Below are 72,089 nucleotides of genomic sequence, written 5' to 3' on the forward strand. Positions count from 1 at the left end.
TTTTTTTTTCCAAAAAAGGGTTTTTTTAAAAAAAAATTTTTTAATAAAAAAAAAGGGTTTTTTTAAAAAAAAATTTTTTTTTTTTTCCAAAAAAATTTTAAAAAAATTTTAAAAAATTTTTAAATACCAAAAAAAAAAAAATTTTAAAAAATTTTTAAATACCAAAAAAAAAAAAATTTTAAAAAATTTTTAAATAAAAAAAGGGGAAAAAAAAAATTTTTTTTTTTTTTTTTAAAAAAGGGGAAAAAAAAAATTTTTTTTTTTTTTTTAAAAAAGGGGAAAAAAAAAATTTTTTTTTTTTTTTTAAAAAAGGGGAAAAAAAAAATTTTTTTTTTTTTTTTTAAAAAAGGGGAAAAAAAAAATTTTTTTTTTTTTTTTTAAAAAAGGGGAAAAAAAAAATTTTTTTTTTTTTTTTTAATAAGGGGAAAAAAAAAATTTTTTTTTTAAAAAAAAATTTTTAAATTTAAAGGTTTTATTTTTTAAAAATTTAAAAATTTTTAAATTTAAAGGTTTTATTTTTTAAAAATTTAAAAATTTTAAATTTAAAGGTTTTATTTTTTAAAAATTTAAAAATTTTTAAATTTAAAGGTTTTATTTTTTAAAAATTTAAAAATTTTTAAATTTAAAGGTTTTATTTTTTAAAAATTTAAAAATTTTTAAATTTAAAGGTTTTATTTTTTAAAAATTTAAAAATTTTTAAATTTAAAGGTTTTATTTTTTAAAAATTTAAAAATTTTTAAATTTAAAGGTTTTATTTTTTAAAAATTTAAAAATTTTTAAATTTAAAGGTTTTATTTTTTAAAAATTTAAAAATTTTTAAATTTAAAGGTTTTATTTTTTACACTACCAAGGTAGTGCATCCTTAAAGGTAATATGTTTTATAATATTTACACTACCAAGGTAGTGCATCCTTAAAGGTAATATGTTTTATAATATTTACACTCCCAAAGGGGTTTTTTTAAAAAAAAATTTTTTAATAAAAAAAAAGGGTTTAAATTTAAAGGTTTTATTTTTTAAAAATTTAAAAATTTTTAAATTTAAAGGTTTTATTTTTTAAAAAAAAAAATTTTAAAAAAGGTTTTTTTTTAAAAAAAAAAATTTTAAAAAAGGTTTTTTTTTAAAACCCAAAAAAATTTTAAAAAAGGTTTTTTTTTAAAAAAAAAAATTTTAAAAAAGGTTTTTTTTTAAAAAAAAAAATTTTAAAAAAGGTTTTTTTTAAAACCCAAAAAAATTTTAAAAAATTTTAAAAAATTTTTAAATACCAGAAAAAAAAAAATTTTAAAAAATTTTTAAATACCAAAAAAAAAAAAATTTTAAGAAATTTTTAAATAAAAAAAAAAAAAATTTTAAAAAATTTTTAAATACCAAAAAAAAAAAAATTTTAAAAAATTTTTAAATAAAAAAAAAAAAAATTTTAAAAAATTTTTAAATAAAAAAAAAAAAAATTTTAAAAAATTTTTAAATAAAAAAAAAAAAAATTTTAAAAAATTTTTAAATACCAAAAAAAAAAAAATTTTAAAAAATTTTAAAATAAAAAAAAAAAAAATTTTTTTTTTTTTTTTTAAAAAAAAAATTTTTTTTTAAAAAAATTTTTTTTTTTAAAAAAAAAATTTTTTTTTAAAAAAATTTTTTTTTTTAAAAAAAAAATTTTTTTTTAAAAAAATTTTTTTTTTTAAAAAAAAAATTTTTTTTTAAAAAAATTTTTTTTTTTAAAAAAAAAATTTTTTTTTAAAAAAATTTTTTTTTTTAAAAAAAAAATTTTTTTTTAAAAAAATTTTTTTTTTTAAAAAAAAAATTTTTTTTTAAAAAAATTTTTTTTTTTAAAAAAAAAATTTTTTTTTAAAAAAATTTTTTTTTTTAAAAAAAAAATTTTTTTTTAAAAAAATTTTTTTTTTTAAAAAAAAAATTTTTTTTTAAAAAAATTTTTTTTTTTTAAAAAAAAAATTTTTTTTTAAAAAAATTTTTTTTTTTAAAAAAAAAATTTTTTTTTAAAAAAATTTTTTTTTTTAAAAAAAAAATTTTTTTTTAAAAAAATTTTTTTTTTTTAAAAAAAAAATTTTTTTTTAAAAAAATTTTTTTTTAAAAAAAAAAAAAAAATTTTAAAAAATTTTTAAATACCAGAAAAAAAAAAATTTTAAAAAATTTTTAAATAAAAAAAAAAAAAATTTTAAAAAATTTTTAAATAAAAAATAAAAAAAAATTTTTTTATTTTTCCCCCAAAAGGAAAAAAATTTTTTTTATTTTTCCCCCAAAAGGAAAAAAATTTTTTTTATTTTTCCCCCAAAAGGAAAAAAATTTTTTTTATTTTTCCCCCAAAAGGAAAAAAATTTTTTTTTTTTCCCTCCCCCAAAAGGAAAAAAATTTTTTTTATTTTTAAAAAAATTTTAAAAAAGGTTTTTTTTAAAAAAAAAAATTTTAAAAAAGGTTTTTTTTAAAAAAAAAAAAAATTTTTTAATATTTTTAAAAAAAAATTTTTTTTTTAAAAATTTTTTAAAAAACCCCCAAAAAAGGTTTTTTTAAAAAATTTTTTAAAAAACCCCCAAAAAAGGTTTTTTTAAAAAATTTTTAAAAAACCCCCAAAAAAGGTTTTTTTAAAAAATTTTTAAAAAACCCCCAAAAAAGGTTTTTTTAAAAAATTTTTAAAAAACCCCCAAAAAAGGTTTTTTTAAAAAATTTTTAAAAAACCCCCAAAAAAGGTTTTTTTAAAAAATTTTTTAAAAAACCCCCTTTAAAAAAGGTTTTTTTTAAAACCCAAAAAAATTTTAAAAAAGGTTTTTTTTTAAAAATTTAAAAATTTTTAAATTTAAAGGTTTTATTTTTTAAAAAAAAGGGGGGTTTTTTTAAAAAATTTTTTTTTTAAAAAAAAGGGGGGTTTTTTTAAAAAATTTTTTTTTTAAAAAAAAGGGGGGTTTTTTTAAAAAATTTTTTTTTTTAAAAAAAAGGGGGGTTTTTTTAAAAAATTTTTTTTTTTAAAAAAAAGGGGGGTTTTTTTAAAAAATTTTTTTTTTAAAAAAAAGGGGGGTTTTTTTAAAAAATTTTTTTTTTAAAAAAAATTTTAAAAAAGGTTTTTTTTTAAAACCCAAAAAAATTTTAAAAAAGGTTTTTTTTAAAACCCAAAAAAATTTTAAAAAAGGTTTTTTTTAAAACCCAAAAAAATTTTAAAAAAGGTTTTTTTTTTAAAAATTTAAAAATTTTTAAATTTAAAGGTTTTATTTTTTAAAAATTTAAAAATTTTTAAATTTAAAGGTTTTATTTTTTAAAAATTTAAAAATTTTTAAATTTAAAGGTTTTATTTTTTAAAAATTTAAAAATTTTTAAATTTAAAGGTTTTATTTTTTAAAAATTTAAAAATTTTTAAATTTAAAGGTTTTATTTTTTAAAAATTTAAAAATTTTTAAATTTAAAGGTTTTATTTTTTAAAACCTCCCCCAAAAGGAAAAAAATTTTTTTTTTTTCCCAAAAAAAAAAAATTTTAAAAAATTTTTAAATAAACCCCCAAAAAAGGTTTTTTTAAAATATTTTTTAAAAAAAAAAAAAATTTTTTTTTTTTTTTTAAAAATTAAACCGGGGGAATTTTTTTTTTTTTTTTAAAAATTTTCCCCGGGTTTTTTAAAAATTTTTTAAAATTTTCCCCGGGTTTTTTAAAAATTTTTATCCCAAAACAAAAAAAAAAACCAAAAAAAAGGTAGTGCATCCTTAAAGGTAATATGTTTTATAATATTTACACTACCAAGGTAGTGCATCCTTAAAGGTAATATGTTTTATAATATCTACACTACCAAGGTAGTGCATCCTTAAAGGTAATATGTTTTATAATATCTACACTACCAAGGTAGTGCATCCTTAAAGGTAATATGTTTTATAATATCTACACTACCAAGGTAGTGCATCCTTAAAGGTAATATGTTTTATAATATCTACACTACCAAGGTAGTGCATCCTTAAAGGTAATATGTTTTATAATATTTACACTACCAAGGTAGTGCATCCTTAAAGGTAATATGTTTTATAATATCTACACTACCAAGGTAGTGCATCCTTAAAGGTAATATGTTTTATAATATCTACACTACCAAGGTAGTGCATCCTTAAAGGTAATATGTTTTATAATATCTACACTACCAAGGTAGTGCATCCTTAAAGGTAATATGTTTTATAATATTTACACTACCAAGGTAGTGCATCCTTAAAGGTAATATGTTTTATAATATTTACACTACCAAGGTAGTGCATCCTTAAAGGTAATATGTTTATAATATAATATTTACACTACCAAGGTAGTGCATCCTTAAAGGTAATATGTTTTATAATATCTACACTACCAAGGTAGTGCATCCTTAAAGGTAATATGTTTTATAATATCTACACTACCAAGGTAGTGCATCCTTAAAGGTAATATGTTTTATAATATTTACACTACCAAGGTAGTGCATCCTTAAAGGTAATATGTTTTATAATATTTACACTACCAAGGTAGTGCATCCTTAAAGGTAATATGTTTTATAATATCTACACTACCAAGGTAGTGCATCCTTAAAGGTAATATGTTTTATAATATCTACACTACCAAGGTAGTGCATCCTTAAAGGTAATATGTTTTATAATATTTACACTACCAAGGTAGTGCATCCTTAAAGGTAATATGTTTTATAATATTTACACTACCAAGGTAGTGCATCCTTAAAGGTAATATGTTTTATAATATTTACACTACCAAGGTAGTGCATCCTTAAAGGTAATATGTTTTATAATATCTACACTACCAAGGTAGTGCATCCTTAAAGGTAATATGTTTTATAATATCTACACTACCAAGGTAGTGCATCCTTAAAGGTAATATGTTTTATAATATCTACACTACCAAGGTAGTGCATCCTTAAAGGTAATATGTTTTATAATATTTACACTACCAAGGTAGTGCATCCTTAAAGGTAATATGTTTTATAATATCTACACTACCAAGGTAGTGCATCCTTAAAGGTAATATGTTTTATAATATCTACACTACCAAGGTAGTGCATCCTTAAAGGTAATATGTTTTATAATATCTACACTACCAAGGTAGTGCATCCTTAAAGGTAATATGTTTTATAATATCTACACTACCAAGGTAGTGCATCCTTAAAGGTAATATGTTTTATAATATCTACACTACCAAGGTAGTGCATCCTTAAAGGTAATATGTTTTATAATATCTACACTACCAAGGTAGTGCATCCTTAAAGGTAATATGTTTTATAATATCTACACTACCAAGGTAGTGCATCCTTAAAGGTAATATGTTTTATAATATCTACACTACCAAGGTAGTGCATCCTTAAAGGTAATATGTTTTATAATATCTACACTACCAAGGTAGTGCATCCTTAAAGGTAATATGTTTTATAATATCTACACTACCAAGGTAGTGCATCCTTAAAGGTAATATGTTTTATAATATCTACACTACCAAGGTAGTGCATCCTTAAAGGTAATATGTTTTATAATATCTACACTACCAAGGTAGTGCATCCTTAAAGGTAATATGTTTTATAATATCTACACTACCAAGGTAGTGCATCCTTAAAGGTAATATGTTTTATAATATCTACACTACCAAGGTAGTGCATCCTTAAAGGTAATATGTTTTATAATATCTACACTACCAAGGTAGTGCATCCTTAAAGGTAATATGTTTTATAATATCTACACTACCAAGGTAGTGCATCCTTAAAGGTAATATGTTTTATAATATCTACACTACCGAGGTAGTGCATCCTTAAAGGTAATATGTTTTATAATATCTACACTACCGAGGTAGTGCATCCTTAAAGGTAATATGTTTTATAATATCTACACTACCGAGGTAGTGCATCCTTAAAGGTAATATGTTTTATAATATCTACACTACCGAGGTAGTGCATCCTTAAAGGTAATATGTTTTATAATATCTACACTACCGAGGTAGTGCATCCTTAAAGGTAATATGTTTTATAATATCTACACTACCGAGGTAGTGCATCCTTAAAGGTAATATGTTTTATAATATTTACACTACCGAGGTAGTGCATCCTTAAAGGTAATATGTTTTATAATATTTACACTACCGAGGTAGTGCATCCTTAAAGGTAATATGTTTTATAATATTTACACTACCGAGGTAGTGCATCCTTAAAGGTAATATGTTTTATAATATTTACACTACCGAGGTAGTGCATCCTTAAAGGTAATATGTTTTATAATATTTACACTACCGAGGTAGTGCATCCTTAAAGGTAATATGTTTTATAATATTTACACTACCGAGGTAGTGCATCCTTAAAGGTAATATGTTTTATAATATTTACACTACCAAGGTAGTGCATCCTTAAAGGTAATATGTTTTATAATATCTACACTACCAAGGTAGTGCATCCTTAAAGGTAATATGTTTTATAATATCTACACTACCAAGGTAGTGCATCCTTAAAGGTAATATGTTTTATAATATTTACACTACCAAGGTAGTGCATCCTTAAAGGTAATATGTTTTATAATATCTACACTACCAAGGTAGTGCATCCTTAAAGGTAATATGTTTTATAATATTTACACTACCAAGGTAGAGCATCCTTAAAGGTAATATGTTTTATAATATTTACACTACCAAGGTAGTGCATCCTTAAAGGTAATATGTTTTATAATATCTACACTACCAAGGTAGTGCATCCTTAAAGGTAATATGTTTTATAATATTTACACTACCAAGGTAGTGCATCCTTAAAGGTAATATATTTAGAGACTAGAAGTCTGGGAGCAGGTCCCCATGATGAGTATACAGGGATGAGGTTTCCCAGTAAACATCTTGGCATCAAGGAATATGTAGATATCTTGTGATGGTAAAAGAGGTGTTGAAATACTGTGGGATTGGAACATGAGTATGGGATAGTCAATGTTGGAGTCTAGAAGTAGTAATGATATGAAAATAGGACCCACGTGCCAAAGAGTCAGCTGTCTGAGGCAGAAATGAGCAGTGGGCTACTGGTTTACCTTTTTAGGGGAGGTTTTGTTTTACCCTTTCTGCTGAGGTGACCATTCATGGAGGCTATGGGGATTCTGACAGGACCTACATGTGACAGGCTGAGGCAGATTTGTGATTTGTGATGACACATGCCATCTGAGCCTTTCTCAGGTTCTAGAGCACTTAAACTTGGGAAAATGGGACATGTGACTATTTAAAACAATGAAAAGTATGGACCCCCTATTTACCTCTCAGTTGTAGACAGAATGAATTAGAAGTTATTGAAAGGCAGTGAGCTCCAGGTGTACAAGGTGAGGATGAATGAGAGTGAAGTATAACTCTCACTTTTATTCTTATCCACCACTATTTTTTTTTTAAATCCTGCCTGTGCACATTGAAAATATTATAAAATTCCTGCCTTCTATCTCTTACTCTCCTCTTTTATAAGTATGATATAGATTCATTGTTATAATCGTTTATATAATATGCACACACACACACACACACACACACACACACACACACACACACACGCATGCACGCACACACGCACACACTCACACACACACACACACACACTCACGTGCACGCACACACGTATATACACACACACACACACACACACACACACACACACACACACACTTAAAATACTTGCTTACTTTACTGTTTTTTTTATGATGTGATTTTCTTCTTTTATGTTTGTTTTTGCTCTATGTCATGATTTCTGTTATTGTTTTATTGTTATATTTAGATATAACCATCAGTCAAGTCTGGAAATAGTCCATCTGAGCCAGCATACCGCCTGGAAATAGATCTACCTAAAGAAATGCATACATGCATACAAAAATACATACATACATACATACATACATACATAAAAAGAGCACATATAATTAACAGCTAAAAGAGGTATAAAATATTGTGTGACAATGCCAGAAACAATAGAATTTTTTGTTGCCGTTGATTACATTAACACACTGTGCACTAAATAAGATGATTGCAACTATCTTTTGAATGACTGTTGAAGCCAAGTAGTAATCTGTTCTTATCAGTCATCTAACTGTCAAGATACTTTCTTTGTGAAAATCCCTGCTACCATATCAAGCATGTCTCTCAACCGCTTAGCACAGTAATTCTGGACAAAGTGAAAAATAAGGGAGGGTCAAATGCCCAAAACCAGGAACAGATTTAAATATTGATTTTATACATTTAGAAAGTTATTAGAAAAATATGTTTTGCATTAACATGCATTTTCTGAAGGATGTGAAGTCTAAAGCTCTAATGTCTGTCATTGTTTACTGATTTGGGGTGTGCAAATGCTAAACTGCTATGGAAACCATTTGAAATGTCAGGACCTGCTCGAGCGAGTCCCAAAAACAGTGACTGAATGGCCAAAAGATCAGACTTGTACATATTAAGCCCGAGATGCCATTTCTCAGAATATTCCCTGTTCTTTGAGGTATGGTGATCTCAGAGTTGTTATATATAAGTTTGGGTGTTTGGGGGTGCAGGGGGGCTTGACCCCACAAAAAGAAGTTTTAAGGAAAAGAGTGATGTTCAAGATTCACTCTTCTCTTGCATTTTTGGTCTTTTGTTTGGCTTTTTACATTTCTCTAAGGAGCCAGAAGCTATGCTATATCGTAGTCAGAGCAAATATAAATTATATTGCTCCCTTCTGACTGCAGTTTAATTCTTTTATAAGTGCTATTAAACAGTTATAAAATTTGATAATTTATGTAGTAATTTTGGAAGCTTTAGCAGAATATTAGTGGAAGAGTTATCATTTGGCAAATGGTTACCCTCTGTAAAAATACACTTCTAAAATTTACCTGCAGATACAATGGGTGCACAATTGGCCTTTACTGGTGGGAAGCAGAATTTGTCTACTTTTATTGGACTCCATATACTTGTTAAATACACAATTGATAAGATACAAACAGGATTACATTTTATGTTCAAATATTACAAGCAAGATCTGATCACCTACTCTTATTATCTGTTTAACCAAGTGAGCTGCTAGTAAAGGAAATGAATGGTTTTCGCAACTGCATCATTTTTCTCAAATACTTTGACTTCACTTACTCAGAGCACTAGTTTTAACATTCTCCTACATGTGGCCAGTAGAATGGCTAAAATTAAAATGAGTGCATTACAATCGTTTTGTAGAAAGAAGTGAGTAAAGATGCTCCCAGTCATCTTTCGTGAATGTACAGATATCCAGTCTGAGTAGACTGCACTGTGTGTGTTAATGGTAAAGTAGGGCTGTGCATGGATTTCATTGCCTTATTCCACAAAGCATGACAGTTATTAAGATTTTAAAAATCTGGTAGTGAACATAAAAAGTTGTGCAGAAAGGCTAAGACAATTACAGGCTGGGAGGGAGCTGGGGTGACCACATGTCCCTCTTTGGGGGAAATAAAAACATGAAAAATAGCAAATGTCCAGAGATGTTAGGACAAAAAAATTAATGTGTTCCCCCTAATAGCTGCATAAAACTTATTTTGTGTCTGAAACACCCAAATATTATACAAAACAGCACAAATGTCTCAAATTTTACAAAAAAGCACTTTTATTTTGTCAACAAAGTGAAGTCTTGTTCTTTGAACTGGTTCTGGCTATAGGTTGTCACACATAATCTCATATTTGCATAAGAAAATCCAACTATGGACAAATTGTAAATAAACCAAGAATTTTATGGTCTAATTTGTTAACTTTGCTGCATGTAAAAAGATTTATGCATGTCTTAAACAAAAACAAGAAACTCCATAACATAACTATAGAGGGAAAGCAAAAGATAATAGTAATTTTGTAAAAAATAATTAAATAAATAACAAGAATATAAGCAAGAAAGTTGTAATTAAAAACATGAACCTTGAACTTTGAACTGGACACATCAAAACACCAAAATGGAGGTAGAGTCTTTGACATAGCTTGGACCATGTTATTTTTTCCTGTCAACAGACTTGCTGCAAACATTTGTAGCTTGCCAGCACTAAACATGTAACTTAAAAATGTGTCTGAAATATGCTTCAGAAGAATGAAAAATATCCTGATTTTTAATTCCACAAAAAGCTGTTTTTCTCTGTCTTCTATATTTTTTCACTTTGTATACTGATTACTGTCATCTTCTAAACATTGTCATTATTTTGTCAACTTTTCCAGTTTTGTAGGAAACTCCTCCTTATCTTTATGCCTTTATCCCCTTGTTGTTCCACGTAAGATTATTAGTGTTTAGTTCTTCATTTTCATGTTAGCATTTGTGCTGATTTGACTTCCAAAAATAGGCTCTTGTAATTGTGCCAAAAATGGGAAAACAAGCTGTATGAAATTCTTAGGGACATTTAGGTGGCCATGTTCCCTGAAGTGTGGACAAGTTGGATGATCACTAAGACTGTTCCTTCCTTGACTGCTCCTCCTACTCACTATGGCCTGTTCTTATTGAACACTGTTTCACTGTTTGTCCATTTGCTGTTTGCCAACATGGCAGCCTCAGAACTTTCTCCTTTGCAGCAGCAAGTGGAGCTCAGCTTTTCACCAGATCAGCCAGACGATGGCTGCTGAGACCTGATATTATCATGATGCCTCTCTAGGTCTTCTTCCCACTATCTGATAGGTGGCAACCATTAGCCACTGGTAACAACATGAGAATGGTCTACTTGCTAGGGATGAAGAGGCTGTGAAGGTTTCATTACAAAACTGGAAACACATACCACCTGCAGGTCTGACATGATGGAAGGATCAGCAGGTGGCACCTTAACATCAATAGGGCAGTAACATGACAGGCAGTATAATGAGTTTTTATTACCCTATCTTCCAGCTCTTCAGCTTTGCAGTAGCCTGGCATATAAAAAGAAAACTCAGTACTACTTAACTTAGCCATTGCCACATCGACCTTATTTATTTATTTATTGGCATTTTATTACTGGAAAAGTCTGACTGGTGAGCTCATTTCCGAGGAGGCCTGTGGAGAAAAGCTCCAAAGCATTACCCAAACATTATAAGAACAATAGTGTTGTAACATTCAAAAATAATACAAAAACGTCCACAGTTTATGTAATTATACCAAATTAGACACAATGTGAAAATATTGGTTAAGAACAGATGCAATTTATATGCAGACGATTTAATATTTAGAGAAATTTTAGCCAGTTTATAGAGAAATTAAACGTAAGTTAGTATAATACATACAGGAATTGCAATGAAGTGAGAAAAAAAGTATAATGTCATTACCTATTTTTATGCTGGATTGTATTTCTCAAAAAAAATGCATTTTGCTTTTTAACAGGTCTTTCATTGGTTATTTAATGCTAGAAAGCAGTCATTATTTGTCAATACACAGATATATCAGAATAAAATTAAATTTCAGTTTATTTCCTGTTTTTCTGCAATTCTCACTAAATATGTCACATTCTAGTTTTGTGACTCATTCCTAGCTGCAGAAAGGCTGCCTTTTTTACTGGGTGTGTATAGGCTGAAAGTCATTGCTATATTGCAGCTACCATATAGTATGTTCTAATCCCAATTTATAATTAGCAAACACCTTTAATATTTTGCTACACAAGCAATAATGCCCAACAGGGTGTATGTTACTGTGTAAATAACACCTGCCCAGGGGTGTTATGAGGCCTAATGCTGCAGGTGGAGAGCCTCAACTCCCATAGAAGAGCAATATTTACACAGTAGCACACACCCTGGATGGCATTATTGCACTTAGAGAATGGCTGTCTTTAAAATTGTTGTGTTTTACTTACTTTTTAAATTTTTTATTACTATATTTTTATATATTTTTGATAAAAAATTGTTCCTCCATATAATGTTTCAAAGTTGCTATAGTATATGTAAATGGTGTTAGAAAGCATTTTGCATCCAAAATACAACATTTTTTAAAAAAAAATATTGAGCTATTTATTTTTTGGTCCCTTACTCCTAAAATGTGTGGCTTGTTGCCAGTCATTGGGAACTGAAGTCCCTAAATAATGATGCACATTTAAGTTTCAGCCTTTATTTCCTTCAGAAAATTCATACTAACACAAATCATGTTATTCAAGCAACTTTGCAGTTTTATAAGAGCAATATCAGTTCCTATTTTTGAAACTTTGTTCCTCCTTTATTTTAGACTTTATCGAGATTTCTTGAGCTAAGAGACTGAGAGGTATGCAAATCTCTTAACTGCTGCTGTGGACACTGCTGGATGGGTTTATATTAAAAGCCCGAAAGCACAGAACATCAAGTGTATGTACATCGACACATAAAGGTCGAAGTACATACAAAGTGAAACACTAAAAGAGCGAAATCCGAAATACCAAAGAGTTCTATCATCAGAATGCACCACACAGGTAAGTAAAAAAATAATACTAAATAATTAATTTAACATGCTTTTGCAGGGGGGGGGGTTAAGCCCCCCTGCACCCCCCACACCCCCCTACCTAAAAATAGAAACTCTGAGACCGCAATACAGTGGGGAAAAGGATATATTTCTTTATCCCCACCATCGTGCTGCTGACCAGGAAACACATTCAGCGTTTCAGTTTTCGCTCTTTTAGTGTTTCGCTGTATATGTACTTCGACCTTTATGTGTCGATGTACATACACTTGATGTTCGGTGGTTTCAGGCTTTTAATATAGACCCCTGCTGGATCGATCTTATTCTTTACACACACACAAACACACACTTCCACTTTCATGCATGAATGCAAGCATGCATACATTCACACATGCAGACAGAACCATAAACACATACACATACACACACACACGTGCACACACACACACACACACACACACACACACACACACACACACACACACACACACACACACTCACACACCTTTCTTTTACACTCCCTAAACAGCAAAAATGCTGCTTAGCAAGTGTAAAATAACGGCTTGATCAATCTGTCACTTTCCCATGTGCATACACTCAGAAGCACAGACAAACACACACACACACACACACACACACACTTTTCCATATTTTTTTAATTTTCTTTTTGTTTTTATTTTACACTCGCTAAACAGCAAAAGCGCTGCTTAATGAACGTAAAATAATGGCGGCCATTAACTTTCTTTCAGTCTGAGCTCCATAGCAGCTTAATATGTTTTTTCAGTGGGCATTATCCGTAGATTAACACCCTGCTGGAGAATGTTTGTTCTTCAGTCAGGGTGCTGATGTACAGGTCTCCCATTCTCTAATACAATGTAAAATGTTCACATTTGCCTGAACTGTAAACAGTCTGCTGCTTTTTCTTATATATGCACACACACACACACACACACACACACACACACACACACACACACACACACACACACATATACACACACTATATGATTCTCAATTTAATTTTAAGTTGTATGTTTATTACAAGTGCAAATAAAGCCAACTGAAATAATAATATAATAACTTAATTGTAAAACATTATACTGAAATTATATAGGGAAGGATTCACGAAGCCTCCGTGTAAGAGATACAAGGCTTACATGGAGGCTGCAGTTAAACAGTGTGACGTCAGCATGTCATGCATATGCATGAGGGCATGCTGAATCACACCTAAGGCTAACACGGTCCGTGGAAGACAGTAGGGGGCGTGTCCATAGGCCGAGCCCTGCAAGCGGACACGCCCCCAGAAGAATAAAAGTGCCCAAAGTAAACCCCCACGACAGAGTACATGGAACTGTGAATAAATACAACACAACACATGCCCCCACAGACTATGAACATAAAATCATATAAATGAACATGTTATATTTTTTATAAACTCTAAAGATGTTTGCCCGTGAGTGCGCTTGTTTGTGCGGGCGTGCCTGTAGCTCAGCCACAGGTAGCAGTAAGTGGAAAAGCATATAAGAACTAACTATGCAAAGTAGGCGAGAAAGCAATAGCATAGTGGTAGAGACGTCCGCTGAAGAGCAGGCAGTCATGGTTCAAGCCCCCACAGCCTCAATTTTTATTTTTAGTGAAATAAGCATGAAATAAGTCCCTGACATATATGTACACATATAAAATTATATTTTATGTAAAATGTAATGAAATAGGCCAGTTATTGTGAAGAAATGTGAGATAAAATAATAACAAATGCCAGATGTGCCCATAGCTGAGCTATAGTTTAACAAGTTGAGTGCATCTGCCCGTAGGTGAGCAGTGGTGTAACAGGTGCAAAATGAGTGCCCGTAGGTGAGCAATGGTACAACAGGTGCAAAATGAGTGCCCGTAGGTGAGCCGTGGTTTAATACACTGAAACTGTGTGCCCCTAGCTGAGCTGAGCGTAATATGCATGCTGACAGCCAAATGAGGTGTAAACCAACGTAACCCGTTTGCGCGGAGCTGCGCACCGCGCCAACAAGCTAACCGACGGGCAACATTGAGCAAGCTGTAACAAAACTGCCTTTACACAGACACACCCCCTAGCCTGTCTAGACAGTCATAAAATATAAAAAGCAGTGACCAGGTTCAAACCCAGGATACCATGCACCATAGTCAAGGTACTGCACCACTAAGCCATGACAGCTGTACTTAGAAATGCAGTAATAGCAAATATATAGGAATGAATAGAAAGAGGAGCATGACAAAGCAGGTTTTGTGAAGCTGATACAATTCCAAAATGGCCAATCACAGATAAGTGTGGGAAAAACGGCATATATAAGCCCCATAGGCGGGAATACACAGCATAACCGATTGTAGAACTAACTTGCAGCCAGAATGTCAGGTGTAGGTGAGGGTAGTTGCTTCCGAGCACAGAGGTGGGGCATTGAGGAGTCCAGATATATGGTCTGGCTCCTTGTCCACAATCATGAGGCCCAACTCATGCAGGGCCAGGTCCTGTGGGGAGCATATAGGGCTGAGGCATGAGACCAGTTGGCTCATGATCTCACCAGTGCCACAGGGATTCCAAGGACTGGTGAGCAGGTCCGTCACCACCATGCGGACCTGAAGAGATGTAAGCAGGACCAACTGAACCTTTGGATCCAGGAGGCCCGGCAAATGCCCAACGCCCCACTACTAAGTTACATTTAATTATGTATGTAAGAAATTAACCTAGCTGATATTATGGAGATGTGTATTTCAATATTACTTTATTTATATTACAGCTGCAGGTGTCTGTTCTGCGAACCGCAGAGCCTATGGCGATAGGCTGGTGCGGTTGTGCCACCAGGCAGGTCAGTAATCCTCTCCCTGTAACTGTAAAGAAATATAAAAGTATGACAGTTAGCAAAAGAGTGCAGTGTAGTCACTAAGTAATAAAATGTGCAAGTAACAGTGTAAGAGTGTTTGCAAGTATTGCTTGATTACAAAAGTGTGTTGCAGTCTGTAATCCAAACAGAAAAATGAAAATGTCTGAAATAAAGTCTGAAATAAAGATGCCCCACCTGTAATATAATAGTACACAACCTGCAGCAGGCTGAAAAGTACAGCTGCAGAAGATGAGCAAATCACATGTGTGAAATATATCCCTGTTGAAATACTGAAACATGACAGAAGTGAGACTGTTGGAAAGGATTGTAATAACTACAGGTAAAACATGTCAATAAAGCCTAGAAGTAAGTACCATCCTGAATTGTAAAATTAAAACAAGTGAGAGAGTGTAAGAAAGAGTTATGAATCCACAAATAAAGTAGTAATAACCTCTGAATAAAGTATACTGCAGTCAGTACAGAATGAAATGAATGTGACAAGCAGAACCAAACTGCTAAATGTGTTCAAAATGTTGCTGCAGCTGGAATATGTATCCCAAAATCTGGATATGTTGCTCTCAGTCTGCAATATGCAGATATTATGATTGTCTGAAATACCAAACATCCACAGTTGTCTATAGCTATATAAAGCAAATGTAGCAGGATGATGTAGCTGAACAAAGCCAGATATGAACGTGTATGAATAACAATAAAATGTATAATGATGTAGCAGTAACAGTCCTATCACCAACTTGAAGTAGTTATCACATAGGAAACTGTAGGTAGAACAGTAGTGTGTATATATCTGCAGCTATTAGAAATGTACAGCATATGTATTGGTATTTGAAGGTGTTAATTATATTTTCTTCACCCTACCCTATAACCACACATAATCCATTCCACGTGAAATTGGTATGTGCAATCACAATTAACACCCCTGGACATTTGTCCTTTTGGGTCATACATATTTGCATGTACGTTGATGCATCTGCCCTGTTCATACATCCAAACCTGATGGCCTGTTGCCATCAATCAACCCTGCATGTTGTTGGACTGTGTATTGCTGTTCAAATTATGCATGTGTTATGCTCGCTGTTCAGTGGTGTGAATATCTGGGTGTTTGGTTAATGGGAATACTAATGCATGCTGTTACAACTAATTGCGAATGGTATTGTATGTTACTAATCCAAACTGTCATGACATAATGCAAAACATAGGACGACAGGGAAGGCGGGTTCCAGTGGACCCACCTCTCCCATCTCAGCTGGCGAGTGCACCTGGCAGAAGTGCCCAGTCTGGACCCTCCTCCGGTGGCCCTGTGCCACCTGCGGGTGGAAGCGCTGCAGGGGATGGGGCTCGTCCCCCCTCTACAAGAGTGGCCGGAGGAGAACCACCACTCACCCTCCGTAGCGTCCAGACTGTGGTGCGTAGGGAGATCCAGGAATCTGTTCTTGGGCCCCTACACCAGCTTGAGGCACAGGTGGCACAACTTACGGGCATGCCTGTTGCCCGGCCTACACAGCCCCCAGCACAGCCCCATCCTGGGCAGTGAAGGAACAGTGGCAACTGCCCATGGGTGGGGATATCAGTTCCACTGTTGCCATCTGTGGGCTCATGGGCTCTGGATATCCAAACATCCGTCCCGTCAATTGTGTAACCCCCTCACACATGTCATACACCGCCCCTGTATGTGTCTTGTTTGTTTTGTCTGTTGACCTACCCAACCTACCTCCCCAGCTATACCAACTTCCTTTACCTGACATACCACTCTCACCTGAAAAAAAAAAGGGTACTCTGTACCCACAAAAAAATTACACCCCATACATAGCTGCCCATTCCACACACATGTCTGCTGGACATGGAAACTATCAATTACAATTGGCTGTACAACAAGTATTATTGTTGTCCTGACACCTCTCTCAGGGGTGGAAGGTTTCAAATGTCACACCAAATTACAAACATATGCACAGCTGTTGCTGATGAAGAAATGGGCAGCTATGGGCCTTACCTACATCCCTCCTGCAAACCCCAAGCTTGTTTCCCTACTGTCTTACCCTCTTTGTGACCCCTTTTTCACCACTTTCCTGTCTCCCCATTTTCATTTCTTTCAAAGAAAATAGCACGGGTGTGCACCAGAGTAAGCACTGTTAAGCAGTTGTAAGCGGGTGCACGCGGAGCTGAACGCCAGTGCGCATGCGGGAGCTCCGCGCAAACCAGCGCTAACCCGGTTACAACTGCTTAAAAGTGCCTTAGTCACTCTGATTGACAGGTCCTGTAGTCAGTTCAAAAGCAAAATAAAAATCCCACTATCAGTCCCGAACCCAGGCCCTTGGAAACAGTAGTCTGCATGACTTACCACTAAGCCATGACTGTTATATAAGAACATTGTGCGACAATAAATATATCATGTAATAGTAGGAATGAATGTAAAGGGAATATAGGATGTGTAGTACACAAAGCATGTCATGTATATTTACTGTCAAACCTAGTGGATTTCTATAATGGTAGTGTGTGAACAGAAACAGCCATGCTAGTTGGTAGCTAGTAGGTAATAATGTCAGTTATTATAAATATATAAATATATGTATATATGGTTCCCTATCAGAAGCCTGAAACACTATAAGCTTGAAAATCAAAATCCTGAAACCAAAAGCCTGAAAACTCAAAATCCTGAAAACTCAAAATCCTGAAACTCAAAATCCTGAAAACACAAAATAGACATACTGACGTCATTGTGGCTTTACTATTGTTAGCCCTGTGGTTTTAGGTCATTTGTTGAGTTCAGGTAAGTGTGCGGTTGGTTTTATGTTAGGGTTAGGAGCGGTTTAAGTGAGTTAGGGTCAGAGCGCAGGTTAGGCATGTATGCAATAGTGACAAAAATTAGGGTTAGGGGCGGTTTAAGTGAGTTAGGGTTAGGGCGCGGGTCAGGTGAGTGTGCGATAGCTTAATGGACCTTAGGGTTAGGGTTAGGGTCAAGGTCAGTCGGTAGATATTAGTGTCTTTGTATTGGCATATTAGCATTATTTGTGTTTTCAGGATTTTGAGTTTCAGGATTTTGAGTTTTCAGGCTTTTGGTTTCAGGATTTTGATTTTCAAGCTTATAGTGTTTCAGGCTTCTGATAGGGAACCATATATATATATATATATATATATATATATATATATATATATATAGTTGTAGGTGTCAGTGTACATACAGACTTAGTACAGGAAACAGGAGAGATGAATGGATAAATGTGAATCTACAACACAGCCTGAATAATGAGAGAGATACTAACCTTTACACTCACAGAACATTGTCCACAGCATACCAGCATGGTCCCCGCCCTTACAATCTGAAAGGGCAACGCCTATCTCACATACCCTATTATAGTACTGTCCTGAAATCACAGTGAGAACTGCAATCAGTACACAACTGGCTGCATGCAATTAGCAAATGCTGGCTTACAACTTGTGCAGAGGCCATCACATGGACATATGCAGATACCTACAAAAGCATCCTGTACTCCCACTCCATGCATGCAATACATTCATTGCACCATCTGGAGGCAGAGAGAGAGAGAGAGAAAAGAAAGAATAAAAGAAAATAAAAACACAAACAAAAACCACACGTAAGACAAACTAAGTTGAAGCTGTCATCAGTGTCAGTATCAAGCTAGCAGCAGCAGGAAGCTATACTAACGGTAATGCAACCAGCTGCGACAAACACAGGTAATGTAAAGTAACAAGTTAATAGTCTACATACTGTGAACCCTCCATATGTGATATTGGTCTGTATCTATATGTATGTCTATGTGATAAGTTGTGTGCACGTTGTTTTACCCAAAGGGGATGACTATACATTACATGTCATTCAGTGTTAGGCCATGATTCTGGCACCAGTTGTCCATTTCAGTGAAGCCTGTCTGTAGGATGTGTGTGTCAGCTGGTGTAACAACTATGGTGCTTAGTTTGCAGTCATCTGGGAACTTTGTCATCCACAACCCGCCCATGTTTGCTTTCACATCTGAGAAGCAAATGCCAAACAAGAGGGGTCCTAGGGCAGAGCCCTGTGGGATACCACATGTGACTGGCTTTGAGTCTGACATGGCTCCCGCAATTTTGACTTTATGGATTCTGTTGTTCAACCAGTTTGCAACCCATCATGTGACATATGTATTAACATTTAAGTTGATGAGCTTGTCTATGATGCCTGAGTGGAGTACTGTGCTGAAGGCCTTAGGCAAGTCCAGGTAGGCTGTATGGACTGCTTTGCCCTCATCAATGGCTGTAGTGACTGTTTTGAAAAGTTCAACCAGGTTCAAAAGGCAGGATCAGCCCTTCACAAAGGCAAACTGGGTGGGATCAAGTGTCTGCAGGTACCCAATATCGCTGTATATAAGTCCCATAATGAATCTTTCCATAGCTTTGCAGACCAGGCTGGTTAAGCTTATGGGGCGGTAGTTCCCAGGGTCAGTAGAGGTGCCTCCTTTGTGGAGTGGGACCACTGTTGCTGTATGCCAGTGTTCAGGTACATATCCCGTAGTAAGGCCAAGGTTAAGTATCAGTTTTATACCATCAGGTCACATTGATGCTGTGTGTTCTGCTTTGCTGAGGGAGGCCCTCACCTGGACATCTGAGATGATAGGGAGGTTACATTCAGCTGTGATAAGTTTTTCTAATTTTGGGGGAGAGGGAGGGGGGATATTTGCACTGAACCTGTCTGCCAGAATGTTGCCAATATCTGTGGGCTCGGTGAATTTTATGTAGTTGTGTACTAACTCAGAGCATATCTGAGGCTTTTTGTCCATGTGTCTAACAAAACTGAAGAAGGTCTTGTGGTTATCTATAGTGTCCTTGGCCATTTCCCTCTCAGAGTTGGCCTTGGATGTTGTTATGAGAGAACTTAGCTTATTACTAGTGCCGACCACAGATGCCTTCCCTTTATGTGAATCTGGTCTGTCCTGCAGTAGCCTCCTTCTATCGTTATACAATTTGTCTTTGGCTGGGGTCCACCAGACAGGATGCTTAACCTTTGTGCATAGGGTCTGGGTTAGAATTGTGTGTGCATGTTCCATGCATTCTTTGGGATGTCCATGGGAAGCATTTGCAAAGGGTTCAGCATTGTGGGTTGTGGCTTCCACTGGCCCAGTGGGCTGCATGGATACCATCTCAGTCCTAACAAGTGAAAAGCTGTCTATTCACATATATATCAAAGTAGTCTACTGTGCTGGTGGTGGTGGTGGTGGTGGGATATGTATATCCAGGCCAATTATTTTGTGTCCAGATCACACTAGTGGATGACGTTCCACATACAGTACCTTGCTATGAACCCCCAGAGTGAGGTGGTGCATTGGACCTGTCTCAGTGTGCTGACCGATGGGGCTTGGAACTATGTTGTATGGAATGTGGCAGGTATTGTTGCACAGGTGTTGGCTGAGCACTGATATCTGGCCATGTACATGTGTATCCACCAAGAGACACACACGTGCTACATATGGGAGTAGTAGTATATTACTACAGTTGAGTATCATGTATAGTATGTGTGCCATATTTTGCTGAAATAGTTTGCTGATATCTTGTTTGTGCTCTCTTTCAGGGACATGGCGCGTCAGCGAAATCCTGCCTACACTGCTGCAGAAGATGAAGAGATACACCAGAGCCTGGTGCAGGATTATGACATACTGTTTTCCCGCACCAGCCAGAATCAGCAGGAGAGGGCTGCACTGTGGCAAGACCTTGTTCTTAGGGTAAATTACGTTGGCACGCATAATAGGACATATGAGCAGGTACGACATCACTGCAGTGATTTAATCAGAAATGTCCATCAGCATGCGTCGGATATCCACAGGCAACAGGTCGCCACAGGAGGTGGGGTGGCCACACATCCCCCCCTCACCAGACTGGAGGGGCTACTCCTAAGTGTTGTGGCTCCAGCCCAGGAACATCAACAGCAACACACCTGCATTATGATGGAGGCTGGATCCACACAGCAACACGACATGGAGCGTGCAGGTAATATGCCATATGTACACTTGACTGTTCTGTACACTGTTAGTTTATCATGTGTAAGGTGTGTCCTTGGTATGTAGCTGTCAACATAGTATGTAATTGTACAGGTGTGATATTGCCAATATCAGCAGCTGACATGTGAAAGGCAACTGGTGTACTACTGAACTGTATCATACACAGTATCAATGGCACAGTTGTGCCCACTTACATTAATCCCCTCATTTCTGCAGGTCCCTCCAGTGTTACAGCAAGGCAGCCCATCCATGCTGGTGAGTGTGTTTTAACAATACTTATAATAGTCCTGATAGTGCTAGTAATAATAGTGTAACTCAGTAGTGCTCTGTGTGTATACTGCGGGGTGTGCATGTGTGCATGTGTGCATGTGTGCCTGTGTCCACGTGTGCATGTGTGCATGTGTGCACGTGTGCACATGTCCACGTGTGCACATGTCCACGTGTGCATGTGTGCATGTGTGCATGTGTCCATGTGTGCATGTGTGCATGTGTGCATCACTGGTAACATTGTGTAGACATTGTAAACTGTGTTTCCTGTCTTCCTCCCACAGGTTCTGGTGCTGCTCTGGTGTCCTGCAGCAGGGAACCTGAATCTGGTGCCACAGGTACTGATAATGATGATATCTGTGTAATGGCACAGGAAGGTGTGTCAGGGTCCGTCATTGGTCAGCCAATTGACAGTACACAGCTGTCAACCCCATCATTGCGCACAGTCATCCTGCCAGTACATCCTATGTCACCAATGTCCCTAGGTGATGGACAGGATACCGTGGGCATTGACCAGGGTAATGTGGTATCTGTGGCACATGCTTCCCCACACAGCAGCCATGGGCAGGGTCCTGAGATGGTACCACACAGACAGTTGCCCATGGGTTCTCGTGGGAGCATCAGTGGGCATACTGCCTCTGGCAGACGTACCCAAAGAGGTCTGTCAACCTTAGCTATGTTTCGGGCTGTCATGCAGGCACAGTCACGTATGGAAAGGTACACCAGACAGGGTCTGAGGGAGCTGAGAGCATGTCGCATATCCATGACTGACAGTATGTGTGACATCATGGATGCTATCCGTAATTTCACCGATGTCATAGACAGACGTTGTGGGGACATATTACAGCAGTTCCACAACCACATGTGCATGAGCCAGGGCAATGGTGGACGGTTGCGGCGTCGACGTGGCTGTATGCCAGCAACAGCAGCAGATGGCAGTCGGCGTGGACGAAAACAGGCCTGCGGACGCCCCCATAGTGCCAGCAGCAGCCCCAGCAATGCTGGGTCTGTGCTGTCATCAGACCGCCCCAGGAGACCACGTGCACGTGGCTCTTGACAGTCCCAACAGGGACCTGTGTCCAGTCAACAAACTCCCACTTCTGATGACAGTACCCAGTCTGGCTTAGTACTGGATACGGTCTGTAGCACCCCAGCCAGGCACAGGTACCATGTCCATGGCCACACACACTGATCTGTATGACCTGCCAGGTGCAGTCTGTGGCTGTCCACAAACTCCAGTATATGGCAGCCATGAGGTGGAACTGTGTGCATGCATACACACATGTGAAATGTTAACACCTAGAGCTACTACATACACGCACACACTGCACCAACAGTGCCCCACCCTGTACTGCTGTCCCTCACCAACACACATACACATACATGTCAATTGGTGGTATCAGTGGCAGACTCAGGCATACCTAGTTCACACCCTGTGCATATGATGAAACTGTGCCACCTCCTGCAATCCCCAATATCAGTGCAGGAACAGGTTAACATGTGCAGGGTGACTACATAGAAGTGTATTACTAGTATCATGTTGGTAACAGTACAGTGTGCTGATATGATTGTGTGTATATCCCAGCATTCCTGATGCAGTAACTGTATGACTGTCCTGAATTGTTATCTACACCCATAGTAAGTACCATAGTGTAACAGCTGCACATTATTGCATACCGGCGGTAAGGATGTCAACAGATAGCCACATACATAGGTAGCACAGGGGAGAAGCTAATGCAAGTAGTGATACGCAATGATGCACATGTAGACTAATGGTGGCATGTTTCCCACAACAACTATGCAATGTGGATGTTTGCGCATTTTGATATGTGTGCAGTACCAATTTAATTTAAATTAAATTAAATATTAAATAATATCAGTTCTACCATGGACATCTGAGCTGTGCATTCCTGGGTACATGTTGATAGTGCCTGCATATTTGCACTGTTACCTACTGGAAGTGTTACCCTTCTTTGTTGTACAATGGACTACTTCCAGCCCTGCTTACTGTAGCTTTGTTTGCATGCATGTTTGCTTGAGGTTCCCTGGAACACTGATTCCACCTGCAATGCAGATTTACAGTGCTTCTGTGGATTCCTAGTGACATCTGCATAGCGTACTATACGTATGTCAATTTCCCACCTGACAGAATGTCCCTGTCTGTCCTGTTCGCATGTACGTTGCCTGTGACACATTGCATATGACTTACCTGGCATTTACCCACGTGTGCAGTCATATATGCCAGCGCTATGAAATCAGTAGCAGTACACCCACACATACTCACCTTCAGTATGTTGTTCCCCATTGGCCCTATGTGTTGGTAATCACCATGGCAATCACACTACTATGGTAGCATGTGCAAAGGTAACCTGTGAATCACCTCTATGGTCCAGTTGTAGTTTATGTGAGTCATGTGGCAATGTCACAGCTGCCACATGTATGCAGTCAACCCTCTCCCCTGGCCAGGAACGTACAACACATGTGTGAGATGCAACCACATAGCCAATCTGGGGACTGAACACTCTGAACCCAGTAATGCCATACCCTGTCAGATGGCATGACATACTACAGTGACTACAATACCAGTCTGACATAGACCCGCACTGACAGCAATCCAAACACACTGGGGCATACTTGGAGCCTCAGAATAGCATCCTGCCTGAGCATCACACACCTCCGCAGCTGGCACACAGGCATATGTTAAGTCATAACAGAGCACATGCCACACATGGCACACACATCCCATGTGCCACACACTCACAGCCTGTAGGGCTACACAACACACCTGCTACAGATGTGTCAGGTACCTCTCTTGGCCGCTGCAGTGGGGTCCCACTCAACAGGCTGTACATGGTGAAGGTCACAGTGATATGCCCGTGGGGCACTATGGTCCACCACAAAACACATGCATACAGGTCAGTCAGAGGCATGGACACATATGACTCAGTCATTGTCCATGCCACTATGGATGACCTGAGATGTACCTCCCTGGACTACATGATAGGGAACATAGAAGGTCTATCTCAGCATGTGGCATGGGCCAGTATGAGCCTGACCTTGGTTGCCATCATACCCTCACTAGGTATGCTACCACAATATGTAGGAAGGGTGTTCTATGTCTACATTCTGCTCAATCTCCAATGTCATTCATAGGCTATCCAATGGCTGTCAGCGTGTGCTTACATGCTAGGGAAGCCACAATGATTTGCGAGGGGCAGCTTGCACATGACACCCATGGGCCATTGTATATTGGCGAAGCTCCTTGATACACACATAGTGCCTTTTGCTGCAGGACACAAATTACATAGCCACCTCTGCGGGTATCACACGGGATAGGACACTAGCAGTAATGCTACACAACACCAGCAGTGTACACCGCAAGATGCATGCACTGGACACTGTCCTCAGCATGGTAAATTGCAATATCTGTGCAGTAACAGATTCCTGATTCATGGCTCACAGGTGCAACCCATCACTGCCAGGTTATACCCCATGCCATGCCTGTCATCCCCTACACATGTAACACTCATGAACAGGGGGGTGGTATCTCAAGGCACCACAGATACACACACCTCCAGGTTGTTGGCACAGCACAAAGCATCAGGGCCTTTCCATGAGCAGCTAACAGTGTGTTGGACTGCCTTCCGGTTCATAGCCTGGCACACACAACCCTCCCATACACAGGAAACCCACCTGTCCTCCCTAACAACACTGGGAATATGACAATCTCTAGTTATGTCTTTATATGGCTGGACTGCATCCAGCCGAACATTGTGTATGAGCATTACTGTAGCTACAACACACTAGCTGAAAGGTTCCCAGCATGTAGTCACTGAATTGCAGTGGAACAACATGTTACCACTCCCACAACAGGTGGGAACATGCAGTACCTGTTCATCGACTACATGAAGACTATATAGCCCAGACCAGATGTGTATCCCCCGTTGTTAGGATGATACCATATACAACTCACACTGTATATACACATACTGCATGCAGCCCCTGCACAGTAAGACACAGTCATAATGTTATGCATTGAAAATACCATTTATCCACTTGAGGCACGTGTCAGACATGGTAACTACTGAAGGTCACAGGTATATATGTGTATGTGTCACACACATACATCATGTGTGCATTGCCATTGCTGGTTTAAGCAATGTCATGCATTGTTATGAACAACAACCCACACATGGTCATTTTGTGTGACACAACCACACGTGGCAGTTGTGTGTTTCCAAAACATACCTATCTGTGCTCTGACAGTGGTAATAGACCCAGTAGTGGAGCGCACTATTGGCATTACTGAGCAATTAGCCCTGTTCGGCTGTACTGATAGTGTGGTGACATCACCTGTGTTTACTGGGGGAATATGCAGCATCTGGTGTATTGTAGTAGTTGCCCAAAGGAACTGTTCTCTCACACTTGCAATTACACACACCCTACTACCCCCCACACACACACATGTGCCATTTGCAGGATTCATACCCCTACCTATCTATGTTATGACTCTTGAGAGAGACGCATTAGCAGAGTGCGCTATTCGGATTATTGGGAGGTTTCCCTTCTCCAGCTGTACGTATAGGGTGCTGATATCATCAGTGTTTGGAAAGGGTAATGTTCATCATGTAGTGTGTTCTCCTAATTGCCAAAAAGGACATATCTTTCATACAGACTTGCCAACACACACACTCCCCTCATCCACACACTGGCCATTTACAAGATTCAAACCCCTACCTAGTTATGTTATGACATTTGAAAGAGATGCATTAATAGAGCTTACTATTCGCGTTACTGGGAGGTTCATCTTCTCCTGCTGTACTTATAGGGTGCTGACATCATCAGTGTTTAGACAGGGGAATGTGCATCCTGTAGTGTGTTCTCCTAGTTGCCAAAAGGGACATTTCTTTCTTACAGACTTGCACACACACTAACCCCCCCTCCACACACACTGGGCATTTTGCATGATTCAAACCCCTATCTAACTATGTTATGACACTCGGGACAGACGCATTAGCGGAGCGCGTTATTCGCATTACTGGGTGGTTTCTCATCTCCTGCTGTACTTATAGGGTGCTGACATCATCAGTGTTTAGAAAGGGGAATGTGCATCCTGTAGAGTGTTTTCCCAGTTGACAAAAGGGACATTTCCTTCACACAGACTTGCACACACACTAAGCCCCCTCCACACACACACTGGGCATTTGCAGGATTCAAAACCTTACCTAACTGTGTTATGACACTTGAGACAGACGCATTAGCGGAGCGGGCTATTTGCATTACTGGGACATTTCTTTTATCCTGCTGTACTTATAGGGTGCTGACATCATCAGTGTTTAGAAAGGAGAATGTGCATCCTGTAGTGTGCTCTCCTAGTTGCCAAAATGGACATTTCTTTCATACAGACTTGCACACACACACTAACCCCCCTCCACACACACTGGGCATTTGCAGGATTCAAATCTCTACTTAGCTATGCTACAATACTCAAGACAGACGCATTAGCAGAGCGCGCTATTCGCATTACTGGGAGGTTTCCCTTCTTCTGCTTTACTTATAGGGTGCTGACATCATCAGTGTTTAGAAAGGGGAATGTGCATCCTGTAGAGTGTTTTCCCAGTTGCCAAAAGGGACATTTCCCTCACACAGGCTAACCCCCCTCCACACAAACTGGGTATTTGCAGGATTCAAACCCCTACCTTACCATGTTATGACACTCAAGACGGACGCATTAGCGGAGCACGCTATTCGCATTATTGGGAGGTTTCTCTTCTCCTGCTGTACTTATAGGTTGCTGACATCATCAGTGTTTAGAAAGGGGAATGTGCATCCTGTAGTGTGTTCTCCTAGTTGCCAAAAGGGACATTTTTTTCATACAGACTTGTACACACACACACACTACTCCACCTCCACTGGGCATTTGTAGGATTCAAACTCCTACCTAACTATGTTATGACACATGCATTAGCGGAGAGTGCTACTCGCATTACTGGGAGGTTTTCTTTCTCCTGCTGTACGTATAGGGTGCTGACATCATCAGTGTTTAGAAAGGGGAATGTGCATCCTGTAGTGTGTTCTCCTAGTTGCCAAAAGGGACATTTCGTTCATACAGACTTGCACACACACTAACCCCTCTTCACACAAACTGGGCATTTGCAGGATTCAAACCTCTACTTAACTATGTTATGACACTCGAGACAGACGTATTAGCAGAGAGTACTATTCACATTACTGGAAGGTTTCCCTTCTCCTGCTGTACTTATAGGGTGCTGACATCATCAGTGTTTAGAAAGGGGAATGTGCATCCTTTAGAGTGTTTTCCCAGTTGCCAAAAGGGACATTTCCCTCACACAGACTTGCACACACAACAACCCCACTCACACTGAGCATTTGCATGGTTCAAACTCCTACCTAACTATATTATGACACTTGAGGGAGACGCATTAGCAGAGCGCGCTATCTGAATTACCAGGCATCTGTTCTGCACCTGCAGTATTTATAGGGTGCTGACATCTTTATTTCTACAGAGGTATGTACATCTAGTACTACCTGTCAGGTGGGGGATAGCATATATATGCATTTGCAGCCACCTACTTCAGGGTCAGATATGCACATCGCACTGGCAGGTTATGTTCTATACCATGCTTCGTGACCACAGGACCTGTAACACACAACACAACCAGTCCAGAACACCCCTCCCACATCCAGGACACACACTTTGCTTCCCTGGGAACAGTGCCGGGATATGCAGGTGTTCACATACACCATTCCAGTTGTTAACGTCAGGTACAGGCATATTGTGTGTGGGAACTACTCAGGCCTCTACAACATTATCCTACAGCCACTACAATTTGTGGGTCCATGTGCTATGGCAGAACCACTCACCACAGCCACATGAGGGAATACATAGTGCACCTGTCCATCTGCAACATGGGTACTCACTGTTCCACACCAGAGGTAGACCACCATTGTTGATATCTGACCATACCCACCTTTCCCTGGACATCCATATCCCATCCCCACCCCCAGGCAAGGTTGTCACTGCAAACAAACTGTATTTATCACAAGCAGACTCTACACTTGTGAAGACTGGGGTGGAAGACTTCAAAGGACCCATGCTGGGGGACTATACTGGCCACTCTGCATAATCCCTGACAATTGCATTCTATGAGCATGTGTAAGGTTTGCATTGATCATGCTATCCCACATATACCCATGACTGCTCCACAACAGGACACCTGTCAGGTGTATTCCAGCCATATATGAGCTGTCCAACAGACAGAGTGAGCTAATACATTGCAGAGCTGTAGCCCACAGAGGGAGGACATCTCTGAACAGTACCGGCATGACACTTCAATCCCACATAATCATCACGACACAGTGTTGACAGTGAAGCTGTCCAGACAATGCAGATAGGGCTCCCCTCAGTCTGTTATTGATGCCCACTTACTGTTAGAGGTCCTCAGCAACCCTCTTCCAGCACACACCAACAACATGGATGTGGCTCAGCACATTCAAACCCTGGGATCTCCACTGTGTCCCTGCTTGACAGAGGCACAGCACACTAGCCTCACACGATGCCTTATGTGACCTACTTTACAGTGGCACAGTAGCCTACTGTACTGGGGATGCAGACACCAAGCACACTCTGGCTAAGCTTTCCTTCCCTAGGGCAAACATCCTAGTATTGACCTCTACACCCATATGTTTAATTGTCAGATGCACAATATTTGTTGCTGATAGACTGTTTGCAGGTCTTTATTGCCATAGCATTCCCTGTTTCTATGAACAACTTATGTATCTGTGGAAGATGTTTGAATATGAGGGGGATCCACTATATCACTTATGTCTCTGTAGTCATTTAACTGTGTGCACTGGGCAGATTGCTGTGATGTGGCTGGTTCCTGGAATGACATGTACAAATACCAGATATGTGTGGCCAACTGCTAAACGGAGATATGGCCTAAGTGTGTGAACATGCCCAGTTCAGCCTTTTCATGGCATGTTGTCTGACATATGTCTCATTTATCAAAGTGTGCAAGCATGCCCAGTGTGAGCTTTCCATATGTTGAACTCTGCAGTCCACCACATATTTGGATGAGTGTGAACTTCAACAATACCTCACGTTTATGGTTGTGTGTTGGGTGTCATGTTGTGTACTTACTGGCCAACTGCTTTGTGTCTGAACACAACAGGGATTATACTGTGCCTGCAGGGTTTGCATGGGTTACTTTGCATACAGTTGTCAACATCCTTTCATACTGACCTAACACTGTAGTACCATATAGGTACTGGTTCAGTACTTTCACTGTGGTGGACAGTATCCTGGGCTTTAGTCCTATCACTGCTTTAAATCTTCATAGTGAGCACAACAGACTGTTTAGGGGCCAGTTGTGCACATATGACCATGTTGCATTATGTTCAGATATGGACTACTTAAACCAGGCTTGTCCAACATTGGTAGTGTATTCCACAACATAGGTGGACATTGGCAAACACTAGCGATGTGCCCTAGGCCATTTCTAATGCTAGTCAGAGAGTGTGTTTGTCCTTTGACACACATTGTAACTTGAGTTTGCCATGACATATGTCATGGTTAGTATACTGTGCCTCCGTCTACCTGTGACATAACAGTGATACCCAGGGTAAACCTACCATCTCCCATCCACTCATCAAGATTCCTCTTGAGGAGAGTCGACTGGTGACTCTCTGGCTAACCTGTACTGGGAGTTTACTCAGGTGTGGGGGTGGCTTCTGTGTTATGGATCATTCAGTACAGCTTGTCCTATGTATGTCAGTGCTGGGGTTCAGGTCTCTCATGTGCATAGCTCACTGCCATTCAGATTGTACAAGGTGCAGCATGTTCATTGATTCCAGCTTGGACATGGCTTTATACATCAGGCACAGCTTGCCTCTGGGTGGGCAGTATGGCAGTGTGTGGAGCTGCAGTTTGTTTAATCAGGCAACACATGGCATCTGTTCAAGCTCTTTGCTACTCCTGGTGAGGTACTGTTGGGGACTTTACAGTTGATGGAGGTGTCTGCTGAGGTACATCCCACAGGGGCTATTGTAGTCAATTGTAATGCTGATGAAGGATGACTGCAGAGCCACAATGACCTCCCCTTATCTAGATCTGACAATCTTCATGATTAGGTGGGTATATGGTATGTTTCTGTGAACACTACAGCCACATGTTTATCCAATGCAGGATATCTATCACCTTGTGTCCCCAGGTCTCTCATTACATGTTAGGTATGTAATGGGTTAACACCTATGTGGTAATTGGTGGGCACTTACTGTATATCCATGGGGGTTGACTATACACTTTTCTGCAATTAGCTTGCTGACATGGCTATGGCACCAGTTGTCTGTTTCTATGTGGCCCTTTTGTGGGATGCTTGTGTCAGCTGGGGGTCAGATATGGTGGGCAGTTTGTAGTCCTCTGCATACATGTTCAGTCACAGTCCTTCCATGTTGGCCTGTACCTATGGGACATATATAATAAACGAGGGAGGTCCCAGGACCAAGCCTTGTGGGATGCCACTTATATCTGGTTTGTAGTCTGACATGGCTGCAGCATGTCTGACCATGTCAGTTCTGTCCTTGGTCTGGTTTGCAACCCCTCTACTGACATAGGGGTTTATATTTAAGCTGGTGAACATATCTATACTGAACACGTAGGGTATTGTATGGAAGCATTTGCAAGGTCCAGCTACGCTGTGTGGACCACTTTGCCCTCATCAATGACCTTAATGACTGTTTCAAATGTGTCAAACATGTTTAGGGGCAGGATCTGCACTTAAGACAGACACACTGGGTAGGGTCCGGTGTCAGTAGGTCCCCGATATCTTTATGTCTGCGGTACATGCTGATCCTTTCCATAGCTGTGCAGACCAAGCTTTTCAGGATTTTGGGGTGGTAGTTTGCATTATCCATTCAGGCAACACCTTTGTTGAGAAGGACCACTGTTGTTGTACACTGCTCTTTGGGTACATATCCTGTGGTAAGGCTGACATTGAGCAGTAGTGTGATTTGGCATTCCATTCTTCTTGGAGTCCATGATGTACTCAGCCGAGGACACCATCTCATACCATTGCTGCTGTGTGTTTTGCTTTGTAGATGCTGGCTGTTACCTCAGCATCTGCAATGTCAGGGGGCCAGCAGTCTGCTGGGATAGATATTTTGCATTCTGGGGGGGGGGTTTGCACTGCACCTGTCAGGTTGTATGTTGGCAATATGTGTGTGTGTTTGGTATGTTGTTTGTAATATTTGTGTGATTCAGAGCATATCTGTGAATTCCCAACATGGTTCCTACCATCAGTTGAGTAAGCCTTGGGATTATCCTTAGTGTCCTGTACAATTTGTATCTTCATAGGTTCATAGGTTCATACTAGGCTATCCACCCTAGGGCATTTGTAAGCCTAGCCAGAGTGTGTGTGTCTTTCGCCGCCCCTTGCTATGTGAATATTATGGCCATTTATGATTTACTTTACTGTGCCTCTGTCTGGACGTTACACAGTAAAGACCCCCAGTGTACATCTACGATCATCCATCCACTTGGCAATATTCCTGTTGAGGGGTGTCAGTGAGGGGCTCTGCCTAACATGGAGTGGGATCCTGTTCCAGGGTGTGGGGAGCCTCTGGGTTATGTATCTGTCCCTCCAGCACATCTTATTTCATTATGTGTTGAGGTTGACATCTGTCACTCTCACAGCTCCAATGGCTTTGGTTTTTCTGGGGTGGAGCATGTCCATTACTCCTGTGTTGGACATGGCCTTGTACAACAGACATACAATGCCTCTGTGTAGGCAGTATGTGACTGCATTCAGCTGGGGTGTCTACAGCCAGGCAGCATATGACATATATTTGAGACCCTTTATCCTCTTGGTGAGGTACCTTTGAGGTCTTTCTAACCGCTGCAGGTGTCAGGTAAGGTACATCCCAAATGAGGCATTGTACTAGATTATGGGTCTGATAAGAGAACAGTACAGGGGCACAATGACCTCTGTTGACATAGATGTGAATCCTTTCATGATACGGTGTCCAATATAGACAGTCTTCCTAGCCACATTGGCAATGTGAGTGTCACATAACAGGTTACTGTCCACTTGTGTACCTAGGTCCCTGATTACTCCTTGCATACATAATGGTTTACCACCTATGTGGTAATTTGTGAGTACCTTGTTTGGTATTTGGTGGGACATTCATACTGTCCAGTGTCTTCAGGACATCTGTGTGGGGTTCCTGTGTGTGAGAGTGTGGTCTGTAGCATGCTACGGACTGTACAGCAGTTTTGACTACAGTTAGGTGCACATGGGTGGTCTCCGATAATTCGTGCAATGTCAGTTACCTGGACGTATGGGTGTCTGTGCTGCATATGGATACTCCCTCTCCTTTTATGTTTTGGTCCAGGTTTTGGGGCCATAACGCATGATATGAGGTATAACCTGGTAGTGCTGGTGTGCTGTCAGTAGGCTTGCAGCAGGTTTCTGTCACTGCACAGACATTGATGTTCTCCATACTGGGGAGGGCCTCAGGAGCATGCATATTGCGGTTTACACATCTGGCATTGGTCAGCATTACCCTTATGTTTCTTAACACTTATGTTTTCTAGGGTGGTGGGTTAGTCTTTTCAGCCTTGCCTACATACGGCTCTATGGAGGTGGCAAAGGCCTTATCCAATATCCAGATGCCCAGGGGTAACAGGTGCAAGCCATCCCTGGAACAGCAGCATGGCTTGTCATGCATGACATCTCAAGCAGACAGACATTAGATCCTCTTGGACTGACAGCTGTAATTGTGCCACCTGTTAAAGCTGATCATTCTGTGTTTGTACTGTGGCATCATTCATGGTGAGGGTAGGATGCTGCAAACGGCCAGTGTCATACCGGCTTGGAGTACATACTCAGAGAGCTCATCCATGTCTCTTTTCATGTAGTCCAGGGAGGTACATCTCAGGTCATTCACACCAGCATGGACAATGACTGCATCATATTTCTACTTGCTTTGGAGTGACCTGCGTACTTGTGTTATGTGGCATATTGTAGCAGCCTACAGGCAGCTTACTGTACCCTTTCCCTTGTTCAGTCTGGTGAGTGGGACAGCAGTGTGTCTGCCTATAGAGTCACCTATTACAACTGTATCAGGCATGTTGTTTCTCCTTCTGGTCTGTGACTGTTTGGCACACCAGCTTTGTGTACTATGTGTTGCATGTGCTATGTTTGGAGGTTGTGGTTACTTGGGGTCTGCTTTGGAGGCCTCTGTTGGTGTGGTGTGTTTGTAATTAGGGCCTCCGGGAATGTTTTTCTGTGTTTATGTGTTTGGTTTACAGTTGTGATAGGTCTATGTGGGACTGGGTTTGTGGTGTGTGTGGTTACCTTCTCCTCCTGACTAGTTTTGACAGTACTGAGTTGAGGGAGCTCAGCCTCCGGTTTGGATAAATGGTTGCATCTCTCACATATATTTGTATTTATTGGGGGGTGTTGAGGGTTGTCTGTGTACTTGGGGCAGGTGTAACATTGCCTCAAGATTCACAGATTCTACTTGTTGTAGCTGGCCTTAGTGGATTGTATGTGTGGACATATTTTATTGCCATACTACTGATCAGTGATTACTTCCCTTTTTATGTTTGCTCTATCATGTAGTAGCTTCCTCATTCTCTTGCATGGTTTGGTAATGGCTGGAGTCCAGCATGCCAGATGCCTGCGTGTATGGCATTGTGTCTTGTTGTTATTTGTGATTGCATAATCCAAGCATTCCTGGCTGTGTTCATGGAATGCCTGTATAACAGGTTCTGCGGTGTGTCCCATATTTTGCACCTGCACAGGGCCTTTAATAGATTCCACATCAGTTTGGAGGGGTGCAACTTATGCTTTACACATGTTTTTCACTGTGGTTTTCTGGCCAGGGACTGTGATCAGGATGTGTATATCCAGTGTGATTACTCTATGGTCTGGTCTTACCAGTGAGCAATACACTTCTCATCTTGCCATCCAGTACCCATGTTGCTGATTATCACATCCAGTATGCTTACCCCTCATGTGGGAGTGGTACGTTGTTCCTGGGTATTTTGGTTTATGGATTCTAGGAACTTTTCTCCTACAGTGTTGGTGCTAGTATAATGCTCCCAGTGTATGTCTGGGTATTTTCAATCAACCAATATAATGTGGTTTGGGAGGCTTGATATATTCATGTATTCCAACATAGGCCAGGTGCAGTTCCTGGTGTTAGGATGGTAGTTTGTAGCAGGCTATATACTGGGAAGCGGTTTTAGCCATGCTGCTTCTTGTTGTGGTACCAACATGGGGGTGTGGTTATCCTTGACAATTATTGCTAGTCACCCTCCTTTTGTAGCTTGTTCCATGTTTTGAGGCTGTACAGCACAGTATGAGGTGTAACCTGGTAGTGTTAGGGTGCTGTTGTGAGCCTTGACCCAGTTTTCTGTTACAGGACAGATATCAACATTCTCCATACTGGGTGCGTTTACACTGCACGCATCTTGCTGTTTAGATTCTGGCATTGGGTAGCATTACATCTAGGTTCTTATCCCTTGTGGTACCTATGGAGGTGGGTTTGTGTTTTGAGCCTTACCTATTCAGGGCACACTGTGGGTACTGACAGCCTTTGCCAGTATCCATGAGGCCTGGAATGATAGGTGCACACCACCCCTAGCAGGTGGTGCATCATGTCATGCTCAGCATGTCATCCACGGCTGGCACACATTGGCTCCCCTTTGACTAACTGCATTACTTCAGCCAATTATTGCAATTGATCATCCCATCGTCATATTGTGGCTTCATGCTTGGTGAGGGTGGATGTTAGCCAGGGTCCTCAAGTGTGCATATAGTACATGGTATTACATTACTTAACACATGGCATTCATGTCTCAGGTGGTGCTGCAGAGCTCCTCTGTCGGATGCACATATTACACTCCCTGTACATGTTTGAGAGCAGGTTATGTCATTTTAGGCATCCATGTTATTATATGAGTGAGTCAGAGAGGGGTATCATTCCCAGGGTTCCTACTGAGCCAGTGTATGTGCTATGCATTGCCTCTTTGCCAAGGCCAGGGCATACTGGGCACACCTCCTTCTGCCTACTGGGGCAGGCTCAGGTTGTTCCTCCTCCAAGTCACGCTCTGCCTGTGATGGCCTTGGCAATGGTGTGGGGCTGTTTGGCCCGGCCTTATGCTGGTCCTGCTGCAGCTGTTTTCGCAAGATCATATTATGTAGCATAGCACATACCATGACAATTTGGGTACATGTAGTTGGTGAGTACTGCAAGGCTCCACCAGATATGTCCAGACACCGGAACCGTGACTTGAGCAGCCCAAACACATGCTCTATTACATTACGTGTTTGTGCGTGTGCCTCATTATGGCGTTCCTGTTCAGGTGTGTGTGTGCATTTCTGATGGGTGTCTTCAGCCACGGCTCCAGTGCATAACCTGCATCCCCCACTAGGTGTCCGTGTGGCATGTCCCCATTGGCAAATGTCTGGTACAGCTGTGTCAAATGCCAGATATGGGAATCATGGTAGCTCCCAGGGCAGCCAGCACACACATTCATTATTATGCCCTGGGCATCACACATGACCTGGCAGTTGATGGAGGGGAATCCCTTGTGGTTAATGTAGGCCCTACACCGCTCACTGGCTGGTGCTTTGATGCATATGTGCGTGCAGTCTATTGCACCCACTACCTCAGGGTATTCCGCTATTTGCTGGAAGAGACGCATATTGCTGGCCAATACCTCATGGGCATTAGGGAAATATACATGATCACCAACATGTGCTGACATGGCATCCAGGAACTGGTGCAGTACCCTGGAGGCTGATGCCTGTGATATCCCCATCATATCACCAGTTGGTCTCTGGAAGGTACCTGTTGCTAGTATTCTTAGGCCAACACATACCTTGGTTTCCACTGGGATGGGTTCCCCTCTGTTGGTTCTGTGTGTGAGGCGTGGCCTGCACAGCTCGACAATTTGCTGCAGGAGGTCTCTGTCCACTCTATAGCGCTCTACTATCTCCAGCTCATGTAACCCATGGTAGGTGACCCTGGGCCTGTACACTCTTTTCCGTCTCCTCACTGTGGGTTGTCTGGCACCATCTGCATTGTCACCACCCTCAGCAAGTCGCCTATGTTTCCTTATGACAGCTATGGCAGCCCCTAGCATTTCTGCTCTGAGTTCAGCTTTTTCAGTTTTCACTTCTAATAGCTTACTCCTGTCTTGCAGTGTCTCTTGAGAGATACATCCTGCACTGCTGTTTGCAGACTTTTAAGTGCTTGGCTGAGCAACTATTCTGCCTGTGTAATTGCCTGCTTCTAATTGTTTTCACCTGCTAGCTCCAGCAGTATTCTCTGCTAGCTTCCTACTAATTCTGTTGGTTCCTTTTTCCTTTCTATTTCCTCAAGGGGGAGCAACGTGCATACCAGCAAAAACACGCTCACAGTGGCTTACACACATGCACACATGCCTACACAGTTTGGAATCTGCTTATTCAGGTTAAAACATGCGCACACCAGCGCAAACAGTGTTACAACTCTGCCAACAGGCTCCCACATGCTCATTCTGCCCTACACGCATGCACACTAGCGCAAACAGTCTTCAAAGTCTACCAACACGCTCCCACATGCTCAGTCTGCCTTACACACGCGCACACTGTCGTACAAGTGCCTCATGGCGCACACACGTGCGCATGCACGCCCAGCAAGAAACTTTGGTGTAAGTAACAGTGTACACCTTCCATTTCTTGACTTTCCCATGCTTATCTTGTGGCACTCCTCTTTCCATGATCTGTGTCTGACATCTGTCATGTAACACTGACCTCCAATGAACTGCATTTCTTTCTACCATTCCCCCCTGTGATGTCACCTATCTCCTACTCTATTCCTCCCCTTATGTATCTCTTACACTACTCAGAATGTGCTCATTTGCTATGTGACAGTGGGATTCAGTATCCTAACCCTCATTTACATCAGATTGCCTACTAATGCTTAGTTACATGTCTTAGACTCAGCTTCCCCCCTTAGCAACCACTAAACTGTGGCCATGTTGTTTTTGGTCTGCTGGTCCCTGCATTGTAAATCCATGTATTGCATAAAACCCACATTTGTGGGTTTATAACCTTCATTTTTATGTTTTATTCAGCGCAGCCCGTTTGCGCGGGGCTGCGCTGCATTTAAACATCGTCGATCGCCGAAAAAAAAATATTTTTTTTTTCATATTTGCATCGGGGTACCTTGCCAATGGCCACATATTTGGCCATTGGCATGCTGCCTGACACATATGCACCCTTTATTTGGAGCTGACATGGCTCCATTGGGATTTTTGCAGAAACGTACTCAGTTGTCAACTGAGTACATTTCTGCAGCAAAAATGGCTCTTACACAGGCTGCTTTCTGTTTCGTGGATCACTACTCTACCTCATTTGCATGCCTTTTGGCTGCAAGTGAGGTATTTAGCATATCCACGCCCAGTCCGTGTAAGAGACGTTTTAGCTGGTCTCTTACACGGAGTTTCGGGCTGTTCCTGGATCGCGAGGCTTGCATGGAGTCTTTACACATCTCTTACACTCCGTGCAAGCCTTCCTGAATCCTGCCCATAGTCTTTGTACTAGTATTTTCAATTAGAAGTTATATTAGCCTTTTCCTTTATTTTAAAAGAAAATTTAATGACCAATAAAATATAAGTGGCATGAAAGGCTAAACAGCAGAACAAATGGGGCATGGTTTACATCTTTCAACACATTCATATCTTAAGATTTAATAGAAATAATCCACTTAAAATATGAAGGGCACTGCAACATTATGATTTTCATATCACATTCAGTCTTATAGAAGTCTATAAACTTACATAAATGTCTCTGTCAATAGCACACTGATAAGAACATTGAACTTATAGATTGTAACAGTTTACAAGTGATGGAGCAATAGATGGACAACTCTACAATTTTTTGGTCACAAATGGATGAGTTGCAACTTGCTGATGACCTTTACTTGTAGGAAAACATCACTGGTGCTGTTTTATTACAGTGCCAGCAGTGCTTTACTGCTTTTGGGAGATTTATTTTATTGTTTGTGGCTGATGACAGTGGAGTTTGTGTATATATATATATATATATATATATATATATATATATATATATATGGGTCTACTTCATTTCACTGAAAACATGCTTCACTGAAACTCATTTCATTGAAAACTCATTGCATTGAAAACCAGTTGCCTGAGCACAATTCACTGAAAGCTCACTTCACTGAAAACTCATTTGACTGAAACTCGTTTTATTGAAAGGTATATGCCTTGTTCCCTACTGTAGTGCGATCCAGGAGTTACTATATATAATAAGGGGGGTATGGGGGGCATAACCCCTCACATTGAGGTGGGGGGTATAGCCCCCCCACATAATTTGGGTATATATTATCTTCTGGAAAGAGTTATTCTTTCAGCTTGTAAGTAACCATGTCTATGGTTTCCAATGTTCAAAATAGATTCGGGGCTATGCTCCCACACCCCCCTTACTATATCTACTAACTCCAGGATTGCACTACAGTAGGGAACAGGGCATATACCTTTCAACAAAATGAGTTTCAGTCAAATGAGTTTTCAGTGAAGTGAGCTTTCAGTGAATTGTGGTCAGGCAACTGATTTCAGTGAAATGAGTTTTCAATTAAATTAATTTCAGTGAAGTGTTTTCAGTGAAACAAAGTAGACTCATATATATATTATGTATATATATATATATATATATATATATATATATATATATATATATATATATATACATATATATATATGTGTGTGTGTGTATAGAGAGAGAGAGGAGGTGAAGGGGATGAAGGGGGCTTGCAGTCCTGCAAAAATGCTTACATCAGATTTTTTCATCTAGTGAAAGCTTCTAGTGGTAATGTTCATCCAGACGGATCTTGAATCAATAGTTTACAAAGGAAATGTAATAGAAGTACTTCGGTGTAGATGTATGATAAACTGTCCAATTTTTAGTTAACTTTCTTACCTAAATAATTAAATTGACTCATGTGAATGTAAGATAGATACAAAACAACCCTACTTTTAATGGATGTGTTGATTTTATTACAGCAAAAAATATCATAATCCTCCCAAATTAAGCATTTTGTCAATGTTTGTGTTTGTGTGCTACTGGGTGGAATATTTGTTGTTCACATGCTGTCTTCCATACCTCTCAAACTACCAGCATAAGAAATCTGGACAAAGTCAAAAGAGTGGTGGGGGGGGCAAAGCCCCAAAAATAGGGACAGATTTTAAATATTGCTCCTATAAACTTAGATAGTTTCTAGAATAACAACTGTTGCATTATTATGTATTTTCTGAAGAATATGAAGTCTGACATTGAAATGCCTGTCATTATTTAGTATTATTTAGCGACTTTGATGTTCAATATATGCCAGAATACCATAAATATGAGGAACAGACCAAAAATATGTGGCAAAAATTTGAACATGCTGCAAAAATCTGGACAAACTTAGTGCAATATATTTCTGTGTATGTATTTAAATATTTTAACTGTATATGTTCTCATGATCTCAGATTAGATTGTATAAAAACATGTTAAAAATGAACAGTCATGTAGTAATTGGGAAAAGTGAAGGACAGGATGGGATGGCAAGCTACATTGCTGTTGTGTCTTTCGGCTTATCCTGGTTAGGGGTCGCCACAGCGGAACTCCGGTCCGCTAATGTTTGGTAGTGGATTTTTACGTGCCGAGTTACCGGCCCTGACGCACAACCTTCAACGAAGGCACGCTCATTCACGCATGCCTCCACACAGAAGATGCTCTAGCTGAGAATCGAACGGGACAACGTCTTGCTGTGAGGCGACAACGCTACCGCAGCACCACTACCGTGGGATGGCAAGCTACATGTGTTGCAATAATGGAAGGAAGCTCAGCAGCATGAATAAAAGAATGGAATATGAACAGAAAAATATATCATATCTATCTATCTATCTATCTATCTATCTATCTATCTATCTATCTATATTTCTATCTAATCTATCTTTATATCTATCTAATCTATCTAATCTAGCTATATATCTATCTAATCTAATCTATCTAATTTATCTAATCAATCTATATATCTGTCTAATCTATCTATCTATCTATCTATCTATCTATCTATCTATCTAATCCATCTAATCCATCCATCTATATATCTAGTTAATCTTATCTATATATCTATCTAGCTATCTAATCTATCTATCTATCTATCTATCTATCTATCTATCTATCTATCTATCTATCTATCTATCTATCTGTCTATCTATCTATCTATCTATCTATCTATCTATCTATCTATCTATCTATCTATCTAGCTCCAGAACTGTGACTTTTTCTGTAGCTAGATTTATGTTAGTATGCTAGCCCCTACCCCCACCTCACAAGTAAAGTTGTGTTATATAAATGAGTCATCAAATATTCTCCTAAGAAATGTGTTACAAAATTTCAAATAGTTTGAAAGATATGGTTCTACATTATATAGATATAGATTTTTTCGTACATGGGCCAGACATTTCCAAAAACTAAGAGTTATAAGGGCACAGTCTCCTTTGAATGGTAATCAACAAAAAAGTTAAAACAACAGAAAGTGAAAATGTTTAGCAGGAGCTATTTCAGACTAAGAGAAAAGAGAAAGAAGAAAGTATCTCAATTACAGCTGCACTCATATAATTAGTCATCCCCCAAGCCTGTGTAAACCATGAACAATGTGAGTAACCAACCGCTCTCACTCTCTCTCTGTCTCTCTCAAGGTCCAAAGGCCCAAATGCGCTGTAATGTTACTCTGAAAATCCAGTTCCTTTAGAAAACACAAGAGCCAAGCATCAGTGAAACAAACAGTAAAGAGACAAATGACTGTATGAATCATCTCATGATTTATTGGGTATCATTATTTAGGAAGGAATGTTTTTATTTTATTTTTTATATTTTTATTACACTGTATAATGTCCTCCATCCAGTGATTGTGTGCTACTGTATAGTACAGCAGAAATGATAATGTAGTGTTGGCAGTCTTTTTATAGGAGTCTTGTTATGCCATGCTACTTGTGAAAGAAAAATGACAGAAAACGGCAACATGTCTTTATCTGGGACTTTACAGCTCAATTCAGCCAAGAGAGCTAGGCAATGATAATTGGGAGTTGTAATGAGATCTTCAGTCTAGTGGTCTTTCAGGAAAAGAATCTCTACTGGGGATACACAACAGGTATGCTTCTAAGTGCATTTATATGCTATGATCTGGGCGGCCTTATTGTGTTTTGGTTGTTTATCGTTTCCTTTTATCCAGTTGGTTATGCATATATATGTTAAACCGGAATGACCGAAAAGAAACATTTCAAGCATACACAATGTCATCCCAAATGATCGACACATTTGAGTTGACATTGTCACAGAAAATGTGACGTGATAGCCATATAGGAGCTGATGTAACTCAAACTCCTATCTGACATATCACATTTTTGCAGGGGGGCAAGCCCCCCTGCACCCCCCACACCCCCTACTACTAATTTATTCCAACTCCGAGATCGCACTACAGTGGGGATATGGATGAATTTCCAATCCCCACTCTACCGTGATCATGTACATATAGTCGAACACACTTATGCAAATGCACTACTGCATTCACATGTGTGTTCGACTAGCCAAACCACTATTCATTTTCCGAATGACATTCTGATTTTCAGCAGCATAACTGCATGTCGTTCGCAAAAATGATATTAAACCACACCATACATGTTTTGTTAGTATCAGGTGTTACCTGGTTAGTGCTTAACTCCACACTATATACCATCTTCTACAAAGGAAAAGAGATGGTCTTAGTTTCCCTCATTTTCAACTCCTGGCTGATCTTTCAGCACCCAAAGCTTGTCACCAACCCTTGCTCACTAGCAGTATATGCAGACACTTTCCACTGCACAAGTTGGGTAGCTCAGTTTAACCAATGCTGGTCAATCTTGTGTCCACATCTTTACAATGATGAATAGTCTTGTATATTTTGGTAATAAAATTCAGATGCCAAACCTCACACCATCTTATGTACTTACTGAAGCCGTGCTCTCTGAGTTCTTTATTCATGGTCATTTAACTCATGTCACTATCAAACAGGTGTATGTTTTCCAGGATGATTCTCAAAAATTACCAATGGGCATATTAAAGATTTCAAGAGCTAGGACAAGAAGTGGTAGAACTCTCATTTATTTTTGGCTTCATTTTTTATTTGTTCCAACTAATTCTCATTGTCATTATCTGCTGGTACTTCTTCTGACTGTTTTTGATCTCTCTAACTATAGTAATAATTCTACCCAAGTTCATTAGTGTCTTCAGCAATGTTCACTGCACCTCACAACTGATATTCTTACTCTAACAAATAGCAGCAAACAAAAAACAAAAACTGAGAAAATACTAATAATCCAGAAGGCAAAAATCATGAGAAACACACCTTTTAAAACACCTTTAAAACGTTATTCCATAAGCGCTTTCGGCTAGAAAATACCAGCCTTCTTCAGCCATTCAAAAAATCATATGACAAACTCTTTTATAGCCCAACCTAACCACTTTAGTCTTAAAGATATAGCATTTTAAAGCAACAACATATTGAAATAAAATACTTTTAACAATGCATTTTTAAAAACATTTATATAGTTTATATATAACTATCTATCAAAGGTTTTTAATTTTAACTCACAAGAAATAGACACTGCATCATTTAACCCTGAATAAGTAGATGCATTCAAGTGTAAAATCCACCACAACTCTCTATGTTCTAAAAAAAATACCCCATGGTCCCCCCGTTTTTTTTTTTTTTTTTTTGCAACTATTCCAGTATGACGAATTTAAAACTATGACTTGGGAATTCCTTTAAGTGTTTTACTAAAGCACTGATCTCTTTATGTGTATGCAGATCATAAATGTGTTCATACACCTGTTGGACAGGATTCAGGAAGGCTTGCACGGAGTGTAAGAGATGTGCAACACTCCATGCAAGCCTCGCGATCCAGGAACAGCTCTAAACTCCGTGTAAGAGACCAGCTAAAACGTCTCTTACACGGACTGGACGTGGACATGCTAAATACCTCACATGCATCCCAAAGGTATGCAAATGAGGTATATTAGCGATCCACGAAGCAGAAACCAGTCCGTGTAGGAGACGTTTTAGCTGCAGAAATGTACTCAGTTGACAACTGAGTACATTTCTGCAAAATCCACAACGGAGCGATGTCAGCTCCAAAAAAAGGTTGCATATGATTCAGGCAGCATGCCAATGGCCAAATATGTGGCTATTGGCAAGATAACCAGATGCAAAAATATTGAAAATATGATTTTTTTTTTCGGCAATCGCCGATGTTTAAACCCAGCGCAGCCCTGCGCAAACGGGCTGCGCTGTATAAAACCATAAAAAAGAAGGTTATAAACCCACAAATGTGGGTTTCATGCAATACATGGAATGATAATGCAGGGACCAGCAGACCAAAACCAACATGGCCACCGTGTAGTGGTTGCTAAGGGGGGAAGCTGAGTCTAAGACATGTAACTAAGCATTAGTAGGCAATCTCATGTAAATGAGGGTTAGGATACTGAATCTCACAGTCACATACCAAATGAGCACAGTCTGAGTAGTGTAAGAGATACATAAGGGGGAGGAATAGAGTAGGAGATAGATGACATCACAGGGGGGAATGGTAGAAAGAAATGCAGTTCATTGGAGGCCAGTGTAACATGACAGATGACAGGCACAGATCATGGAAAGAGGTGTGCCACTAGATAAGTCATGGAAAGTCAAGAAATGGAATGTGTACACTGTTACCTACACCAAAGTTTCTTGCTGGTCGTGCATGCGCACGTGTGCACGCCATGAAGCACGAGTAAGGCAGTGTGCGCACGTGTAAGGCAGTGTGAGCATGTGGGAGCGTGTTGGGAGATGTTTAACACTGTTTGCATGGGCGTGCACGCGTGTAAGGCAGTCTGAGTATGTTGGAGGCTGTTGGCAGACGTGTAACGGTGTTTGCGCGGGTGTACGCGCGTTTAAACCCGAATAAGTAGATTCTTAAGTGTGTAAGCACGTGTGCACACGTGTAAGCCACTGTGAGCGTGTTTCAGATAGTATGCAAGTTGCTCCCCCCTGAGGAAACAGAAAGGAAAAAGGAAGCAACAGAATTAATAGGAAGCTAGCAGGGATAACTGCTGAAGCTAGCAGGTGAAAACAATTAGAAGCAGACAATTACACAGGCAGAATAGTAGCCCAGCCCAGCACTTAAAACTCTGCAAACAGTAGTGCAGGATGTTTCCATTAAGAGACACTGCAAGACAGGAGTAAGCTAATAGAAGTGAAAACTGAAAAAGCTTCACTCAGAGCAGAAATGTTAGGGGCTGCCATAGCTGTCATAATGAGACATAGGTGACTTGCTGAGGGTGGTGACAATGCAGATGGTGCCAGACAACCCACAGTGAGGAGATGGAGAAGAGTGTACAGGCCCAGGGTCACCTACCACGGGTTACATGAGCTGGAGATAGTAGAGTGCTATAGAGTGGACAGAGACCTCCTGCAGCAGATTGTTGAGCTGTGCAGGCCACGCCTCACACACAGAACCAACAGAGGGGAACCCATCCCAGTGGAAACCAAGGTATGTGTTGGCCTAAGAATACTAGCAACAGGTACCTTCCAGAGACCAACTGGCGATATGATGGGGATATCACAGGCATCAGCCTCCAGGGTACTACATCAGTTCCTGGATGCCATGTCAGCACATGTCGGTGATCATGTATATTTCCCCAATGCCCGTGAGGTATTGGCCAGCAATATGCATCTCTTCCAGCAAATAGCGGAATACCCTGAGGTACTGGGTGCTATAGACTGCACGCACATACACATCAAAGCACCAGCAGGTGAGCAGGATAGGGCCTACATTAACCGCAAGGGCTTCCCCTCCATCAACTGCCAGGTCATGTGTGATGCCCAGGGCATAATAATGAATGTGTGTGCTGGCTGCCCTGGGAGTTATCACGATTCCCACATCTGGCATTTGACGCAGCTGTACCAGACATTTGCCAATGGGGACATCCCACACGGACACCTAGTGGGGGATGCATGTTATGCACTGGAGCCGTGGTTGATGACACCCATCAGAAATGCACACACACCTGAACAGGAACGCCATAATGAGGCACACGCACAAACACGTAATGTGATAGAGCGTGTGTTTGGGCTGCTCAAGTCACGGTTCTGGTGTCTGGACACATCTGTTGGAGCCTTGCAGTACACACCAACTACATGTACCCAAATTGTCATGGTATGCGCTATGCTACATAATATGATCTTGCGAAAACCGCTGCAGCAGGACCAGCATAGGGCCGGGCCAAACAGCCCCCCACCATTGCCAAGGCCATCACAGGCAGAGCGTGACTCGGAGGAGGAACAACCTGAGCCTGCCCCAGTAGGCAGAAGGAGGTGTGCCCAGTATGCCCTGGCCCTGGCAAAGAGGCAACGCATAGCACATACACTGGCACAGTAGGAACCCTGGGAATGATACCCCTCTCTGACTCACTCATATAGTAACAGGGATGCCTAACATGACACAACCTGCTCTCAAACATGTACAGGGAGTGTAGTATGTGCATCCGACAGAGGCAGCCCTGCAGCACCACCTGAGGCATGATTGCCATGTGTCAAACAATGTAACATCATCTAGTATATGCAAACATGAAGCCCCTGCCTAACATCTCACCCTCACCAAGCATGATGCCACACTATGAAGACAAGAAGATCAAGTACAATAATTGGCTGAAGTAATGCAGTCAGTCAAAGGGGAGCCAATGTGTCACAGGCTGGGAAGATATGCGGAGTTTGACATGATGCACCACCTGCTAGGAGTGGCATGCACCTAGCATGCCATGCCCCATGGATACTGGCAAAGGCTGTCAGTACCCACAACATGCCCTGAATAGGTAAGTCGCAAAACACACACCCAAAATCATAGGTTCTACAAGGGATAGGAACCTAGATGTAATACTACCCCATGACAGATGTACAAACAGCAAGATGTGTGCAGTGTAAACGCACACAGTAAGGAGAATGTAGATACCAGTCCTGTAATAGAGAACTGGGCAAGGCTCACAGCAGCACCCTAGCACTACCAGGTCACACCTCATACTGTGCTGTACAGCCGCAAAACATGGAACAAGCTACAAAAGGAGGGTGACTAGCAAGAAATGGCAAGGATAACCACACCCCCATGTTGGTACCACAACAAGAAGCAGCATGGAATAGCCATGGTCAAATACCAATGGCTAAAACTGCCTCGCAGTAGATAGCCTGCTGCAGACCACTGTCCTAATACCAGGAACATCACCTGGCCTATGTCGGAATACATGAATATATCAAGCCCCCAAACCACATTATATTGCTCGACTGAAAATACCCAGACATACACCGGTAGCATCGTACTAGCACCAACACAGTAGGGGAAAATTACCCAGATTCCATAAACCAAACTGCCCAGGAACAATGTACTACCCCCACAAGAGGAGTAAGCATACTGGATGTGATAATCAGCAACATGTGTACTGGATGGCAAGATGAGAAGTGTACCCCTCACTGGTAAGACAAGACCATAGAGTAAGCACACTGGAAATACACACCCGACCCCAGTCCCTGGCCAGAATACCACAGTGAAAAACATGTGTAAAGTATAGGTTGCAGCCCTCAAAACCGATGTTGCATCCACAAAAGGCCCTGTGCAAGTGCAGAACATGGGACACACCACAGAACATGTTATACAGGCATTCCATGAACACAGCCAGGAATGCTATCACAAATAACAACAACACACAATGCCATACACGCAGACATCTGGCATGCTGGGCTCCAGCCATTACCAAACCATGCAAGAGAATGAGGAAGATACCACATGATAGAGCAAACATAAAAAGGGAAGTAATCACTGACCAGTAGTATGGCAACAACATATGTCCACACATACAATCCACTAAGTCCAGCCACAACAAGTATAACCTATGAATCCAGAGGCAATGTGACGCCAGTACCAAGTACACAGACAACCACAACACCCCCAAATAAATACAAACATATGTGATAGATGCATCCATGTATCCAAAGCAGAGGTTGAGCTCCAACAAGCCAGTACTGTCAACACTAGTCAGGAGGAGAAGGTAACCACATACACCACGAACCCAGTCCCACATAGACCTACCACAACTGTAAACCAAACACATAAACACAGACAAATATTCCCGGAGGCCTCAATTACAAACACACCACACCAATAGACGCCTCCAAAGTAGATCAAAAGCAACCACAACCTTCAAACATAGCACATGCAACGAATAGTACGCAAAGCTGGTGTGCCAAACAGTCACAGGCCCTAAGGAGAAACAAATGCCTGATACAGTCGTAATAGGTGTCTGTATAGGCAGAAACACAGTTGTCCCACTCACCAGACTGAACAAGGGAAAGGGTAGAGTAAGCTGCTTGTAGGTAGCCACAAAATGCCATGTAACACAAGTACGCAGGTCACCCCAAAGCAAGCAGAAATATGATGCACTCAATGTCCATGCTGGTGTGAATTACCTGAGATGTACCTCCCTGGTCAACAACAAATGAGACATGTATGGTCCCTCCGAGTATGTACCCCAGGGAGGGATGACACTGGCTGTGTGCAGCATCCAACCCTCACCAAGAATGATGCCACAGTACAAACACAGAATGCTCATGTTTAACAGCTGGCACAGTTACAGCTGTCAGTCCAAGAGGGTGTAATGTGTGTCCACTTGAGATGTCAAGCATGACAAGCCATGCTGCTGTTACAGGGGTGGCTGTCAGCTGTTACCTGTGTGCGTCTGGATACTGGATAAGGCCTTTGCCACCTCCATAGAGCCGTATGTAGGCAAGGCCAAAACGACTACCCACCACCCTAGAAAACATAAGTTGTAGGAAACATAAGGGTAATGCTGCCCAATGTCAGATGTGTAAACTGCAATATGCATGCCCCTGAGGCACTTCCCATTATGGAGAACATTGATGCCTGTCCAGTGACAGAAGCCTGCTGCAAGCCTAGTGATACCACACCAGCACTACTAGGTTATACCACATACCATGTGTTATGGCCCCAACACCTGCACCAAGACATCAAAGGAGGGGGAGTATCCATATGCAGCACAGACACCCATATAGCCAGGTAACTGACAATGCACAAAGCAGCGGACACCACCCATGTGCACATAACTGTAGTCAAAACTGCTGTACAGTCTGTAGCATGCGACAGACCACACTCTCACACACAAGAACCCCACCCAGACATCCGAAGACACTGGACAGTATGGATGTCCCACCAAATACCAGACAAGGTACACAAAGTACCACATAGGTGTCAAACCATTATGTATGCAAGGAGTCATCAGGGACCTAGGGACACAGGTCGACATCAATCTGTCATGTGACAGCCACAATGCCAATGTGGCTATGAAGACTGTTGATACTGGACACCGTATCATGAAAAGATTCACACCAACATCAACAGGGGTCACTGTGCCGCTGTACTGTCCCCTTATCAGACCCATAATCTAGTACAATGGCTCATATGGGATGTACCATACGTGACACCTGCAGCAGTTTGGAAGACCTCATAGTTACCCCACCAACAGGATAAAGGGTGCGAAATATATGTCATATGCTGCCTGGCTGTAGACACCCCAGCTGACTGCAGTCACACACTGCCTACACAGAGGCATTGTATGTCTATTGTACCAGGCCATGTCCAACACAGGAGTAATGGACATGCTACACCACAGGAAATCAAAGCCATTGGAGCTGTGAGAGTCACAGATGTCAACCTCAACACATAATGAAATAAGATGTGCTGGAGGGACAGATACATAACCCATAGGCTCCCCACACCCAGAAACAGGATCCCAATCCATGGTAGGCAGAGCCCCTCACTGACACCCCTCAACAGGAATATTGCCAAGTGGATGGATGACCGTACATGTATACTGGGGGTCCCCACTGTGTCACGACCAGACAGAAGCACAGTGAAGAACCTCATAAATGGCCATAATTGAACATAGCAAGGGATGGCGAAAGACACACACACTCTAGCTAGGTTTACCAATGGCCTAGGGTGTCTAGCCTACTATGAACCCATGAACCTATGAAGATTCAACACGTACAGGACACTAAGGATAATCACAAGGCTTACCCAACTGATGGAAGGAACCATGTTGGGCATCCACAGATATGCTCCGAATCACACAGATATTACAAACAACATACCAAACACACACACATATTGCTAACATACAACCTGTCAGGTGCAGTGCAAACACCCCCCCCCCCGAGTGCAAAATACCTATCCCAGCAGATGGTCCCCTGACATTGCAGATGCTGAGGTAACAGCCATCATCTGCAAAGCAGAACACACAGCAGCAAAGGTATGTGATGGTGTCCTGTGCTGAGGCCAACATGGACCCCAAGAGTAATGGAATGCAAAATCACACTACTGGCCAATGTCAGCCTTACCACAGGGTATGTACCCAAAGAGCAGTGTACAACAACAGTGGTCCATCACAACAAAGGTGTTGCCTGAATGGATACTCCAAACTAACACCCCAGGATCCTGACAAGCTTGTTCTGCACAGCTATGGAAAGGATCAATATGTACCACAGACAGAAGGCTAATGTGGACCTACTGATACCAGACCCGAAACACTGTGGCTGTTGTAACTGCAGAACCGGCCCCTAAACATGTCTGACCCATTTGAAGCAGTCATTAAGGTCATTGATGAGGGCTATGTGGTCCACACAGCGTAGCTGGACCGTGCACATGCTTCTAGACCATACCGTACGTGTTCAGTATGGATATGTTCACCAGCTTAAATATACACCCCTATGTCAGTAGAGGGGTTGCAAAGCAGACCAAGGACAGAACTGACATGGTCAGACATGCTGCATCCATGCCAGACTACAAAGCGGATATGAGTGGCATCCCACAAGGCCTGGTCTTGGCCCCCACCCCACCCCCATTCTGTATACATGTCGCATAGGTATAGGCCAACATGGAAGGACTGTGACTGAGCATGTATGCAGAGGAGTACAAACAGCCCACCGTATCCGACCCCCAGCTGACACAAGAAACCCACAAAAGGGCCACCCACAAACAAACAACTGTAGCCATAGCCAAGTCAGCAAGCTAATCGCAGAAATGTGTATAGACAACCACTGTGGATATACAGTAAGTGCCCACAAAATACCACACAGGTGTTGACCCATGAGGTACCTAACATGTCATGTGAGACCTGGGTACAAAAGGTGATAAATAACCTGCACTGGACAAACATGTGTCTGTAGTGTTCGCAGAAACATGTACCATATACCCACCCAAACATGAAGGCTGGCAGATGTAGATAAGGGGAAATCAGTCTGGCTCTGCAGCCATCCTCCATCAGCATCACAACTGACTACAATAGCCCTTGTGGGATATACCACAGCAGACACCTCCAACAACTGTAAAGTCCACAACAGTACCCCACCAGGGGTAGCAAAGAGCCTGAACAGATGCCATGTGTTGCCTGAGTAAACAAACTGCAGCCCCACACACTGCCATCATTCACAGCTACAGGAAAGCTGTGCCTGATGTATAATGCCATGTCCAACCTGGAATGAATGAACATGTTGCACCTTGTACAATCTGAATGGCAGTGAGCTATGCACATGAGAGACCTGAACCCCAGCACTGACATACATAGGACAAGCTGTACAGAATGATCCATAACACAGAAGGCACCCCCACACTGCAGTAAACTCCTGGTACAGGTCAGCCAGAGTGCCACATATCGACACCCCTCAAGAGGCATCCCGATGAGTGTATGGGAGATGGTAGGTTACCCTGGGTATCACTGTTATGTCAGAGGTAGACAGAGGCACAGTATACCAACCATGACATATGTAATGGCAAACTCCAGTTACAATGTGTGTCGAAGGACAAACACACCCTGTGATTACCATCAGCAATGGCCTACAGAACATCGCTAGTGTTTGCCAATGTCCAACCATGTTGTGGAATACACTAGCAATGTTGGACGAGCCTGGTGTAGGTAGTCCATATCTGAACATATTGCAACATGGTCATATGTGCACAACTGGCCTCTACACAGTCTGTCATGCTCACTATGAAGATGTCAAGCAGTCATAGGACTAAAGCCCAGGATACTGTCCACTACAGTGAAATACCGAACCAGTACACTATACAGTACTACAGTGTTAGGTCATTATGAAAGTATGTTGAGAACTGTCTGCAAAGTATCCCATGCAATTCCTGCAGGCACAGTATAATCCCTGTTGTGGCAGACACGAAGCAGTTGGCCAGTTAGTACACAACATGACACCCAGCACACAATCATAAACGTGTGATAATGACGAAGGTCACACACACCCAAATATGTGTTGGACTTCAGAGTACAACATATGGAAAACTCACACTGGGCATGCTCGCACACTTTGATAAATGAGGCATATGTCAGACAACATGCCATGGAAAGGCTGAACTGGGCATGCTCACACACTTAGGCCATATCTCTGTGTAGCAGTTGGCCACACATATCTGGTATTTATGCGTGTCAGTCCAGGAACCAACCACAACACAGCAATCAGCCCAGTGCACACAGTAAATGACCACAGAGACATAAGTGATATAGTGGATCGCCGTCATATGCAAACATCTGCCACAGATACACAAGTTGGTCATAGGAACAGGGAATGCTATGGCAATAAAGGCCTGCAAACAGTAGAACAGCACAACAAATATTGTGCATCCGACAATTGAACATATGGGTGTAGAGGTCAATACTAGGCTTCTTGCCCCAGGGAATGGCAGCTCAGCCAGAGTGTGCTTGGCATCTGCATCCCCAGGATAGTAGGCTACCGTGCCACTGTAAAGTAGGTCACAGAAGGCGACATGTGAGGCTAGTGAGCTGTGCCTCTGTCAAGCAGGGCACCGTGGAGGTCTCAGGGATTGAATGTGCTAAGCCACAGCCATGTTGTCGGTGTGTGCTGTGAGAGGGTTGCTGAGGATCTCTGACAGTAGGTGTCCGTCAATAACAGACTGAGGGGAGCCCTACCTGCATTCTCTGGACGATTCCACTGTCAACACTGTGTTGTAATGAGTATGTGTGAATGAAGTGCCATGCTGGAACCGTCCACAGATGTCCTCCCTCTGTGGGCTACAGCTCTGCAATGTAGTAGGTCGCTCTGTCTGTTGAACAGCGCATATATGGCAGGTGTACAGCTGACAGGTGTCTTGTTGTGGAGCAGTCATGGGTATATGTGGGATAGCATGACCAATGCAAACTGTACACATGCTCATAGGATGCAAGTGTCAAGGATTATGCTGAGTGGCCAGTATAGTCCTCCAGCATGGGTCCTCTGAAGTCATCCACCCCAGTCTACACAAGTGTAGAGTCTGCTTGTGCTAAACACAGTTTGTGTGCAGTGACAACCTTGCCTGGGGGTGGAGATGAGATATGGATGTCCAGGAAAGGTGGACATGGGCAGGTATCAACAATGGTGGTCTACCTCTGGTGTGGAACAGTGAGTACCCATGTTGCAGATGGACAGGTGCAATATGTATTAACCCATGTGGCTGTGGTGTGTGGTTCTGCCATAGCACATGGACCCACAAATTGTAGTGGCGGTAGGGTAAAGTGATAGAGGCCTGAGTAGTTCTCACACACAATATGCCTGTACCTGATGTTAACAACTGGAATGGTGTATGTGAATACCTGCATATCCTGGCACTGTTCCCAGGGAAGCTAAGTGTGTGTCCTGGATGTGGGAGTGGTGTTCTGGACTGGTTGTGTTGTGTGTTACAGGTCCTGTGTTCCCAAAGCATGGTATAGAACATAACCTGCCAGTGCAATGTGCATATCTGACCCTGACGTAGGTGGCTGCAAATGCATATATATGCTATCCCCCACCTGACAGGTAGTACGACATCTACAAACCTCTGTGGAAATGAAGATGTCAGCACCCTAGAAATACTACAGGTGCAGAACAGATGCCCAGTAATTGATAGTGCTCTGCTAATGCGTCGCCCTCAAGTGTCATAATATAGTTAGGTAGGGGTTCGAATCCTGCAAATGGCAAGTGTGTGTGTTTGGATGAGGGGGCTATTGTGTGTGTCTTGAATATGAGGGATGTGCCCTTTGGCAACTGGGAGAACACACTACAGGATGCACACTCCCCTTTCTAAACACAGATGATGTCAGCACCCTATAAGTACAGCAGGAGAAGGGAAGCCACCCAGTAATGCGAATAGCGTGCTCTGCTAATGCATCCGTCTCCAGTGTCACAACATAGTTAGGTAGTGGTTTGAATCCGACAAGTGTGTGTGTTTGGATGAGGGGGTTATTGTGCGTGTGCAAATATGTATGAGGGATGTGCCCCTTTTGGCAACTGGGAGAACACACTACAGGATGCACACTCCCCTTTCTAAACACAGATGATGTCAGCACCCTATAAGTACAGCAGGAGAAGGGAAGCCTCCCAGTAATGTGAATAGCGCACTCTGCTAATGCGTTTCCCCTGCATATCGTAATGTAGTTAGGTAGGAGTTTGAAACCTGTAAATGACATGTGTGTGTGTTTGTATGTGGGGAGTTTGTGTGTGTGCATTTCCGTATGAAAAACATGTTAGTTTTGGCAATCAGGTGATCACACTACCTGATGCACATTACCCTTTCAAAGTACTGATGTTGTCAGCACCCTATAAGTATATCCAGAGACGAGGAACTATCTAGTAAACCGAACAGTGCGCTTTGCTAATGCATCCCTCTCACGTGTCATGACCTAGTTAGGTAGGGGAATGAATCCTGCAAATGGCAATTGTGCATGTGTTTGGGGGTAGTAGGGTGTGTGTAAATGCAAGTGTGAGGGAACAGATCCTTTTGGCAAATACTACAATACACCAGATGCTGCATACTCCCCCAGTAAACACAGGGGATGTCACCACACTATCAGCACAGCCAAACAGGGCTAGTTGGCTAGCAATGCCAATAGTGTGCTCTGCTACTGTGTCTATTACCATTGTCAGAGTACAGATAGGCATGTTTTGGTAACCCACAACTGTCACGTGTGGTTGTGTCACACAGTATGACCTTGTGTGGGTGTTTGTACATAACAATGCATGCCATTGCCTAACCCAGCAATGGCATTGCACACATGATGTATGTGTGTGACACATACACATAAATACCTGTGACCTGCAGTAGTTACCATGTCTGACACATGCTTCGTGTGGATAAATGGTATTAGCAATGTATACCAATATGACTGTGTCTTACTGTGCAGGGTCCGCGTGGTATGTCCCTATACAGTGTGGGTGTCTATGGTGAAAGACCTACAGCAGGGGATACACATCTGGTCTGGGCCATATAGTGTACATGTAGTCGATGTACAGGTGCTGCATGTTCCCACCTGTTGTGGTAGTGGTAACATGTCATTCCACTGCAATTCGGTGACCACATGCTGTGAACTCTTCAACTAGAGTGTTGTAGCTACAGTAATGCTCACACACAATGTTCGGCTGGATGCAGTCGGCCTTATAAACACAGTTCATGAGACTGTCATATTGCGGTGTTGTTATGGAGGATAGGTGGTCTTCCTGTGTATGTGAGGGTTGTGTGTGCCAGGCTATGAACCAGATGGCAGTCCGACACACTGTCAGCTGCACATGAGTAGGCCCTGATGGTTTGTGCTGTGCCAACAACCTGGAGGTGTGTGTATCTGTGTTACCTTGGGATACCACCCCCCTATCCATGTGTGTTACATGTGTAGGGGACGACAGGCATGGTATGGGGCATAACCTGTCAGTGATGGGTAACACCTGTGAGCCATGAATCATGCATCTGGTACTGCACAGACATTGCAGTTCACCGTGCTGAGGGCAGTGTCTGGTGCATGCATCCTCCAGTGTACACTGCTGTTGTTGTGTAGCAGCACTGTTAGTGTCCTAACCTGTGTGATACCCACGGAGGTCGCTATGTAAACCATGTCCTGCAGCATAAGGCAGTATGTGTGTACCAAGGAGCCTTGCCATTATACATCGGGCCATGGGTGTCACATGCAAGATGACCCATGCACATCAATGTGGCTTCCCTAGCATGTAAGCACACGTTGACAGCCAGTGGATACCCTATGAATGACAGTGGAGACTGAGCATAATGTAGACATACAACAGCCTTCCCACATATAGTGGTAGAATACCTGGTGAGGGTATGTTGGCAACCAACATCAGGCTCATACTGGCCTGTGCCACATGCTGAGAGATCCATTCTATGTTCCCTATCATGTAGTCCAGGGAGGTATGTCCCAGGCAGCCACACTGGCATGGTCAATGAGTGAGTCATATCTGTCCATGCCTCTGTCTGACCTGTATGCATGTGTGCTGTGGTGGACCATAGTGCCCCTGAGTCATATCACTGTGACCTTCACCAGATACAGCCTGTTGAGCGGGACCCCAGTGCAGCACACATGACAGGTACCTGACACGTCTGTAGCAGGTGTGTTGTGTAGCCCTACAGGCTGTGAGTGTGTGGCACAGGGGATGTGCGTGCCATGTGTGGCATGTGCTCTGTTCCGACGGAACATATGCCTGTGTGCCAGCTGCGGAGGTGTGTGATGCCCAGGCAGGCTGCTAATCTGAGTCCCCACGTATGCCCCAGTGTGTTCAGCATGCTGTCAGTGTGTGTCAATGTCTGACTGGTATTGTCATCACTGTAATATATTGTATTGATTTATTTATTTATCCTACATTTGTTGACTGGGATAGCCCAACTGGATGCATGTCCATTTCCAGGGGAGGCCCGTGGAGACAAGCTACGAGGGTAGCAGATACAGCATTACATAATACTAGCATTACATAGTACAAACAGATTATTTACAGAGATTACATAAGTAAGCAAGTCAGACATGTTCCACAGGTTAATGTTAGACCTGAGCACAAGCCAGGATTAAATTGAATTACACAGTAAAGTGGTTCACAGAAGTTACACATTCGAGTTAGCCAGGCTTGATACATTGACATAGCCAGTTACGTGACAAATGTTGTTTGAGTCTACTGTTAAATGACCTAAGGTGGACAGTAGGGTAATATCAGCTGGAAGTGAGTTCCAGGATCTACTTACAGGGTTTGCAAAGAGAGAATCACCAGCTGTGTTATTAAACTTGCTAGTCTGAAGTAGTACTTTGTCAGAGGATCGAAGCGGTCTAGAATTGTTATAGGGGGTGATAATAATTTAAGTGCAGGAGTATTGTCTGGATTATAGAGGATGTTATAGGCCATAATCAGTTGGTTATACTGTATTAGGCTGGGTATTGCAAGCCAACCAAGCTGATTTAGATTGATGCAATGATGTGTCCTAAAAGGCGGGCCAGTGGCAAACCTGGCAATGTGGTTGTAGCAAATCGAGTGCTTGTTAAGGACAGTCTTGTTCATATTTGAGAGTAGAGCGGATGCATACAGAAGGGCTGAAACAAGGTGTGAGCGAGCTATGGCACCTTTAGCTGGAGGGGCTAGGAAGGCTTTAATTCTGTAAAGTGACCCTAGCTTTCTATTGATGGCTTTGCTAATCTGGTTAACATGTATGTCACATATGAGATTATTGTCTATGATGACACCTAATAGTTTCGGAGATGGGTCAGGAGAGATTATTGTGCCATCAGTTGATGTTATGGTAATGGTGAAAGTGGTAGACCTACGTGTTGGTGGAATAACAGCAGTTTAGTTTGATTGGGATTTAGGATCAGACGATGTTCAGAAAGCCAGTTTGCTATTGTATTAAAGGTGGTCTGGGTAGCTGACCATAACTCTACTGGAGATGTGGCTGAGCAGATCAGAGTAGAGTATACAGCATATTGGATACAGCTGACTTTTGGGATGACAGTATAATGGTCGTTAATGACGATGGAGGACAGCAAGGGCCCTAGTATAGAGCCTTGTGGTACTCTGCGGGTGTTAGGTAGAAGGTTAGATGGTTTGTTCTGCCAGAGGCCGGCTTGCTGTCGACCATGCAGGTAGGATTGACACCATTGGAAGGCTCCAGTATCTAGACAGTCTGTGCAGGGTGTGGAGTACAAGTTGGTGATCAACTATATCGTATGCCTTTGAATTATCCAAACAGAGGGCTGTGGATATATAATTAATGTTGCAATATGGCTTATGGTGTTAGTAAAGGCTAGGAGGCCTAACGTAGTGCTGCGATGAGGACGTAAGCCATGCTGAGTGTCTGCCATAATGCGAGTTTGGATTAGGTGGTGCATGACTTGTCTATGACGAAAGTTTCCATAATCTCTGCAAGTGGAGAGAGTATAGCTATTGGCCTATAATTGGAGACTTCAGTAGAGCTGCCTCCTGTGTGAAGTGGGATTACATATGACATTTCCCAGATGGTGGGAAAGTTAGATTCTAACATGGTTCCTTTGATTACCTTTGAGACGGGGTAAGCAATAGCATCATCTGGTTTTGATAGGTACTCGGCAGGGAGTTGATCAGCAGAAAGTGTAGTGGGTTTCACTGTTACAATCAAGGTACGGAGAAGTGAAGCGGCGACTAGTTGGCAGCTGGACGCAAGTAGTTTTCTAGGGGTGCTGCTTTCAGGACCAGGGGAGCTAGGAGGTAGATGGCTAGCTAGGGCCTGCAATGTCTCAGTAAAGGACTGGTCAAAGCTATCAGGAACATCTTCAGGGGTATTATCAATAGTAGCAGCAGGGATTGGGGTTGACGTTTGTCCTGGACGTAGTATATATGACATGCCACCTGACAGGGTATGGCATTACTGGGTTCAGAGAGACCAGTCCCCAGATTGGCTGTGTGGTGGCATCCCACACATGTGTTGTACGTTCCTGGCCAAGGGTGATGGCTGACTGCATACATGTGGCAGCTGTGACAATGACACATGACTCACATAAACCACGACTGGACCATAGAGGCGATTCACAGGTTACCTTTGCACATGCCACCCTAGTAGTGTGATTGCCATGGTGAGTACCAACACATAGGGCCAATGGTGAGCAACATACTGAAGGTGTGTATGTGTGGGTGGACTGCCACTGTTTTGTAGCACTGACATATATGACTGCACACGTGGGTAAATGCCAGGTAAGACGTGTGCAACGTGTCACAGGCAACGTACATGCGTACAGGACAGACAGTGACGTTCTGTCATGTGTAAGGTTGACATACATATGGTACGCTATGCAGATGTCACTAGCAGTCTACAGAAGCACTGTAACTCTGCATTGCAGGTGTAAGCAGTGTTCCAGGGGACCCCAAGCGAACATGCATGCAAACAAAGCTACAGTACACAGGGCTGGAAGTACTGCATTATACAACAAAGACGGGGTAACAATAACAGTAAGTAACAATGCAAATATGTAGGCACTATCAACATGTACCCAGGAATACACAGCACAGATGCCCATGGTAGAACCGATATTATGTCATACTTATTTGTGATCTGGACTACATTGGTACTGCACACATATCTAGATGCGCAAACATCCACATGGCATAGTCGTTGTGGGCATCTTGACACCATTACTGTACATGTCCACCATTGCATATCACTACTTGCGTTAGCTTTCCCCCTGTGCTACCCATGTATGCGGCTATCTGTTGACAACCTTACCACCGGCATGCAATTATGTGCAGCTGTTAAACTTTGGTATGTACTATGGGTGCAGATAACAATTCAGGACATTCATACAGTTACTACAGCAGGCATGCTGGGGTACACACACAGTCATAGCAGCACACTGTACTGTTACCAACATGATACTACTAATACACATCTATGTAGTCACCCTGTGCATCAGCAACGTGTTTACCTGTTCCCGCAATGATGTTGGAGATTGCAGGAGGTGGCACAGTGTCATCATATGCACAGGGTGTGGATTAGGTATGCCTGAGTCAGCCACTGATACCACCAATTGACATGTGTGTGTATGTGTGTTGGTGAGGGTCATCAGTACAGGGTGGGGCAGTGTTGGTACAGTGTGTGCGTGTATGTGGTTGCCCTAAGTGTTAACATTTCGCATGTGTGGTATGCACGCACACAGTTCCACCTCATGGCTGCGATATACAGGGGTTTGTGGACAGCCACAGACTGCACCTGGCAGGCCATACAGATCAGTGTCTGTGTGCACGGACACGGTACCTGTGCCTGGCAGGGGTGCTACGGACTGTATCCAGTACAAAGCAGGACTGGGTACTGTCATCAGAAGCGGGGGTGTGTTGACTGGACACATGTCCCTGTTGGGACTGTCCAGAGCCACATGCACGTGGTCTCCTGGGGCATTCCGATGACAGCACAGACCCAGCATTGCTGGGGCTGCTGCTGGCACTATGGGGGCATGCACGAGCCTGTTGTCGTCCGCGCCGACTGCCAGCTGCTGCCGCTGCCATCATACGGCCACGTCGACGCCGCAAACGCCCACCATTGCCCTGGGTCATGGACATCTGGTTGGGGAACTGCTGTAATATGTCCCCACAACGTCTGTCTATGACATCAGTGAAGTTACGGATAGCATCCGCAATGTCACGCATACTGTCTGTCATGGCTGTGCGACATGCTCTGAGCTCCCTCAGACCCTGTCTGGTGTACCTTTCCATACGTGACTGAGCCTGCATGACAGTCCGAAACATAGCTGAGGTTGACAGACCTCTTTGGGCACGTCGGCCAGAGGCAGTACGCCCACGGATGCTCGCACCAGAAACCATGGGCAACTGTCTGTGTGGTACCATCGGAGGACCCTGCCCATGGCTGCTGTGTGGGGACGCATGTGCCACAGGTACCACATTACCCTGGTCTATGCCCGCTGTATCCTGTCCATCACCTAGGGACAATGGTGACAAAGGATGTACAGGCAGGATGACTGTGCGCAATGATGGGGTTGACAGCTGTGTACTGTCAATTGGCTGACCAATGGCAGACCCTGACACACCTTCCTGTACCATTACACATATATCATCATTACCAGTAGCCGTGGCACATGATTCAGGTTCCCTGCTGCAGGTCACCAGAGCAGCCCCAGAACCTGTGGGATGAAGACAGGAAACACAGTTTACAGTCTCCAGACATTGTTACCAGTGATGCACTTATACACACATGCACACATGCACACATGAACACATGAACACAGGCACACATGCACACATGCACACAGGCACACATGCACACATGCACACGTAGACACATGCACACGTGAACACATGCACACATGCACACATGCACACGTGGACACATGCACACATGGACACATGCACACATGCACACGTGTTCACATGCACACATGCACATATGCACACATGCACACATGGTCACGTGTACACATGCACACATGCACACATGCACACGTGGACACAGGCACACATGCACACATGCACACATGCACACGTGGACACAGGCACACATGCACACATGCACACGTGGACACAGGCACACATGCACAGATGCACACGTGGACACAGGCACACCTGCACACATGCACACATGGGCACAGACACACCTGCACACATGCACACATGCACACCCTGCAGTATACACACAGAGCACTACTGAGTTACACTACTGTTACTAGCATTATCAGGACTATTATAGGTTATGTTAAACACACTCACCAGCATGGATGGCCTGTCTCGCTGTAACCTTGGAGGGACCTGCAGAAATGATGAGATTAATGTCAGTGGGCACATCTGTGCCATTGATATTGCATATGATACAGTGTACAGAACAGTCAGGTGTACATATGGCATATTACCTGCATGCTCTATGTCGTGCTGCTGTGTGGAACCAGCCTCCATCATAATGCAGGTGTACTGCTGTTGGTGTTCCAGGGCTGGAGCCACAACACTTAGGAGTAGCCCCTCCAGTCTGGTGAGGGGGGGATGTGTGGCCACCCCACCTCCTGTGGTGACCTGTTGCCTGTGGATATCTGATGCACGCTGCCGGACACTTCGGATTAAATCACTGCAGTGATGTCGTACCTGCTCATATGTCCTGTTATGCGTGCCAATATCATTTACCCTACGGACAAGGTCTTGCCACAGTGCGGCCCTCTCCTGCTGATTCTGACTGGTGCGGGAAAACAGGATGTCATACTCCCGCACCAGGCTCTGGTGGATCTCCTCATCTTCCACCACAGAGTAGGTGGGGTTACGCTGTCGCACCATCTCCCTGGAAGAGAACACAGACAGGATATCAGCAGACCATGTCAGCAATATATGGCACACATACTATACATGATACTCATGTGTAGTGATATACTACTACTCCCATATGTTGCATGTGTGTGTCGTGGTGGATACACAGGTACATGGCCAGATATCAGTGCTCAGCCAACACCTGTGCAACAATACCTGCCACATTCCACACAACGTAGTAGCATGCCCCATCGGTCAGCACACACTGACAGGTGCAATGCACAACCTCACTCTGAGGGTTCATCCCAAGGTACTGTATGTGGGACACCGTCCACTACTGTGATGTGGACAGACGTTACTCGGCCTGGATATACATATCCCACCACCACCACCAGCACAGTAGACTACTTTGATATGTATGTGATTAGACAGTTATTCACTTGCTGGGACTGAGATGGTATCCATGCAGCACACTGGGCCAGTGGAAGCCACAAGCCACACTGCTGACCCCTTTGCAAATGCTTACCACGGACATGCCGTGGATTGCATGACAGTTGCACACACATGCCTAACCCAGTCCCTATGCACAAAGGTTAGGCATCCTGTCCGGTGGACCCCAGACAGAGGCAGATTGAATAACAATAGCAGGAGGCTACTGCAGGACAGAGCACATTCACATTAAGGGTAGGCATCTGTGGTCAGCACTGGTACTATGCTACAGTCCGTCATAACAACAGCCACGGCCTACTCTGGGAGGGAAATGGACACAAACACTATGGATGACCACAAGACCTTCTTCAGTTATGTTACACATATGGACCACATGCCTCAGATATGCTCTCTGTTAATCCACACCTACTTAACATTCACCAAACACACGCATATTGGCAACAATCCTGCAGACATGTTCGGTGCACATATCCCCCCTCCTTCTCCCCCACCTTTGAAATATTTATCCCAGCTGGATGTAACCTCCCTATCATCGCACATGTCCAGGTGAGGGCCGCCCTCAGCAGAGGAGAACACACAGCATCACTGTGACCTCGTGGTCCCCCTGGATGTGTGCTACTGGCACTCTGAGAGGACATACCACCACATGTAACACTGATAGTTTATCTTGGCCGTGCTACAGGATATGTACCTGGACAGTGGCATACAGCAACAGTGGTCCCACACCACTAAGGGGGCACCTCGACTGACCCTGGGAATTACCACATCATATGCATAATGGGCCTGGTCTGCTACGCTATGGAATTATGCAGTATGGGATGCATATGCAGTGACATCAGGTACCTGCAGACACTTGTTCCCAGCCAGTGTGCCTTTGGGATGGGCTGATCCTGACTTTTGGGCCTGGATGATATTTCAAAGCAGTCACTACAGCCATTGCTGGGCCAACGCACAGACACATGCTGCCAGGATCCTGGCCTATGACTGCTTGACATGTGATGTATGGTCATCCCCTTTTGGTGGAACTACGTACACACAACATATCACATGGACATACCTATGGATACAGACCTATGACACATTTGGAGGGTTCACAGTATGCACACTATTAACCTGCTACTTTGCATTACCTCTGTTTGTCGCAGCTGGTTGTGTTACCACAGCTTCTGCTTGCTGCTGCTACTGTCAGTGCTGACAGCTTCAGGTTACAGAGTCACAGTGTCTGTTTTTTTTTTTTGCTCTCTCTCTCTCTCTCTCTCTCTCTCACTTCTCACTCTCCCTCTGTCTGCTTACAGACAATGCAATGAATGTATTGCATGTGGGGAGTGTTAGCACTGGATGCTTTTGTAGGTATCTGCATAGGTCCATGTGATGGCCTCTGCACCAATTGTAAGCCAGCATTTGCTAATTGCATACAGCCAGTTGTGTACTGATTGCAGTTCTCACTGTGATTTCAGGTCAGTGCTATAAAAGGGTATGTGGGATAGGCATTGCGAGAGCGGGGACCATGCTGGTATGCTGTGGACAGTGTTCTGTGACTGTAAAGGTTAGTATTTTTCTCATGCTTCAGGCTGTGTTGTATATTCACAATTCTCCATTCCTCTCTCATGTTCCCTGTAGCAAGTGTGTATGCACATTGACTCCTACAACTATATCTATCTATATATATATATATATATATATATATATATATATATATATATATATATATATATATATATGTACATATGCATACATATATCTATGTACTTTAACTGACCTTATTATCTACAGGCTGCCAACTAGCATGGCTGTTTCTGTTCACACACTACTATTATGGGAATCCAGTAGTTTTGTCATTTATTTTAAATGACATGCTTTGTGTACTACACATCCTATATTCCCTTTACATTCATCCCTACTTTTACATGTTATATTTATTTTAGCACAATGTTTTTGTATAAGAGTCATGGCTTAGTGGTAGGTTGTACAGACTAGTGTGTCCAAGGTCCTGGGTTCGGGACTGACAGTGGGAGTTTATTTTTCTTTTGAACTGAGTACAGGACCTGTCAATCACAGTGACTAAGGCACTTTTAAGCAGTTGTAACCGGGCTAGCGCTGGTTTGCGTGGAGCACACGCATGCGCACTGGTGGTTAGCTCCGCGCACACCCGGTTACAACCGCTTAACAGTGCTTACTCTGGCACACACCCGCGCTATTTTCTTTGAAAGAAAAGAAAATGGGGAGACAGGAAAGTGGTGAAAAAGGGGTCACAAAGAGGGTAAGACAGTAGGGAAACAAGCTTGGGATGTGCAGGAGGGATGTAGGTAAGGCCCATAGCTGCCCATTTCTTCATCAGCAACAGCTGTGCATATGTATGTAATTTGGTGTGACATTTGAAACCTTCCACCCCTGAAAGAGGTGTCAGGACAACAATAATACTTGTTGTACAGCCAATTGTAATTGATAGGTTCCATGTCCAGCAGACATGTGTGCGGAATGGGCAGCTATGTATGGGGCGTAATTTTTTTGTGGGTACAGAGTGCCCTTTTTTTTTTTTTTTTTTTTCAGGTAAGAGTGGTATGTCAGGTGAAGGAAGTCGGTTCAGCTGGGGAGGTAGGGCGGGTAGGTAAACAGACAAGACAAACAAGACGCATACAGGGGCAGTGTATGACACATGTGGGGGGGTTACACAATTGACGGGGACGGAGGTTTGGATATCCAGAGCCCATGAGCCCACAGATGGCAACAGTGGAACTGATATCCCCACCCTTAGGCAGTTGCCACTGTTCCTTCACTGCCCAGGACGGGGCTGTGCTGGGGGCTGTGTAGGCGGGGCAACAGGCATGCCCATTAGTTGTGCCACCCGTGCCTCGAGCTGGCGTAGGGGCTCAAGGACAGAGTCCCGAATCTCCCTACGCACCACAGTCCGGACGCTACGGAGGGTGAGTGGTGGTTCTCCTCCGGCCACACTTGCAGAGGGGGGGCGAGCCCCATCCCCTGCAGCGCTTCCACCCGCAGGTGGCACAGGGCCACCGGAGGAGGGTCCGGACTCGGCACTAGTGCCAGGTGCACTCGCCAGCTGAGGTGGGAGAGGTGGGTCCGCTGGAACCCGCCTTCCCTGTCGTCCTATGTTTTGCATTATGTCATGACAGTTTGGGTTAGTGACATATAACACCATTCACAATTAGTTGTAACAGCATGCATTAGTATTCCCATTAACCAAACACCCAGATATTCACACCATTGAACAGTGTGCATAACACATGCATAATTTGAACAGAAATACACAGTCCAACAACATGCAGGGTTAATTGATGGCAACGGGCCATCGGGTGTGGATGTATGAACAGGGCAGATGTGTCAACAGACATGCAAATATATATGACCCAACAGGACAAACGTCCAGGGGTGTTAATTGTGATTGCACATACCATTTTCACATGGAATGGGTTATATGTGGTTATAGGGTGGGGTAAAGAAAGTAATATTAACACCTTCGAATAACAATACATATGCTGTACATTTCTAATAGCTACAGTTATGTACACACTACTGTTCTAACTACAGTTTCCTATATGATAACTATTTCACCTTGCTGATAGGACTGTTACTGCAACATCAATATACATTTTAGTGTTCTTCATACACATTCATATCTAGCTTTGTTCAGTTACATCATCTTGCTACTTTTGCTTTATATAGCTGTAGACAAGTGTGGATGTTTGGTATATCAGACAATCATCCTATCTGCGTATTTCAGACTGAGAGCAACATATCCAGATTTTGGGAAACACATTCCACATGCAGCAACACTTTGAACATATTTTGCTGTTTGGTTTTGAATCTCACATGCATTTCATTCTGTCTTGACTGCAGTATACTTTATTCAGGGGTTATTACTACTGTATTGCTGGATTCATGACACTTTCTCACACTCTCTCACTTGCTTTCATTTTACTATTCAGGATGGTACTTCTAGGCTTTATTGACACGTTTTAACAGTAGTTATTACAATCCTTTCCAGCAGTCTCACTTCTGTCATGTTTCAGTATTTACACAGGGATATATTTCACACATGTGATTTCATCATCTTCTGCAGCTATACTTTTCAGCCTGCTGCAGGTTGTGTACTATTTTCTTACAAGCAGGGCATTTTTATTTCAGATTATATATCGGACAGTTTCATGTTTAGGTTAAACTTACAGGCTGAAAACTCTTGTAATCAAGCAATACTTGCATACATTTTCACACTGTTACTTGCAGATTTTATTCCTTACTGACTACACTGCACTCTTTTCCTGACTGTCATACTTTTATATTTCTTTACAGTTACTGGTAGTGGATTACTGACCTGCCTGGTGGCGCAACCGCACCAGCCTATCGCTATAGGCTCTGCGGTTCGCAGAACGGACACCTGCAGCTGTAATATAAATGAAGTAATATTGGAATACACATCTCCATAATATCAGCTAGTTTAATTTTTTACATACATAATTAAATGTTACTTACTCAGTAGTGGGGCGTTGGGTGTTTGCCTGGCCTCCTGGATTCAAATGTTCAGTTGGTCCTGCTTTCGTCTCTTCAGGTCCGCATGGTGGTGACGGACCTGCTCACCAGTCCTTGGAATCCCTGTGGCACTGGTGAGATCATGAGCCAACCGGTCCCACGCCTCAGCCCTGTATGCTCCCCAGAGGACCTGGCCCTGCATGAGTTGGGCCTCATGATTGTGGACTAGGAGCCAGGCCATGTACCTGGACTCCTCAACACCCCACCTCTGTGCTCGAAAGAGACTACCCTCTCCTACTCCTGACATTCTGCCTGCAGGTTTGTTCTACAATCGTTTATGCTGTGTATTCCCACCTATGGGGCTTATATAGTCCGTTTTTCCCGCACATATCTGTGATTGGACATTTTGGAATTGTATCAACTTCAGTAAACCTGCATTGTCATGCTGTAGTTTGTCTTCATTCCTATATATTAGCTATTATTGCATTTCTAGGTACTGCTGTCATGGCTTAGTGGTTCTGTACCTTGACTATGGTGTATAGTATCCTGGGTTCGAACCTGGCCACTGCTTTTTATTTTTCATGACTGTCTAGACATGCTGAGGGGTGTGTCTGTGTAAAGGCAGTTTTGATACGGCTTGCTCAACGTTGCCCGTCGGTTAGCTTGTTTGCGCGGTGCGCAGCTCCGCGCAAACGGGGTACACTGCTTTAAGCCTCATTTGGCTATCGGCATGCATATTACGCTCAGCTCAGTTAGGGGCACATAGATATAGCGTGTTAAACCACTGCTCAGCTACGGGCACTCATTTTGCACCAGTTAAACCACTGCTCATCTACGGGCACATCTGGCATTTTTTATTCTTTTGTTACCTCACATTTCTTCAATATAAATGGGCTATTTCATTACATTTTACATAAGTTGTGGTTTTATGTCTACATATTTGTCAGGGACTTGTTTCCTGCTTATTTTGCAAAAATAAAAATTGGTGTTGTGGGGGCTCGAACCATGGATGCCTGCTCTGCAGCCAGCATCTCTACCGCTACGCTATTGCTTCCTGGTTTATTTTGCATATTTAGTTTTTATATGCTTTCCCACTGACTGCTAACTGTAGCTGCGCTACAGGCACGCCCGCGCAAACGAGCGCACTCACGGTTAAACATCTTTACAATTTAAAAAAAAACTTATAACTTGTTCATTTATATTTATTTTATGTTCATAGTCTGTGGGGGCATGTGTTGTGTTCTGTTTATTCACATTTCCGTGGACTCTGTCGTGGGTGTTTCCTTTGGGTACTTTTCCTCTTCTGGGGGCGTGTCCGCTTACAGGGCTCGGCCTACGGACACGCCCCCTACTGTCTTACACGGACCGTGTTGGCCTTCTGTGTGATTCAGCATGCTCTCATTAATATGCAGAGCATGCTGACATCACTCCGTTTAACTGCAGCCTCCGTGTATGAGTTATAACTCTTACACGGAGGCTTCTTGAATCCTGCCTGTTATTTAAATGTTCCCTCAGTCTTTCCCACATAATATGCAGGACAAGAGCTGCATTTTGCAGCACAAACTACTCCTGTTGGTTGGTAAGAAAAGCGACCAGAAACTATAATACACTTAAAGCCCAAGTGCACCTGGTTACATTTCAAAATAAACTTGCATTGTGAACACATTCCACACTTTGTCATTTTCTGCACTGGTTGCATATGTAAAAGGGATAAACTGTCACACCAGTCTTTAAGGTTGCTATCCTGCCTAAATACAACATCAGGAAAATTATCCATTTTTTCCATTAGCTGTTTATCTGTTCTAATAAATGCCCAATTTGTTATTAATAATATCCATTATATTTTTACTATGGGCATTAAATGTAGAAATAAATGCATTTTTTGTATTGTTTGTATTTTGCTTGTTGCACACCACTTTCTTGTTGTAAAAAAGGTGTCACCCTATTGCCTGATGCCATTATTCCTATAGTTTCATTTTGGATATCATTTGTAGAAGAAGAAAGTTCTCCATAAGCTTAACCAAATACCCCAGCATGATGGTTTTGTAATAAGGGAATGTACTGGTCTGATAGTCTCTTCTTAATGATCTCAAATTTTATATTGTTAACCATCTGCACTGGGTAACCCCTGTTCACAAACATGTTACCTATAAAGTGTACTTCATTTTAGAAGTCAAGCATATCAGTTGCCATTCTGGCGGCCCATACCATCTGTCCTTTTATAACAGCTTTTTTGACATGGTATAGGTGGTTACTTGTAAAATGCAAATATTTATTTGAATATGTTTTTTTTTTTTCCTAAAAACACAAGTTTTTAAACTAGCCTCCATTCTAGTTAATTCTACATCCAAGTAAGATATAGAGTTCACACCTAACTGGTATGTAAACTTCAAAAACTCAGTTGTAATATTTAAAGACTATACAAAGTCTGGTATTAATCAACAGGACCATCCCAAGCAATAAACAAATCATCTAAAAAATGAACATACATCCAAACATATTTGAAAAAGTCACTATTAAATAAATAGTGTAATTCCCATACTAACATAACCACATTTGCATATAATGGCCCACAAGGTGAGCCGATGGCCCACCTGTTACTTGTTTAAAATACTGGTCATAATAATACAAAAAGTTATGTAAAACCATTTCAAGTAAATGGGAAATTGTATTTATCTTATCCTGTTCAACATGTACATAGTCAGTGAAATATTCAGTAAACCATTCTATCTCAATAATATGAGGGATGCAGGTAAATAAGTCTTTTACATTAGTTCCAATGAAAATTGCAAAAGGTCCACAAAAAGTACTTGTAAATGCAAAAATAGACCCCAGAAGGCATACAATGAAGCTCGCAGACAGCCCAATTCACTTGTTTTATTCTCACAACTAATACAACCAAACCAAAGCATTAACGTTCTCAAAATACGTTTTTGTTTAAAAACTTCATCAGATGTGGGCTGAAATCTCCTGAATAGGTGTTTATATCTCTTTGCAATTAAGCTTGTCCTGGGCTTTCTTCCATACAACCTAAAATAGATTTGTATTTCGTTAACCTTCCTTCTATGACCTCCGGAAAGAAAGTCTGGCATTCATACCTTTCAACTTTTTTGGTCACATATCAACCTCTCCTATTTTAGGTTGTATGGAAGAAAGCCCAGGACAAGCTTAATTGCAAACAGATATAAACACCTATTCAGGAGATTTCAGCCCACATCTGATGAAGTTTTTAAATGAAAATGTATTTTGAGGACGTTAATGCTTTGGTTTGGTTATATTAATTGTGACAATAAAACAAGTGAATCGGGCTGTCTGCGAGCTTCATTCAACCTCCCTGACATAGTAGCAGTCACAGAAACATAGCTCAAACCCCATCTAAAAGACTCCGAAATCACCCCCCCCCACTACAAAAGCATTAGAAGTGACATTACCCACAAGAAAGGAGGTGGAGTAGCTTTACTCTTTTCCTCATCCCTAACAGTAACACCGTATACTAACCCAATACCACAGCTCAGTACAGCCAAATTGACCCTAGCCCTCTTAAAAATCAACAACCACAAAAATATAGCCATAGCCACCCTTTACATCCCTCCTGGAAATAATATTCCCCTTCTAGTAGACGTACTTTCATGGTTCTCTCCTAATATCTCCAACGAGAGACATGTTAACATTAACTGGTCTTCTATTCAATCAAGCACCAGCTCCCATGCCATCAGCTTATATAACTTCTACCAAATAGTTGATACTCCTACTAGACCTAACAAAAACAACTCTTCAGGAAAAATTCTTGACTGAATATTAGTTTTCCACCCTAAAAATATCTCAGACAGTGGCACTGCATGATTCTCTCAGTGACCACTTGCCTGCTTTCATTCATCGCACCCCCTCATCTATACACTTACAACATAACTATATCTTAACCCGTAATTTCAAGGATTTCAATGCAAAATCTTTTTCAGATTATCTAAAACTAATAAATTGGAACCCTCTGAAAACTCTTCCTCTTGATGACGCAGTAACTCACTTTAACACTATATTTACCAACCTTCTAAACTCCTGTGCCCTTCCCAGAACTAAAAGAGTAAAATCCACTACTGCCCCATGGCTTTCCAAAGGCACCCTAGCCCTCATGCATACTCATGACAAAGCATGGAAACTCCAGCAAAAACTTAAAACACCCCACACACTCACTGAATACAAACAACTCCGCAATAAAGTAATAAAACTAATTGTGTCTGACTGCAAATCCTACTGCTCTCAACTCCAAACCAACCATAAGTTCAATCCAAAAAAGTTCTGGAATAGTATCACCAACCTTCTAACTCCTAGCAAAAAAACTAATCCCTGCCCTGACCCCTAATCCACAGACCACTGCATCGACTCCAATTTCAACACCTTCTTCATAGACTCTATTACCAAGCTAAAAAATGAATAAATCCTTTATTACTGAAAAACAGTAAGTGCTTTCGCATTGCTCAGAATGCTTCTTCAGACTTTAATAAAAAACAAAGATACTTGCACTGCTTAAATACATAGAGCTAGCCAATAAAACATATGCATTCAAAATAACCAATGAAAGCAATAGAAGTAGTCACATGAAAAAACTTCTTTAAGGCATTTGTATATCCCAAAGCTTATAAAAGAAGTATACAAAGATTTTCACTTAGTAGAAACTCAATAAAAAATTGCAAGATATGTATATACAATAAACATATATCCAATAAACATATAAAAAATATATAAAAACTATGCACATAGATAAAAATATCTATAAAAGATTGTATAGAAAAATTTAAAAATGTGTTAGAAGTATATATAATGTAATAGAAAATATAAATATACATATATATATGTGTATACATTTGGGGGGGTAAAAAATGTAAAAAAATGTATATAATGTATATACAATTGCATAGTGATACTTATACTGACATATGGATACATCATGGCAATAATATAAAGAGAACAAACTAGAAACAATCTTAATCTAAAAATATATGTATATATATAAAATGTGTGTACTAACGTCTGAATGGCCTATCTGCTAAGAAGGGTCTTAGAGACAATTTGTCATTAAGCCCATGCCCTTTGTCAGCTCTAAGCTTAATGATCCATTTTATCTCTTCTTTCTCTGTAGTATTGTTGATATTACCTAATCTTTCAGTTACCTGTTGATGTCCTATGACCATGAAATTAAAAGTGTGTGTGGAACCATTCTGTATAACATGTCTGGCTAGGGCATTAACTTCATTTTCTTTCTGTATCGCATAGACATGTTCTCTAATTCTCTCTCTCAGAGTTCTATTTGTTTTTCCTACATAAAAACTCTGGCATTTCTTGCATACAGCTAAATATATAACATTCCTAGACCTACAGTCTGCATAGTCATTAAACTCATATTTAATATTGCTATCAGGGTGTATAAACACATTAGAGTTCATAATAAAGTTACATTGATTGCAACTTCTACACGCATAGGTACCCTTTCT

The sequence above is a fragment of the Protopterus annectens genome, chromosome 2.part0, assembly GCF_019279795.1.
Source record: "Protopterus annectens isolate FY-2018-M chromosome 2.part0, PAN1.0, whole genome shotgun sequence".
NCBI lineage: Eukaryota > Metazoa > Chordata > Ceratodontiformes > Protopteridae > Protopterus > Protopterus annectens.